At 36.8% G+C, this 72,089-nt stretch overlaps 3 protein-coding genes across 4 annotated transcripts; 2 read left to right on the top strand and 1 right to left on the bottom strand.

Annotated features, from left to right (window-relative positions):
- The first annotated feature begins 4,039 nt into the window (after positions 1 to 4,039).
- LOC128984536 (beta-1,4-mannosyltransferase egh-like) lies at positions 4,040 to 24,110 on the top strand. The gene is made up of 3 exons (XM_054403868.1): positions 4,040 to 4,240; positions 10,966 to 11,138; positions 20,750 to 24,110. Exons 1-3 carry the CDS (start codon positions 4,040 to 4,042, stop codon positions 21,147 to 21,149), a joined length of 774 nt encoding a protein of 257 aa, XP_054259843.1. The 3' UTR covers positions 21,150 to 24,110.
- Positions 24,111 to 28,879: 4,769 nt separating this feature from the next.
- LOC128987895 (FGFR1 oncogene partner 2 homolog) lies at positions 28,880 to 51,898 on the top strand. Of its 2 annotated transcripts, none has more exons than XM_054408978.1 (6): positions 28,880 to 29,081; positions 31,546 to 31,680; positions 32,501 to 32,608; positions 32,839 to 32,982; positions 45,262 to 45,387; positions 50,962 to 51,898. In XM_054408978.1, exons 2-6 carry the CDS (start codon positions 31,546 to 31,548, stop codon positions 51,079 to 51,081), a joined length of 633 nt encoding a protein of 210 aa, XP_054264953.1. In that variant the 5' UTR covers positions 28,880 to 29,081; the 3' UTR covers positions 51,082 to 51,898. The 2 variants fall into 2 exon arrangements, with proteins under 2 accessions (XP_054264953.1, XP_054264954.1); XM_054408979.1 differs by lacking the exon at positions 28,880 to 29,081 and adding an exon at positions 29,340 to 29,364.
- Positions 51,899 to 52,287: 389 nt separating this feature from the next.
- Positions 52,288 to 56,974, bottom strand: LOC128984537 (uncharacterized protein K02A2.6-like). The gene is made up of 3 exons (XM_054403869.1): positions 56,466 to 56,974; positions 53,346 to 55,320; positions 52,288 to 53,138 (listed from the first exon to the last, which is right to left on the bottom strand). Exons 2-3 carry the CDS (start codon positions 55,279 to 55,281, stop codon positions 52,288 to 52,290), a joined length of 2,787 nt encoding a protein of 928 aa, XP_054259844.1. The 5' UTR covers positions 55,282 to 55,320; positions 56,466 to 56,974.
- Between the last annotated feature and the right edge of the window lie 15,115 nt (positions 56,975 to 72,089).

Genomic DNA, 72,089 nt, shown 5'->3' on the forward strand with positions numbered 1-72,089 from the left:
TAATTTTTTCAAATTTTCAATCTCATTTTTTGTGCTTATCTTTGAGCCTATTTAAATTTATAAAGGGATTCTGCACACCTACAGGAAAATTGCTTTCTAACGGTATGCGCAGATTTACCCCACGATGCACACAAGCTGAGAAAAAAGGTTTTAAAGAAACATGCTTGCCTATTAATATATAGATTTTTCGTAGTTAAATTTTTGTTTGTAGTTTTAACTGCAGTAAACACTTTTTTAGGGCAGGTATAAATTTATAACATTTGAAGGAAATCGTTGAAGCTGTTTTCGAGATCATGGTGCAAGCATAGGGTCGCCGGAATGTTATCCTCCTGGAATTTTACCCCCTGGGCGCTGACGTCACTATGACGTAGTTACCTGAGCGCTCTAAAGTTTGTTCGTGGGCGGAATATTACCCCCGCGGATTTGGAAGTCTAATGAAAATAGACAGAGCTTGATAAATTAGTTTAGCAATAAAAACTTGAATTTTACCCCCTCGTTTGTGACTTCAGTTTTGCCCAGGGGGTAAAATTCCAGGGGGGATAATAATCCGCTACCCCCAAGCATACATTGCTCAAGATTTTCACAACATATTGAAGAACTGATGTATTCTACCTGTCTCGTGTCGTCACGTCATTATGACGCAGCATCAGCTGTCCTTGTGTCTGTTGCTGTTGTATCCGACTCACTGGCTTGTCACCGTCATCGACGCGTGACATCAATTATACAGTTTACTATGCAGCCGGAGTCAGACAAAATTATCACCAATTCATCACGGTTGTTTAATTGACTAATTAAGATTTGTTCAATCGTTTGCCGCGTACGTTTAAACCGTTTTTACTACATAGGATTGTTGTTACGTTACCACTAGGTACTGTATTAGTAAACCTAAAACGACATTCATTGGTGATTTAGACATGTCTCGTATTTATTGCCAAACTAACTTGATTTGCTGAAGGTATGGTTGTTAAACTAATGTATACTAATTTCCAAATGAGCCTATCAATCAAATGTAATGGAGAATGCTTAAGGCAAATATTTATTTATATCCTCTCCCTGTAACACTGATGTTAACAGTATACTATGTCGTGTAGGTCTACTTAAAAACCAACATTTTTTAACGCAATTTATTTATAAAATAGAAAGATACGAGAACTCACGGTACTTTGGTATTATACCGACCACACCTAATAATTATAACTTAAGGGTGGACTATGTTTTAGGTCAGGTTAGGAAGATTTTGTTATTTAAACTAATTAAAATCTTATTTGGAAGGCGACTTATCGGTGTGGTCGGTATAATACCAAAGTACCTAATTCTCTCGACTCACTTCGTTAACCAGTTGCTATCGGCTTTTTTCGTCATTAAAAATTAGAACCGTGTGCTCACACTATCTCCGCGTTCCGCCACCTCCGAACCCAAATCTGTCCCGCCACCTCCGAATCCTTGAGTGACCAATTTATTGGAGCGAGCTTAGTTGGTTGAAAGCTTGTCTATTATTGTGTAGGTCTATTCAGCCTAGATTCCACATGTATTCTCCATACTCGGCCACTGGCCACTGTTGCTGTCGCTGTCCTTGTGCTGTGTGAGTGACAGATCTCGTCATCTCGTCTTGGCTTCTTCCCAACATCTGATTCTGGTAACCAGTCTACAATTACGTATTCGCTATACCCTTTCGTGTTTCAGGTCATATTATATTGCAAACGTACACACGTTATACTTACTATATTACCTCGTGTGTTGTTTGCACGTGTACGATGCAGTGGACCTGTTGTGTTGAGGTAGGGGGAAGCCTCGGACAGAGTGAAGCTGTAATCCTCTTAGCTCCACGACCTTGTACACCAAACATGTTACTATGATGTTGTGTTGTAGTAGGTCCTTACATACTTGCTATATTACCTCGTGTGTTGTTTGCACGTGTACGATGCAGTGGACCTGTTGTGTTGAGGTAGGGGGAAGCCTCGGACAGCGTGAAGCTGTAATCCTCTTAGCTCCACGACCTTGTACACCATACACACGTTACTATGATGTTGTGTTGTTGTAGGTCCTTACATACTTGCTATATTACCTCGTGTGTTGTTTGCACGTGTACGATGCAGTGGACCTGTTGTGTTGAGGTAGGGGGAAGCCTCGGACAGAATGAAATGAAGCTGTAATCCTCTTAACTCCACGACCTTGTACACCAAGCATATTAGTAAAATTTTACAAATTATAATTTGACAGTTGAATTTTTAACTGACGGTATAGATTTGTGTTTATGATGGTTATTGTGAAGTGTTTGCTATGGCAGTGTTGCCCAAGTTACACATTTTCTGCCGTACCCGACCATGTCGAGTGTCGTGTCGCTGGCCGCTCTGTCGTCGCGTCCTGTTCATTGTTTCCAAGCAGGTGCATGACGACGATAAACCTACCTTTATTTGTAGTTCGCAGATGGCTCTTCCTTAAAAATGACCTGTTTAGCATTCCAATTGATATTTAAGATACTTCATTGGCGTTAATTTTAAAATGAATTTGATGTCTTGGTTTGGCATGTTTGTACTGAGTGGCCTCAATCACCACTCAACTCTGCATTTTCGAGTATATTGTCGTAGACCTGATTTCTTTAACAACACTCTGTACTTGTGCATACGGTGCTTAAGGCATATGTTATGTTAAGGCAAATAATCAATGAAACATTGACAGCCAGCTACAGTAACACCAACTGGCAATGTTTGTAATGTAGTTTAGGTTCCCAACAAATGATAATCCCATGTTTGTCTGGTTACAGGTGTGTATGTGGTGCGATCGTCGCCGGTGAGTAATGCGTTGTAGGGTAAACAAACACTCATCATATTAGCTTTACAAATAAAGAATTAACAACTTTATGGTTGAATCCACACATTACGAAGTGAGATCTTTACATCTTCTGCTGAGAATAATTTTCAGTTTGTAAACAAATCCAGCAAATACGTTATTTGGCTCAGATTCAAAGTAAATTAGCCTGGTTGGAAAAATTGTTTTCCGTGATAACAGTTATCACAATCAGTATAAAATTATCTACTGCAAGAAACTCAGAGGCAAATATTTTATGGAACGATGAGTTCTCTTGATAAGTTACTAGGATAAGACTGTCACAACTTACTAAAAACATTATTGTATTGCCAGTGTGTTAAATCAGATTCATGGGTAGTTCATAGATTTATGAACTGACTATCCGTGCCACTGGTACGGTCTTGATGGCGGCATGGATTGATGTTGCTTAGTGCTTACTAATTTTACTAAATGTATGAATTTTTGTCCTCTAAAAGAAAACCTTATGCATGAGTAAAAGCATAATCACAAACTGTACGAATAGATGTAGTATTGCGACGCGGTGCCAATTCCATCTCTGATAACACAACATCTCCTATTGTCGGTGACAAGATAGAGACAAGGGACTGAGTCACTGTTTACGTTCCACCAGGCAACCTTCATCTTTATCTTGCACTAATGCCACAATGTCTTATCTTTTGGGTGATTCCAATTGTTCATAGTTTAACTTGTAAAACAAATACATTTGACTTAATGTTGTAGTTTTGTTTAGAATATGTTACATCTATTATGTATCTTATTATCAGTCAATAATATAATTAGGCAAAACAAATTTGGTATGGACTTCAGTAGTTTTATATATATGAGAGACTAATGTATAACAAAAATTATTATTCTAGTACTTGTTTGAAATTTTGAGTAAAACTAATGTTAAGTACTTTATTACTTCAAAGTAGTAGTAATCGTTCAGATATTTACGTCTAGACGTCCCCGCCCGGTCTGTGAAAGCCCGCGAAGCTACTGAGGAAGGAAGTGCGTGTTTACGTACGTCACGCACGCACTCACACACAAAAATAAACAGACGTTCTCATACTAGGCCTACACGTTGCATAACAGTTGGCAATATTATTTATATGTATGTTATTATGGTTAAGTAAAACGTTTAAATTTTGTGAGATTTTGTAGTTGATGCCGAAATTACTAAAATTGTGTAGGTACCACGAATAATTGTTGGCCTGCATAACTAGTCAGGATGGAGGAGAAAAAAATCTCTAGGTCATCCAGATCAGGTGGTCATGTGCACAGGTTATGCAATGGTCCTTATGTAGTAGGCCTACAGACACAGCTACTGCACACAATATACACCATCCTGTGTACATTGGCTCTGGAGCACAAAGGACCTGTGTCAGTAGTCAGGATGGAGGAGGAACAATCTCAAGGTCATCCAGGTCAGGTGGTCACGTGCACAGGTTATGCAATGGTCCCTTTAAAGTAGGCCTACATAAACAGGTACTGCACACAATATACACCATCCTGTGTACATTGGCTCTGAAGCACAAAGGGCCTGTGTCAGTAGTCAAGATGGAGGAGGAGGAACAATCTCAAGGTCATCCAGGTCAGGTGGTCACGTGCACAGGTTATGCAATGGTCCTCAGGATCCTCAAATAATACAGATACTGTACACAATATACACAATCCTGTATACATTGGCTCTGGAGCACAAAGAACCTGTGTCTGGATAGAGAAGAAACAATCTCAAGGTCATCCAGGTCAGGTGGTCAAGTTACTTGCTTATGTTATGTAAATAATGAACCCCAGGCTTCTACAAATGAGACACTGCTATTGGTTCATTTTAAATAAATATGTTGAAACTGCTATGTCAATGTCAACACTCATGGTGCAAATTGGTTTTTCAACCTGGAGGATTTCCGTTTCCTGTGGAAAATAGATTTTTAACAATTTAAATTATTCCAACCTTGTTAAAAAAATAAACAAATGAAATAAAAAAAAAAATCAACTCCAAATCTCTAAAAGAATGGTGGAACTCTAGTCCATATATTTTAAGACAACAATTTTCCAAAGAGCCCAGACTCTTAGACCCCCTAAAATCCTAAACATCTTTGTGAAGAGGCTTCCCAGGTGTTTTATGTTTAGGTGTCTGCTTTTGCAATATTGCTTTTAGTTTTAAGTTGGGCGTACACCAAATTTGACAACCAAAAGTTGACATTGATCTTTACCGCCTCTCCGCAGGAAACCAAACTTTAGTGGAAGACTTTGTTGTAGACGCGGCTTTAGAAAAACAACAAACCGCCGCCCCCTGGTAAATTTTATTACAATTACATCGCATGTTCTGATAGGCTTACGTGAGGAATGGTTAATGATTCTCATTTATTTGATTGATTCTACAGGACATGCAAACAAAAGTGCTTATTGATCACCATTGATTATACAGTATCTCTATTTTTACTAAAAAATAAAACCACTTTATTGGGCTCAACTGATTAAAAGACTTGGGTCTAATAGTTAAAATTATAGTAAAATGTAATAAATGTTTAATTTTTTGTTGAATTATTAATTAATTATTACTAGAGGTTGTCCAGTGGTCAAAAACTCGACCAAAAAATATAATGTACGTAACTCTCTATTTTCACCCCACGCTGTAAATAAAGCATGTATTGGAATTTCTTCCATTTTGTTTTGATTTTCTTTTTATATTTCGTTGTTATTTTGTCCTCTGCATGACAACACATATTAATTACGGGTCGCCGGAAGACTACCCCCCCAAGCAGGTCCCTACGTCATATTGACGTCAAAGACCGGGGGGGCAGTTTTCCAGTCACGGACACTCAAATTTAGTTGTCAAACAGTTCTAATCTAACCTAACCTAACCAACCAAACTTGCTGTAACATTTCTAAAATCGGTTTTATATTCACCACATGCCTTTTCTATTATCCAACGGAATTACTCGAATTAAAATTAAAATTACATAGCATGATTTGTCTAGGGGGGGGGTAGTATTCCAGTCGCGGACACGGTTTCCATATTGGTTAGTTAGCAGATTTTGTGACGTCACGTTTCACCTGGGGGGTAGTTTTCCGGGGGATAGTATCCCGCATCCCCTTAATTACTTTAAATTAAAAACTCATTTTTGTGTTTATTTTTTATTCTACAGTATCTATACTTATAAAAGGCAAAGCCCTCACTGACTCACTGACACACTCACTCACTCATCACTAATTCTCCCACTTCCCATTTACCTAGGAGGCTGAAATTTGGTACATTGATTCTTTAGGCATTAAATAGGAAAACTAAGCTGTTTTTATTCTGATCGGACTCTCGGGCTCCGCCCCAGTGGCTCTGGAGTTTCCCATGTTAGCCTTATGATTTTTCATATTTAAAAGGAATTAATGAATCTTAACAGAAGTTGGTTCTGTTCTATGATGTTGAATTGCATTAAAGTTACAATGATTACCAACAGGGTGCAGCACTATTATTTATTTTAATTTATGACAACAGCTAATTTGCAACCAAAAGGTGAGTGAGCGTAGCGAACGAACTTCAACCTGGAGACGAGTTAGCGTAGCGAACGAGCTAACCTGAAGGCAAGTGAGCGCAGCGAACGAGCTCCAACCTAAAGGTGAGTGAGCGTAGCGAACGAAGTAACACCAGGACGTGATTGAGCCATGCGAACGAGATCATATTGAAAATTAAGAAGTTAAACGGGGCAAAGCCCGCGGGTACAGCTAGTTTTAATTTATAAAGCGATTCTGCACATCTACAGAAAAATATATTTCTAACAGTATGCATAGATTTTCTCTGCAATGCTCACGAGCTGTGAAAAACGGTTTCCAAGAAACATGCTTGCCTATTAATTTATAAGATTAGTAATATATACTTCAGCCCCAAATGGTAAACTGGTACATTTAGTGTCTAGTCACAAAATAAACTTGATAAACTTCTTTTCTACATATTATCCTTCAACAGTTTGTGAACTGTGTTGGAATGTGGTATTAGTCATGCCATAACCCCAGGCAGTTCAGTTATACTTTCACATTAGGCCACCACAACCACTTGCTCCACCTGTTTGGTTGATGTCAATGATAAAATGTGAACACATGATGTACTATAGTCCATTCCATGTTCACCATGCATGGATTCATACACTAGGTATTTCAAATGGGAGTTTTAACGACACTAGCCACCCTAAAAACATTAGGCCCTAGAAAAACGCTCTAATGTTTACATTATTTTACACTATTTTACTACTACACTAATTTTGGCTAAGCCAGAGTCAAAATCCAAATCAATATCTCAAAATATTAATCTTTAAAATGCACAAAGATACATAATAAGTAAAACTTTCTTTAGCTCCTTTGCATGAGTCACAAGGACAATATAACGCAACTTGCATGATGATAAACATGACGATCCCCTAATGCTAACATTGTGACTGTCATAAGTCCTGTACTGTGCTGTATGGTGAAGATGAAAATTATGGTCATCCACAGGTTGTAACTTGGGGGACGTCATAAAACTTAAGTAAAAATAATCACAAATGAAGTATAACCTAAAAACACATAAGTAAAAGTTAAATGTTTGATATGATAATAGGAACTTTAATGAAAAATAACTTCTGTACAAAAGTTGCCATTCAAAAAGTTGTTACGATCGCCTCAGCTTAAGTCAGGTTCCTATTACCACATTTTATAAAAATTGTTCCAATATTACTTGAGTTATCGTGTTGACGGACACATCTGAGTGAAAATTTAAAAACGTACGTTTTCATGTCCCTGGCATTTTACTTCGTAGCTACTGGATTTGTAGTTTATTATTATGTGTTTTAATATTTTTTGGGATGGGGGCAACATGTTACACACATTTATTTGGTTTTAAATAGGTTCTAGGTATTTTTTTCGTATTTTTAAAGTCTCGAAATTCACGACCATGACGTGTCCCTAGGGTACATTTTCCAACTTTCACGCTGTTTTTAGACTAATTATTCATGCAGCAATATATAAAGCCATATTTTTATGTCATCAATGGTTATTAAACTTACAAAAAAGGAGCATATTATAATTTTATTGTCATTGCAAACTGACTACCATGACATAATAAGTCTGTCCCTCGATTTGGCGTCACGACCATTTGGGAAAATTTTTCAACTTTGGAGCACGACAGTGGCAAGCCTCGCGTTGATGGAGTCAGTTGGTTTTAGAGACTAGTTCGGGGTGTACGTCAGGATTGTAGTGCCGGTCGTTTCGAGTTGAAAGGTGGAATTACAAGATTAATACAGGAAAGGTTGTGTTTTTTGTAATTTTGGTGTGTCCATGACCGTACATAGTCATTCGATGAAGTAGACATGGTGTTAATTTTTGTTTATAAGATATTTCAATTGCTAGATTAACCTAGAAGTCCACTTTGTATCCTCGAACATGAGGTGCAGAGCTACCGCCAGAACAGAGCCAAATAACACGTAATTTCACGACCAAAGTTTCACGACCATCGCGGGTTTTTTCACGACCTATCCAGCCTTATGGATTATAGTGTGTTTGGTCGTGACAATAACTTTAATATAATTGTAATTTGAACAGTTTAGTTCAATTGAAACACATATTTTTATTATAACTAATAGTATAATTAAAGGATTGTTTAGAAAGATTTAGATTGTTTTATAAAATTCACGACCGTACCGCTTGTCCCTGACCATCACGTTTATGATTTCTGTCATAAAAATTTCAAAAATTAAAATATCGTCATATTTCAATGTTTTATACACAAAAGAAGCACGCCTCTATGCAAACATAACGATTTTTCGGGTCTCAGGTAAGTTTTTTCGGAGTTATACAAACTTAAAAAGATATTATTGGCTTTTTTTCAATTTTTTTGAGTTTTTTATTTTTTTCTAGAAAGACCAAATATACTAAAAGCTCAGTGGCCTTTTTAATGTATAATGGTCATAAAAGTAAATTAGTTTATAGCAAAACATAGTTATAAAAATAATATTAACTATTTTTAATATTCATTTAAACGTCTGTTATGGTCGTGACAGGATTTTGTGTTTTTCCACTAAAGATGCTCTTTAAAAAAAAAACTACCAAAGATATTGCGTTACCATGGACATTTTATGAAACTTCAAATGTTAATGAAATCAAAAAAATAATAAAAGTTTTGAAAAAAGGGGAAACAAATTTGCAAAGTGTGTTTCCTAAAAACGTACGTTTTTTAATTTTCACTCATCTACATGAATCTGTGTATATTTTGAAGTCTGTGGTGTCATTTATTTAAGAATGTTTTTGTTTATTTGAGGATTATTCACTGATACAGAACAAATATTTGAAAGTATGACTGTTTGTTTTGGTCAAAGGTTTGGTTCCTCTTGTTAAACGGAAACCCCCACCCTTGCATCAGTAGCTTAACTCCTCCCCATACATTAATTTTAGTCTATGAAAATAGTTGTTTGTGTTGATGGTTGAGACAAGAACTGAACGATTGAGTGAGATATCGGAATTGTCATTCATTAGCTGCAATGTGTATCAATTGACAAAGACATCTCTGTGTCAAAGACTAATAAACAGACAGACATTCACATTTCCTCACTACTGATATTAGCAAATTTTTTAGAAATAAAGACCTTTCTGTGTGTACAGTTGTCTCTTTTATCACTTTGTGCAAATCCCATGCATCTACGATTTTTTTTTGTGAAAGTTATAGGACTTTGACATTTTGTTATGGAAAAGGGTCATTTTGAGAAAAACTATTTTGAAAATTTCAAATACGCTTAAAAAGAGTTTTTTTTTTATTGAATAAACAATTTTTGTATCAAAAGAAAGCTAATAATGTCCTCTTTGGAAGCAATGCCAATTTTTGTCTTAACTCTCTGTAGTTTTCATTTAAATAATTGTTTTATCGAAGCATGTCGTAAAAATCATATTTCAGAAAAGGGGCCTCTTGTTTCCTTTGTTATTTCTCCATAAGATAAAAAAGGGACCTCTTGTCGGAACCGCAAAATTTGTGGTTCTCCGTGAACTGAACTTTGTTGTAGTTCTCTAAATTTCCACTAGAATGCAGGATAATTCATTTTATTGACTTAAAGTCTGTTTATAAAGTGATTATTAGAAATGGGGCCTCTTGTCATTATGGCAAAATAAACATTGAGCAACAAGAGATACCGTACCTTTTATCAGACCAAACAGAGGCTAACAAAATGATTTATTTTGACCTTTTACATCTTCAATTCGATATTTTAACCGCTACTGTCCTGTTCTATGTTAAATGAGGTACCAGTAATCGATAAAAAAACAAATTTCAATATTTTTGACCTTGTTTACTTAAATCGGCCGTAAAGAAAATTGTGCATCGCTGACAAGAGGTTCCTTTTCGCATTCCACATGACATATCTTTATTTTTTTAGTTTGAATTCACAATTAATAATTATTAGTTTATCTTTCAAAAAATGTCTGTAGAATTTAGACTATAATTTGGGTTGGCAAGACCAATAACAATTTGTTGTAGAAAAGTGATACAAAGTCTTATTAATAAGTCTAAATGTTTAATATTATAATGAAGGAATGATTTATTTTTTGTTTAAAATATTTCAGAGTGCGTCATGTGATAGTGATACAGTAATCTGTATTTATTTTTTTGTAATTTTTCCTCATGAGAATTGAACCTTTTGTGCATCCTTGAACAATAATAACATAGTTAAACAGATTCAAATAGTTCCAAAAACTAATTATCATAGAGAGTATGTTCTGTTACTCCTTCTACTGTATCAGAAACTACAATAGACGCCGTGTTATAATTTTTTTTTCAACCAATCAAAACCGCTATGGGTTGATACCCAAGGATGTGCATAGATCTTGATTTTAATTTGTATTTTTACTTCATATATAATATTTTTGTAAGGTGGTAAAGATTTTTTCCCAATGTGTAAGTGTATGCAAATTTAAGATGAAGATATACTCCCATACAATTCATCTTTGCTTTTTACTCGTGGAGTTAATTTGTCTTCGGGTGGGTCACCACAGAAAAAATTATTACAAAAAAATACCGTGCCTTCAGTTTTTTTTTTAGTTTTTTGAACACTGGCTATATCTATAGTAATAATAATGAAACTAAATATATAATAGAATAAATAAATTAAATTGTTGTACTGATGTGAGCTGTGTTCTGTTCAGGTTGGAGCCGAGCGTCAGGTCTCCTTTGACAACGGCTTGGATGGTTCAGTGGCTGAGGATTGCTTCTTTGCCATGAGGGCCTTCCAGAAGGGATTTTCATTCGCCTTTGTTGAAGGTGAAATGTGGGAGAAGTCACCATTCTCTCTGTGGGATTTTGTCCAACAGCGTAAACGGTATGTTTTTCTCTTACATGTAAGCTAAATTTAATATAACTAATACAGTAAAACATAACTAACTCAGCAATTTGAGGACCCAGAGGTTGACGAGGTTGGGGGTTGTTGAGTTATCCAGAACATTGAAATTTTTAATGGGTTTCAATAAGCGAACACATAACAGACTAACTTTTACATATAAATTTATTACTTAGGTGCTGGTAAGTTTTTTACATATTGAGTAAACAATTGTCAAAGAAATGTTGAATATTCTACAATTAACACTAAATGTTCTGAAATATTGCTTTTTGGGCGTATGTCCTATCAGCTGTTAGTGACTGTCGAGTTAGTGAGGTTTTACTGTATTTTGTAAAACTTCCGAACACTGAATGTAACTTACAAAAAATGTTAACTTAATTTTGAAATGCTACTTTTACAGCAAAGCAGTTTTTACATGAGAGAAGTTTGAAGTTTTAACCTTTTTTTTTTTTTTTAAGAGGTTGGCGGCCTCTTTTAACCTTGCATTTGCCCGTCCACATAGACTAAGCGCCCGTGCGTGGATCGTTTGCAGCAAAGCAAGGAGTGAGCCGGTACAGTACAAAGGTGAACTGTACTGATAAAATGTTATTGGCAGTGACCAGGATCCGAACCCACGACATCGCTGCCTTGGGCCTGAAGTCCGCGACGCTACCGACTGAGCCACCGACTCACTTAAAAAGAAAAAAAAAAAATAAAATAAATTTTTTATTTGTATACAAAATTTGTTACAGTAAAACCCCTTCCAACCGCACCCTGACCATCCAAAACCAGGAAAGAAATTTAAATAACTTAAAATTAGTTAGGCGCCAGGAAATGTTGGGTCGCCGGAATTCTACCCCCGGATATTTACCCCCATGAAAAAACGCCTACGTCATTTTGACGTCACGAGGGGCGGGGCCTATACACGGTCGAGAAGCAGCCCGCGACTGGAAATCTACCCCCGGACATCTACCCCCGGACATCTACCCCCGGACATCTACCCCCGGAAATCTACCCCCGGACATCTACCCCCGGAAATCTACCCCCGTGGTCAGCTACGCTACGTATCGGCCAAGATGCATTGTTGTAATAATAATATCTATGGTTCTTACCGTCAACACAATCAGGGGTAATATTCCACTACGGCCGTTTCAGAGATGACTCCATCGTCAGGTGCGTAGTGGTACACTAAACTATAGTCTTGTCACATGTAACACGAATTGTCTTCATTTGCATTGCGTCAGGGGTTGAATAAATAATACACATATAAGCACAGGACGGACACACGAAAACACGAATACACGAAAACATTTAGAGCACGTGCACGGCTTGAAAACTGACGACCGACTGTATCCGGTCCTATGCATTGTTGTAATTGATTTCATTAATTGGTTTATGTAAATCAACGGCTCTTCGGTTATGCATTAGCTTATTATGCGAATTAATTTTTTTTTGTAAAACGAAAAGTCAAAAAATACTTTATTCTTTTTGGGCAATAATATACCCCAAGTCGTTGCCAACACAACAATCAACACAACAGGTGTGTCACCAAAACGATGATACCATCAAAAATATTTAAAAGTAAATAATAAGAAAGCATGAATATGCTTTCTTATTATTTACTTTTATAATAGCATATTTAGAAAAAATATATTGATTTGAGAATACCTAGTTTTTTAAAACTGCAGAATCTTGTAGTTGTTTTAATCCCAATAACATAAGATAAATGTTATTTGTCCACCTTGTTGTTGTTTGTTGTACCTTATTTAGCCATTTAGCTACGTAAATCAAATATGTAAAATACTGTACCTATTCGATCAGTGGTCGTTTCAAAATTGCGACATAAATGTTAACTAGTGACATCGATCTCTGTAGTAATAGAGCTCGATGACTAGTAGTCATCATTCCAGTTTTTTCTCTTTGTACTGTGTTTAGGTCGTGGCTTGATTTTAACATGTGCTTTGATTCTCTGTTTTGTTTACATTTACGTCGTTATTATGTAAGCACCAGGGCAACCCATAAGTCCAATGTTAAAATAAAAAAAACTTAGGGTTACTTTTAATTATATAGGCAGTATAATAAATTCAAGTTTGTTTCGTCTAAACCTTCCAAACGTTTGACAAAGCAACCTTGGTAAGTTTGGCTAAAATATGTTCCGCCGTTATTGTGTTAATTTGTTAGAAAGTTTGCATTGAAGTCGTTCCCAAAGAGCTTCGCTTCGCTCCACTCATTACTGTTATACTTTGAGAAATAGTTAAACATATATTTAATATGAAAACTAGGCTTATGGCCGCACTAAAATATAATGGAATTATACTGGAAAAATGAACAGGCGGAAACGACATCTAGACGTACCTGTCATCTACTGTAGACTGACGATTTCTGCATGGTCAAGGGTAGTGGGGATTCTTATCGGTCACTGGAATCTATTGTTCTATTGTAATGACTAATGTAAGACTTTGCTTCCGCCAAATCATGTTGCCTCTTGCAAATACTAACTAATATATTTCTTCTGGATTCCTTATAGGCTAATTTAAATAAAATAAATATTCCTTTTTCATTTATAACAATTCCTCCCCCCTTAAAAAAAAACTTTCTTCTTGTATATACAAGGTGGGGAGTCTCTTCATGTTTATTTACAAGTTAAATCTGTGAGGTAAGCGTCGAACCCTCTGCGATCGACGCACAGCCTCAGTGTCATAAGTCTTGTCCGGGTTTATGTTTGTTTCCTTGGGAGACGTAACTGGAGTCTTGACTGGTGATTTATGTTTCATTTGTGGTGTTTCTATTTCTGATGGTTTTTTTCTGTCTGGACTCGGTTGAAAGATTTCCCTTGGAAAACGTACAAGTATGTCGTCATCATCTGGTTGTTCTTCTTTGGTGTTGTCCGTACGCAGGTGGTCAACATGAACAAATCTGGTTTTACCATCAACTCTAACCAAATATGTCATTGGGCTAATGACTTTAGTAATCACACCAGAGTGCCAATTTACATTTTCATTTCGGACGGTTCGAACGAACACATGATCGTCAACATTGAATGAGCGTGGTTTGCCTCTATGAGCATTAGCAGATCTTACAATTTTACCTTGCTTTAAGTTCATGTCGTTAGCCAGATGCGGTTTTAAAAGGCTGAGATGTGTCCTTGGCTTAAATTTGAAAAAGGCTTCGGATGGTGTGACTCCAGTTGTAGAATGTGGAGTGTTCCGATAAGAAAACAGGAATGAATCTATGCGATGTTGCAAGGTTCGATTTGTCTTATGGGCCGAGTCGTGAAGCATTTGTTTCAAAAAAGCATCTTTGACCGTCTGGACAGCTCTTTCTGCCAATCCGTTCGATGGTGGATGGTACGGAGGCGAAAACACATGGTGTACCCCATTTGACCTCAAAAACTCCTTGAACTCAGCTGATGTGAACTGAGGGCCTCCGTCGGTGACTACGGTACAAGGTAAACCATAGGCTGCGAAACAATGACGTAGTTTTTCGATTGTCTTGTTAGAGGTTGTCGATGACATAAAGAATACCTCGATCCATTTTGAGTGACTGTCTACTATCAACAAAAAATCTTTGCCTTCATACTGAGCAAAGTCAAGGTGAATCCTCTCCCAATTATGCTTCGGCCAGGACCACGGTTGCAGTGGTGCTACGGTTGCTGACTTTCTTGTAACTTGGCAAATCTTACATTCTTTCACCATTTCCTCTATTTCCTGGTCGATTTTTGGCCACCAGACGTAGCTTCTTGCAAGTGCCTTCATCTTGGATTCTCCCGGGTGTTCAGCATGAAGCATTAAAAGAACCTCCTTCCGATGTGTTGGTGGAATCACCACCCTACTCCCCCATAAAAGGCAGTCTTTCTCAGTAGACAGTTGTAAGGTTTTGTCCATGTAAGGTTTCAGAGCCGGGTCTTCGGTATGATTAGGCCATCCATTAGTTGTGTATTCCATGACTCTTGATAGTGTTGGGTCGAACTTGGTAGCCAATCCGATCTCCCTATGAGTCACAGGCAGCTGGTCTACATTGCTGAAAAAATTTACTTCACCTTCCTCTAGGCCTAAGTCATTGTTAGTGCTGCTGTCACACGGAAGGCGTGAGAGGCAATCAGCATTGGATATTTCAACTCCCCTTTTGTAACGGATGGTGTAGTCATACGCAGAGAGCGTTAAGGCCCACCTTTGAACTCTGGCCGCAGCTAAGGTTGGTACTGCTTTGGTTGGACCCAAAAGAAAGATTAGTGGTCGATGGTCGGTCACTAAGGTGAATCTGCGTCCATACAAAAAATTATGAAATTTCTTCACAGCAAATAAGAGTGCGAGCGCCTCTTTCTCAATTTGGCTGTACTTGATCTCGCACTTAGTCAGAGTGCGACTCGCAAAAGCGATTGGGCGCTCCCTACCATCTGGTAATTGATGAGCTAAAACACATCCTACTCCATAGCTCGAACTGTCACAAGTTACGACAATATCTAGTTTAGGATCATACGGCATGAGTACATTGTTCTTAAGTAAGAGTTTTTTACTATTTTCAAAAGCATTTTGGCACTTATCACACCATTCCCATTTTACATCATTTTGAAGCAGTTTATAGAGAGGTTGTAACAGAGTGGACAGATTAGGCAGGAATTTTCCGTAGTAGTTGAGCAAACCTAGGTATGATTTAAGTTGCGATACATTTTCAGGTTTAGGTGCATTTACGATTGCATCCGTAAGTGCCTTGCTTTGGTGGATGCCTTGTTGGTCTAGGCAATGCCCTAGGAACGTGATACGATCCTTGAAGAACTCGCTTTTATTTGAGTTAATTTTCACGCCATATTCATGGAGACGATGCAAAACCGCATCGACTCTTTGAGTCATTTCCTTGACATTTTGGGAGTAGATCAAAATGTCGTCTAAATACGCCTTGGTATTCCCTAATCCTTGTAGGATTTTGTCCATTGTTAGTTGAAAAAGTGCACCTGCACTCGTGATACCAAACGGGAGGCGAGCAAAGCGAAACAATCCCTTGTGTGTGGTAATTGTCAGTAATTCCTGTGAAGGTTTATTTATTCTAAGTTGATTGTACGCAGCGGACAAATCTAGTTTAGTGAACAACTTAGCACCCGCTATACTGGAAAAAATATCCTCGGGGTTCGGAAGAGGATAGTGGTCCGTCCTAATATTTGGATTTAGAGTGACCTTGAAATCCCCACAAAGCCTTACTTTGTTGTTCGGCTTTGGAACGACTACTATAGGTGTTGCCCATGACGATTGTAGCACAGGATAAATTACCCCATTTTTCTGCAAGGTTTCGAGTTCATTCTCGACTGCAGATCTGAGTGCATAAGGCACGTTTCGTGCTTTACAAAACACAGGCTTGACATCCTCTTTCAAAACAATGTCCACAGACATATTTTTAATTTCCCCGATTGATTCATCAAAAACATCGGAATATCTCTTCTTAAAATCTGAAATAATATTTGGAACGGACTCACCATTTCCAAGCTGGTGCACCATCAAGTCTTCACTGCGTGTAGGCTTCACACCACTCCAGTCCAATTTGATCTTCTCAATCCAATTACGCCCCATGAGCGTAGGCTGTTGCGGTCCCGTATTTTTCACAACGACCACAGGTAGCTGTAGATGTCCTTGTTGAGTTGTGACGTTAACCTTAAACTCACCAACAACGTTGATTTTTTCACCAGTATAGGTTTTTAATTTAATACCAGAAGATTCCAATATTGGCAATTTATCCTGAAATTTTTCATAAAACACAGAATCAGGCATTACGGTCACCACTGCACCAGTGTCGATGACCATTTCAACTGGAACGTCATTCAAAATCATTTGAGTAGTAAAACTATTTATTTTACCGTCATTACCAGCATAGGCTACGGTATACAATGCATGACCCTGATCTTGGGACAATTCTTCATCTGCACTATCAGACTCACATAGGTTTACCTTACCATGTGATTTGAACTTAGGCCTCTGCCTATTATTACCTTTAGATTTGCATACACTAGCTAGATGCCCTTTTTTATTACAATAAAAACAGGTTGCATCAATGAAATGACAATTCTTGGAATCATGGGATTTCCCACAGCGGAAACATTTTGGACTGTAAGAGTCTTTAGACATTTGAGGTCTTGGTTGATGTGAATTACGTAGGCCTATCTTGTTTGATTTCTTGACAAAGTTTACTTCGGCACAAAGGCCTATATGAGAATCAGGATGTAGTGACCTGACATTTTTGTCTGCATTTTCAATGAGTAGAGAAAGCTCAAGTGCTTTGGGAAAATCTAATGTAGTACCCTCAGCAAGAAGTTTGCTTTGGATTTGAGATGATTTTAGTCCACATAAAAATCTATCTCGCAAAGCCTCATCCAGAAAATCACCAAAGTTGCAAGTTGAAACTAGCTTTTTAAGCCTAACAGAGTATTCAGATATACTCTCCCCCTCTCTTTGAGAAGCTTTGTTGAAAATAAAGCGTTCATATGTTGTATTAACCTTAGGCACAAAGTGAGCTTTCAAAGCCTTAATTATAAAATCAAAAGTAGCTGTTGCATCACCTATCTTAACTGGGTGAATAAGATCTTTCAGAGTTGTATAAAGGGTAGGACCCATAATAGAAATAAAAAAAGAAACCTTATTTTCAGGCTTGATACTGTTGATTTGGAAGAAATGATCCAAGCGTTCAGAATAGTTTTCAAAACTTTCAAGTTCTTCATTAAATTCTGTTATCTTACCAATTACTTGTTTGGAAGACATATACTCATAGAAATTAAATAACTTACAGTAAATCACACTTCAGAATCGAAAATATACTTCAATCAACGTAAATTGGCATCTTCAACTTCAAAACATAACCTATCTTGGATGTAAACACTTGCGGCATAAATTTATTTGCAACCGCTACTTGTCACTGTTCCAAAAAAAGAAATAATAGGTTTCACTTGAGTAACAACTCCAACTGGTAATAGTTAGACTCAAAGACTGTAACTGTGATTTGTAACCGTTCACTGGAACTGTTCCAAAGTAACTGATACTTGCCCAAAATGGCTGATTTTCGACCGATCTTTGCATGAAATATGCAAAACTTTAAACACTGATTTTAACACTTTTGCACGAGTGAAATTCGATTAAAAATACCTCGTCGCCACTGTTATACTTTGAGAAATAGTTAAACATATATTTAATATGAAAACTAGGCTTATGGCCGCACTAAAATATAATGGAATTATACTGGAAAAATGAACAGGCGGAAACGACATCTAGACGTACCTGTCATCTACTGTAGACTGACGATTTCTGCATGGTCAAGGGTAGTGGGGATTCTTATCGGTCACTGGAATCTATTGTTCTATTGTAATGACTAATGTAAGACTTTGCTTCCGCCAAATCATGTTGCCTCTTGCAAATACTAACTAATATATTTCTTCTGGATTCCTTATAGGCTAATTTAAATAAAATAAATATTCCTTTTTCATTTATAACAATTACTAAATGGACTAATTAATTTTAATCACATTTCTTCAGAGAATATTCTCAAACGTTCAAATAATCCTTCAGAATGACAGCTGGGGGTTCTACCTAATGATAAAGAGAAAATGATCAGTATGGAACATAATTAAAACTTGTACGCGATATGGTGGAAGACCAAATTACATTTTCTTAGCGCCACTGTAACCTTTCCCGAAAGGCAGCGCAGGTGTTTAAATAGTTTCAACCCTTCAAATGGTTAGCGAAATGATAAAGAGTGACGTTTCCTCTCAAGACTATCTGTTTCTTTCAAGGAGGTCATTGGGAAAACCTACCAAACCAGAAACCAAAACCAGCCATATCGGACTATTAGAAGAGGGAGTGTGTTTCATATTTTTATATAGGTCTTTAAATATTTGTAATATAGTTATTTTTTATATTTTTTGTCATTGCAGCTTCTGATTTAGCTCGAAAAAAAAATAAGTAGTTTGATTTATTGCTCTATGATTGTTTGTTACTGAGGTATTGAGAGGTAAACACTTTACGGTGTCCCAATTTTATTCGTCCTATTAATATAGCCTACGTGTTATTGATGTTCGTAGGAAAGTCAAGTATGGCTTATTTTAAAGATGACATATTTAAGTTTTTTTTAGTATGATTCAACAAAAATCAGCTGTCCATTGTTGTGAGCTCGCTTGAATTTTCAAAACATAAACAAACCACACAGTTGCATTATGAATGTGCAGTTAAAAGCACAGCGTCTTGAGTGGTTCATTGAGACTAAATCAGTGGTTAAAGTAAAAAGAAGATTTCGCACTGTATACAATGTAAATCCACCATCCAGAAACAGTATGCAGCGATGGTACAGGTAGTTTAAGGATTCTGGAAACATCGGCCAGACGGATGAAACCTTCCCAGTCCCATACGGTGGCCTCCTAGATCTCCAGACATTACGCCTTGTGTTTTTTTTTTCTATGGGGATTTGTAAAAGATCAAGTGTATAACTTGCCGATCTCAAACTTAGATGAACCTAAAGCAAAGATAAGGGAAGCCTTTGGAAAATATCCAATGAAATGCGACACAATATGTGGTCTGAGGTTGAACACCGCCTTGACTTTCTCCGAGCGAACAACGGAGAACATGTAGAGGTTAGGCGGTGAAATCATGTTGGGAAAAACTTAGAATGTTAAGAAATAAAATGTATATAAAGTTAACTTTTTATCTTTAAGAATAAAGTGTTCATGTCAGTTTACTTTTGATCCATTCTTTTTGGAACACCCGGTATATATATATATAGGCCTATATTAAGCGTTATACATTCTCTGAATATAAGAATGTGCTACAATGGGTCTTAGGCTTTAAAATGACACCTCAATCGTAAAAATCGACGAAGTAGGTCAGGTGAAAATGGACTGTTACAGCTTATTGAATTAGGAAGATAGATAATGTTAAACATGACAACGACATATCGCATGCTTTATACTGGATATTAGAAGCTAATGAATAACCGAAGAGCCGTTTATTTACATAAACCAATTAATAAAATCAATTACAACAATGCATATTGGCCGATTCGTAGCGTAGCTGATAACGGGGGTAGATGTCCGGGGTAGATTTCCGGGGGTAGATGTCCGGGGGTAGATGTCCGGGGGTAGATTTCCAGTCGCGGGCTGTTTCTCGATCGTGTATAGGCCCCGCCCCTCGTGACGTCAAAATTACGTAGGCGTTTTTTCATGGGGGTAAATATCCGGGGGTAGAAATCCGCTACCCCGAAATGTTTGTCCTAGCACTGGTAGTTGGGCTGGCTTGGCCACCAAAATGTTATGGAGAAGATGATAACACGCATCTCATACTGAGAGATTGATATTCTAGAGATTCGTCAATGATAAAAAAAAGATTTTGTGTATACAATGATTGTGGATATAATGACCAAAACAAAAAAAAAATCCAGCATAAAAATGGAAGCAGCATGGTTAATGAAGCAGTATAAAAATACAGTTTTAGATCTCTTTAAACTAAAGTGCCTTTAAATTTCAACCATTACTAGTCAAAAAGGTAGGTTATCTAAAACGGCCTCGCCACATTTATTTAGCTTATTAGAGTGTTACTCTAGCCAGCCTACCACACACAGATATGTTAATACTGTCATGTGATGTACAGGTGGCTGCAAGGCATTCTCCTGGTGGTTCACTCCAAGCAGTTGGCTGCCAAGACCAAGTTTCTCCTGGCCATCTCCTGCTACTCCTGGGTGACAATGCCTCTCTCTACCTCTAACATCGTGCTGGCTGCTCTGTGTCCGATCCCCTGCCCACCCGTCATGGATTTTCTCTGCGCTTTCATTGGAGCAGTCAACATCTACATGTACGTGTTCGGTGTCGTCAAGTCCTTCTCCCTCTATAGGTTCGGCCTTCTGCGGTTTTCCCTATGCATTGCAGGCGCTCTCTGTACCATACCTGTCAACATCTGTATAGAAAATCTCGCGGTAATTTGGGGACTTTTCGGGAACAAACACAAATTCTACGTGGTCAACAAAGAGCTGAGGCCGCCGGTGACGGTTTAGAGCGTTCCTTCATTCCATCAGCACAAAGTCACCTTCATCCCGGTCCAGCTCTGTTCATCTGACTCTACAGGGTATGAGTATTTTGTTAGTTTTTGTATCCAAGACTGATTTGTGTTTTCTGTACATAAGCAACGTTGAAAGAAGTTTTATATCGCCATACAATACTTTGATCAGTGTTATTCATTTACACTTTTAAGTCTTTGCCTTATTTTTCAGTTTGAATCTACAAAAGTTCACCCTTCATTACTGATTATTTGCCATCTGGAAACATCCATCTGATTGTTAACAGATATATAATGTATGTGGTTTATTTACCAGTAGAAGTTCTTGTCCACAGTCAGATTGGCATAGCTGCAGCTTAACACCTGAACTGTACTTACCTAATGTTCAGTCATATACTGGATCTCGCCTGAACAAAGAATGAGGTCTTACAGCCGAGTTTGTGTGCATCTTGTAAATATTTATCACTATTACATAAAACATTCATTTTGTAATGTTTACAGTGTTATATAATATATACATAATTTTGCTGCATATTAGATTGTTAATTTATTTGTATTATGAAGCTTAGGTACTTAAAACACTTCCTAAGCAGCAGCACGGTTATTTTTTGGTTAATTTTACAAAAATTGTGTATTTGTTCATTTTAGCATATAATTCGTGCAATTCTTTAATCACTATCAAATTGTCAAAGTGAGTTAAAGCAAAATTTAATACCACACTTAAAAAGATTAAACTTTATACTACAGTGATAATTTTGACTTACCTAAATGAAAACTTCTGGTATATTTTCAATTTTGTATAAATGATGTAAAATAAATTCTAAGTTTTAATTGGTAGTATTTTTATACAAGCTCGCAAACAATATACTGCTGAGCAGTATAATGAGGGTTTGCAGTCTTTGTCATAAAAATTAAGTTGAATATATCATCGGTTAGTTTAATAACCTAAACAATATAATTTGTTGAGGACAGTTGAAATGAAAGTCTATTGTTTAAGTTAACTATTTAACCTTTAAAGTGAACTATTTAACCATCTATAAAACACAGTATACTGTATTTTTCTGCTAAAATGACCAAATACCTAATAGAATTGTATTTGTTTTGTGAGCCTCATATATTGAGGTTTTATTGTGATATATTATTAGAATTTTATAATTAATTTTTGTCCTTAAGCAAGCAGCTCTGTAGAAGTGCCAGCTGACTTAGATAGTCGTAGGAACACTGACATTCTGTAGTTCTCTGGCAGAAAATACTCTTGCTACAGGTAATTTGTGGCTAATCACTCTCACGATAGATTTAATTATTTATTACTTGCACATTATAAGCCAACATATCTTTTATTGTATATTACAATTATGTTTTTATAAAGTAAAAATGTATGTGGTATTGATTACTCAGTTTACATCATAACTGTGTTAAAAAATGTCTATATTACTTAAAAGTTTCTTTTTAAGGCTCTTGTAATCCTACGGTTAAACCAGGGTGAAATTTTTTTTGTTTTTGTTATTAATTTTAAAATATTTCTTATCAAAACAAATATTATAATACGAAGAAACACTCTGGTATGTGTTAGTTGAATTGATTCAACAACAACTTTACTTGTTATAATTAGAAACTAAAGTCTTAAATGGAACCTAGTTCCGTTCTATCAGTGATGTTAAAAAGAATTTGTATTGGAACAAAATTAAATTTGTAACATGCCCTATTTTAGGTGTTGTATTGTATGAGGGGCGATGGTCACAGCACGTCAACCGAAACTTATTGTGCATTAATTTAGGTAACTCGTTGGATGTGATTAGTGTTCATATACCGATAAATTAAATATAGTTGCATTTTAAATAGAAGTACAGTCTGTGGTGGTAATGTAATGTAATTGAAAATTAGCATAAGGAATAATTAATTTTTAGTAATTGCAATTTCTTGCCGAAATGTTTTACTTAGTAGAATTTCTTGCTTAGTAAGGACTTAAAAGTTTTATTTTAAAATGCTAATGTTGTTATTATCTTTTCTGTTTATTTGGTCTCGCAATTTTTATTTGAGCCATAAACCGTTACCGTACAAAATTACAAAAATCTTCTGAACAAGGAATTTATTGCATAATGGCTATTTTCAGTACAAGTAATTCTTTGTTCTATCGATACATAGTTATTTCTATTTGCATCAATTGGCTCTTAGCTAATGGTAATAGTTTGTTATGATTATTTTCAAAGATACTTGTATAGCCAATGCAAATTTTTTCATGTCTCGTAACATCTAAATGCCTTGGCCCACTTAAATGTTATAGCCTATACGCTATGGACATATATTATTTCGTCAGCCACTGTATGACTTTATCATATGAATTAGTACTATTCCCTAAAAATAGTGTTGTAAGGCAATGTTTTGTTGATCTTCAATCAATAAGCTTTTTATCTCGTTTGAGAAATACTTTAAACAGAAGTCAATAAGGTGAACCAAATCCTCAGCTTAGAAGATTAGAAAAATACTTTAATAAACAGAACAATTTAAAAACTTATAAAGTTATGAATAATAATAAATGAACAAGTTTTAGCAACAAATTATAAGCTTTAAAAGTACTCTGCTTAACTAAAGCTTCTGAAGAAACGAATATCGTTTGAAACAAATTACTTATAATATATTTTAAACGTTTTAAAAAACAAAAATGTGATAGCCACAAATTAACTGTTTACTTAGACCTAGAATGTTTATTACATAGCCATTGCTAAGTCTTGTCAAATATTAGTCTATTCCATCTATGTAATATTCAAGCAAAGTATTCTTAGGTAATAAACATTAAATAATTACTATTGAGTATTTAAAAGTTGAGTAACTAAGTTACATTTTGTTACACAGTACCTACTACTATTGTATTTAGTTGTTAAAATGAATCTAGACTTAAATATGAAAGTGTGAATCCAACTTTACCTTGAAATAAAAGGAACCTGTTTTAATACAACAATTATTTACATTGCTCATGCAATTTTATGAAACCTTTTTATCCATACTGTGTAAAGCCCCTTTACCCCCAATTTAACTGAAACATGGTCAACCAAAAGCGTAGTAAAAAATTCAAAGTTAGCCTGGCCAATGGAATTTAATAGTGCTGATGAGTACACAAATGACCTGATATTATGATAAGGATAAAGCTCGTTTTCTTTTTTAAAGAAACAATTTTTTGATAACAGTTGTAGGTTTACAGGTTAGAACATACTCCACTGTACTTTTTCTCAATAAGCTAAGCTATTGATTTGTGCTAAGAAACCTACTTACATCACATTTCCAAGCGGATGGTATCACTACCCTTTTCGGCCCTTTCAAACCTAACCCTTTTCCAAGGCCTCAACCTCAGATTCCCAACAAGTACAGTCTGCGCCACCTAATTGAGGACTATAATAATTATGCATATGAGGATTTGAGGAAATGATTGATATGAGTAAACATCTATGTAGTGAAGTCGGCACTTGTACTGATTATTAGAAAAGTGAAGTTTGGAGGTTACTCAGAAACAGCACTTGGAAATAATGTGTACCTGTAAAATATTTACACAATAAATCATTACTCTTAGAATTATGAATTTTCATATATAAATGCACACAAACCTCACACTTGTATGCAATGCCTTTATAACCGAGTTCAAAATTTAATATACTTGAAATACTTACTTACTTGAAATACGTCTTCTACATCGTTGACCGACATGTCGGATAGATTGTGTCATGTTACTATTTACATATAAACACTATAAAACCATTAAAAAATATCTACATATACTTTTACTTCTACTTTTGTGGCGGACGTGTCACGTTAAAAAAAGATATAGATGTAGATAAAGATATAGATTAAATAGCAATATATGCTGGCCTAACTTAAAAATATATAAAACCAAATAGGTGAATTAAAACCAGGTTTAATTGGAATAACCTAGGATACTAAATCCTGAATAATTTTACTACTATGCCGGGTTAAAGCACGGCCGCCTTTAACTCCAGGCCTTCGAAGTGGCAACGTCGCAAGTAGGGTTGTAACAGAGCTGTTTTGTTTGGAAGCAGCTAAATGGTATTTGTGTATTTACGAAAGCTTGGTTACTAGACTATGAAAATATTTACTCCGCTTTAAACCTAAAGATATATATTAAATTCATATTGTTTTGGTTTTTAATTATAAATATATGTTTCCATAAAAGTCAAGTCGTTATAGATGAATATGACAACATCCATGAAACCTTTAGTAAAACCTTCATTGAAAGATTCAACTATCTTACTAATATTATAAATGTGAAAGTTTGTGTGTTTGTTTGTTTGTTTGAAGTTCAATCACGCATAAACTACTGGACGGATTAGACTGAAATTTGGCATGATGGTAGCTCACATCCTCGATTAACATATAGGCATATTCTTATCTCAAAAATCCATTCGGGCTCCGCCCCAGTGGCTCTGTAGTTTCCCAAGTTAACCTTATGAGTATTCATATTTAAAGGGAATTAAAGAATTTAGTCAAATCAAATCTAGTTATAAGTTACGTATAAGATTTACCAACAGGGTGCAGCACTTTAATTATTTTGCATTTTTGAAAACAGCTAATTTTATCTAAGCAGCAACAAAAAACTTTGATATGCAATGAGAACTGTCAAAGTAGGATTGTTTACAGTTATGTTTGTTTTCAATTTCATGAATAATTTGTGATATTTTGCGAATTTTTAATATATTTTTTCTCTATTGTTTAGGTGAAGTGGTAGAACATTATGGCTATGGTAGATGTGTAATACTATTGTATACCGTAAATTTAAAGAAGCAAATTTTATTAAACTGTGTCCTCTCTCAGAATTGCAAACGCTAAGTTAGAGTATAACTGCGATAAGCATTTTACACTTATATGCCAACCCCTACGAAGGACGGGTACTCTGCTAGTTATTCACAGTTAAGGGAAACAAAAAAAAACTCTGAAAAACATCAGGCCTTATTTAACTTTGCATTTACCCAGGTAAATACAGTTGACGTCATTACAATAACTAACCAAAATAATTTCAATTGAAGCATATAAAATCGTGACGGACAGGGTATGCTGGAAATCAGTTAGGTACCTAGTTTTTAAGGAATAATCGTGACAGACAGGGTATGCTGGAAATCAGTTAGGTACCTAGTTTTTAAGGAATGTGAAGAAATGTTATCGCTATTAAAAATTACTCAAATTTGTAAACGTAGTAACGTACTGGCACGAATGGCCGAATATCAAATATTGCTATTTGTCATTCAACATTATCAAAGACGAAGATGAACATGGACAACCTAATGTGGCTGTGACTGCTGTGAGTGGGAAACGTTTTTGGAAAACACTAAAAAACAAGAGCAGCTTTTGAAAATGTATAAAGTATTTACAAGAGACGTTGATTATATTGGACTGTTATGATCATCGTGAGTATTTCCATTAGTTACATAATCTTTTAGTTGACTCTTTTAAATTCATCGGAAATTATGACTGTTATTCGTTTTTACGCAACTCCTGTAACACTTTGCAATTGCTCGATTTCGATCAACATGTACTCTAGTTTCAATAAATTTATGTCCATAAATTTAAATCAATAAAGTACGAATTAATGGGCTGATCGTCACCTGTCTGCCATGTTATCTTATGGGACGTCGGACGTCGGACACTAAACAACCCTACTTGCGTTGCGACGTTGCCAATTCTACCAGGCCGTGGCCTGGAGTATAAGGTGGCCGTGGTTAAAGATGGCCGAGCCGTGAGTAGGGTATTAAATGTACTTATTAAAAGCTGACAATATATTTTTTTCTCCGACGACGTAGCTAGCTAGACATTTGCATTTTACTTTACTTGCATTACTTACATTCTGCCTTTACTTGCGGTACGGGTACAGCTCTTGACAAATAAGCTGACACTTTGCCTAGCGCGGGCAGTGTAGGCAGTAGGTGGATGGAAGTAAGGAAAAGACCAGACTGCAAACATTTCTTCTGACTCACGGGGTTGACTCTCCGTGTTTCACGTACTGGCCGCTTTCAGTAGAGTCCGGAGGACAGTTTACGCAACCCGCATGACAGCATAATATGATGTTTTTGAAATAGATACTAAGATACAGTACTATTAGCGATCGGTCAAGTGCCAGCTGGAGCAGGTGTCACGAGCTGTTACAGGTACGGTAACGGTAGGTACCGACAAGCTATTTTGTGGTCGTGAAGTGAGGTGAGAACACTGAGCTATTGTTGTTATAGCTCAGTGGAGTGGGTGAGAATCAGAAGTCGTCATTCAACAACACACAAAACAAATAGCAAAAAATGAAATTTACCACCAAACTATAACAAAACCCTCAACAATACTAACAAAAACTTACCAAATACTAATGAAAACCACAGAATAGTCAAATAAATTAGTGCACAACCAGGCTGCATATAATATAAGCCTGCTTTCGAACAAAAAAGATAAAAACACTTAACTGTAATCGTATCGTGATCGTGTTACCATAGATAAAACATACTCCCTTAGGGAGTATGTTTAATCTATGGTGTTACGTCCAACGTCACTACGTCAGTCAGTCTCAGTTAGTACTTAGTTGCATCATTGACTATGGTGGAAGTAAATAAGGTGTGCTACTGCGCATTGTAGCCGGCTGCAGGCGGTGCGGTGCGGGGAGGGGTATCGTGACGTCACCTAGGGGGCAAAAATGCCTCGCCCTTATTTACTGCTTCCACCATGCTTAGTTGTAGCATAGTACGAGTAACAGCTGTTAACTGTAACAGCTGTTATAGTTACTTTACTTAGTGTTTATATTACTTCTCTGTGGTTATAGTTATCACGAGTAGAGGTGGGGATAACTGTCAGAAATGCCCAGCTGTTATTTGCCCAGCAGCTGCGTTACGATAACTGTTTAAAATAACGGTTATCAAATAACTCTCAGCCGAGCTGAGCATGGCAACTGGCAAGAAACTCAGGCTGCCCGATAACCGTTGCCGCTAGGCAGTTATTGGATAACTCCAGTTGTCGATCAGCCGTATGGCTATCTACTGCGCCACAGTTGTTACGCGACAGTTTGAGAGACGGTTACCGTCGCTGCCTCTCAGTTATTTTAATAACTCCAGTTGTCGATCAGCCGTATGCGTATGGCTGCCTGTGCCTACTACTGGATAACCGTCGCTGCCTCGCAGTTATTTTAATAACTCCAGTTGCCGATCAGCCGTACGGCTGCCTGTGGCTATTGGATAACTGTCGCTGCCGCACCACGCAGTTATTTAATAACTCTAGTTGTTAGGCAGCCGTGTACCCCGTGTATGTGTTTGCTGCGCTACAGCAACAGTATTGAGTGGCAATAACCATTACTTTCATGAGATTATTAAACAAATCCGATATTATATACAGCCAAGTGGTTATCTTATTTGCTACAAAATGTTAGTTAATGTCAAAAATACACAAATAAAAATATTTTAAACCGATTGGCAAACGCTCCGTTACTAAAAATAATAAAATGCACAGCAAAGCAGACGGTTATTTTGACGGTTATCGATAACTCCTAGTTTTCGATAACAGCTGTTGCCGATAACAGTTATCGTCCAATAACCGTTATTAAATAACGGCTGCGTTATTTACTCCCCACCTCTAATCACGAGTAACAGCTGTAATAGCTGCGGGCTGCGGCTATATTGCTATTTATTTGCTAATAGAATTTTTTTAACTTTTCTATCGTGAGTGAAGAGTGTTGGATCATAGATGAAGTGGATCTCGAAATCTTTTTAAGAAGCGATCAGTTACTTTTTATATTACAGTAGTAAAATAAGTCATCGTGTATTAAAATCGGACGTGAAATCTAGTTTTTACGCAATAGAGCCCGTCGGATTTTACAATATTTTGTAGGCTGCGTTATCAATGTTATTTTGGTGACAATGAGCACTATTTTTGATAGACTAGGCCTACATTTTTAAAAGTAAGTGTCATTTTATACTAAGTAGACATAGGCGGATAGGCCTATTTACATGGATGATTACGTCAAGACAACATGTTGTCGTCTCGTCTTCAAGAATTCTTGGATTCGACTGTTCTAATCTAGCCTTTAGATTAAGCCTTTTTTACTTTGTTACCTACTTTGTATTATCGACCAATGTAAATATTTAGCCTAATTTGACAATGCCTATCTCAATGTATTTGATCAACGGCAATAAAGATTCTGATTCTGATTCTGGTTATAATTAGAATGCATCCAAGCAACAGTAAGTTAGTTTACATAGGGTCTAAATAACTTGACATCCATTTGTTTGCCAGATCTACCCTACTCCTCAGTTAGAAACATAACCCTATCATGTTTTTAAGCTAACTTACCTATGTTTTTAAGCTCTTATAGGCCTAGGCCTATTAAAAAAAACTGGTACAGTTCCGCTAGAAACCTAGCCTAGCCAACGAATTATTGTTGGATGAAATTACCTAAGAGCCTAGTAACTTAAAAGTTCTTGGATAGGGTAGGGTTAATTCAAAAAGACTCAAAACCTAGTTGGCCTAGTTTTACTTAGTTTAGGCTTAGTTAATGCTAATAAAATACAAGAAAGGTAGGCCTAGTTTATAAAAAAAAAAAAAAATGGTTTTGATAGCCAATGTGGTACTAAAGACAGCCTAGTGTAAAGTTAGTTTGTTAAAATGTTTGTTGTGGTATAAACTAGCATTAAGTTAAATACCTCCTAAGTTGCAAAAAGATATTTAATAGGAATACTTGAGGCTTATCAAAGGGTAGACTTCCGTATCTGTTGGCACAAACAACCGAATGAAAATATCGGTTATTCGATTGTTTCATTCGATAGGCCTATATCATTTGGTTACCTTAGTTAGTAGTTAACCTTAAGTTAACTACATACTAACCAAACGATATATCTAATAATCAATAGCCTATATTGATCGATATTTCATTCGGTTGTTTGTATCAATAAGTCTACCCTTACCAAATCACCTTGCCAAATATACTTAAATATTGCTTTTTTTCAAATGGCTCTGCCGTTGGAATGTATAATAAATAAATAAATAAAATGATGTCCAGGTGTCCAATAGGTATAGGCTAGATTGGAGATGAATATGCATCCATAAGAAAAGGATTTTATGACATAATTTCTAGTAGGCCTAAGTTTTTTACTCCTACTACAATTGTAGTAGGTCGTAGGCCGCGACTTGCTGGTCAGTGTAACTTACTGTATTGCTGTTTGGTTTTTTGGTCGCACAGATGCGTGTAAAAATTATTCTTTGCCCACTAATAAAGGACTTAACAGCTACTACGTTCATACTTCAAGTCTAAGAGAGGCTATGTTTTTGTTTATTGATTTGTTGACTTTTTGCAAAAAAAATCATTACAGTGCAGTTTTTAGTAAAGTTAATGAAACCCCTCCCCCATTTAATAACCGGTAAGCTCGGCTAACAGCCGGACCAAATCCTTGCGCATTAGTCTAATAGGTATAACAATTGAAGCTTAGTGTGGTGAACCAAAAGGAGGTGGTTTTGACAAACCAAAAGTTTTATTTATTTTTAGCCACATCACAATGAATTAAGTTAGGTACTGAAATACTCAAGATTAATATGCTAAAATATATGCTTCCACAACTCCAGAACGGTAAGGTTCATCAAAAGAAAACGTAGCCTGGTACGATGGGTTTGTCTGTGGGTCTAGACTATTAAAAAAAGTGTAAGTTTAGTTTAACTTTGTTAGTTCAAGATGTTTAATTATGCTTAACTTAGGCTAATACTGTTAATACTGTTCAATGAAATGGCAACCATACATAGTAGGTATTTTAAGCCAAGTATAAATGGAGATGAGTGTAGGATGAGTGGCACGATCTTGTAGTCTTGTTAGTGACTAAGGCCGACATTCCTTAGATATTTAAAGAAATATTGAAGAGCATTACATCAAGTTGTAACCATCCAAAAGTCAGTTAAACCACTAGTTGGGAAACATCAAAGTTGGGTGTGTTGCTAGCCTATTGGTTAGCGTCTAAACTTCGGTGAGAGAGGGATGGGTTAATTCCCGGCACATCCACTAAACATTTAGGTTTGGACCGCTTTCCCTTTAAAAGCGTTATTTGCCTACTCACATCGACTCCTGGTAAAAAAAAAGAAAAAAAAGCTTTCCACACATGGCGACATGGCCCATGGCAATTGTTTCCCATAGAGACTAGTACGGTAGCTCTAGTTTGTTAAATTGAGACTGTAAGGATTATTAAGGTTCTAATTTTCATAACATTTTCTTTTGTTGGTTCCAAGGGAATTTAAATCAATTTGACTAACTCCTGCTTTGCAAGTTGGTTTGTTTCCTGGCCATTTTTAGACATTTGGTATCAGAATAACTACGGTACTTTCTTAAGATAGGCTGATAATTTTATTCCATCATAATCTAAGTAAATGTTTATCATTTTTAGATGTCTTTAACAATTCAACAAATCCTGCAAGACGCCAAAAAACTGTCCAGCAAATTGAAGGAACACGATTCGGCAGCTGATGTGATCCTTTCACAGACTCAGTCTGTTTATAAAAAGATTGATGCAATGAAACAGGTACAGTATTATGCCATGAATCTTGTATTTTTATATCTATAAATTACCAATCACCAACAAAGCTTCCTACCTACCAAGGTTTATAATAGTGGTTGACCATCTTCCTACAGAAACTGTCTGTAGAATATGTTTCACATTGGCAGAATCGTAGATTTTCTCTGTCAATCATCAATATCGGCTACTACAAGACTAATCATCACATAGGGAACCGCTAGAATGTTTTGAAGTGGAAGTGAAAAACACGGTGCTGGTGTTAATTTGAACTAGCTCACTTGGCCAAAATTGGAGGTCACTGATCACCTAATTGATAATCATATTTGTTAGGCAGATAGTAGACTCCCTCTTATCCATGCATTGTTTACACCAGTCTACACTCAGCAGTAGTGACAAAACTGGAGATATTTTTGGCACAATGTTTTAACTGGAATGGAAGGAAGTGGGTGGTACTGAAACTACTTCTCTTGATGAAAAATTTGAGACCAGTAATCACATGTCTAAATACGATGCTCTCTCAAATTTCAGTAAAATATTTGGTTTAGTTTTCAAGTGATTCAGTGGACATTAGTTTAGCTGGACTCCCCTCAGTCCTGGATAAGAGGGAGTCTACAGTAGTTGCATTTTACTAGAGTTTGTAAAAAATAAAGCTTTCAAAAGCTTTATCTGGACCCTCGTCTAATTCACTGACTACCTACTAGAACATTATTACTGATTCTTTTAAACATCAAACATCAGAGGAAGCTCTCTGTTTGTGTATCTTAATAATAAGTTTATTTATAATATATTACATTTTTTGTATAAGTTACCTCATATTTTGTGACAGTACAAGGATGAGGTGGGAGAGCTGAATGAGGCTGCAAGACAACGGCCACACTCCATCCTCATTGCTGGCATCCAACAGGAGAACAGACATCTGCGGGAACTACAGCAGGTGAGCATTGCATACTTCCTACTGTGCTGTTCTAAGGGTGTCTAAATAAAATAAATACCGTGGAAATAAATCTAATTTTGCTATTAAAGTTGTCCCTTGGTAATCCAACGTACTCGGTAGTCCGATGCCCCTTAATGTTAATGCTCCCTTTATGAACTGTACTTAACGTTGAAAGTGGTTTAGGATATAGTACAGGTTACATCATTAGAATCACTGTTTATTGTTTGTAGGAGAACCGTGAGTTGCGAGCTGCATTAGAGGAACACCAGAATGCCCTGGAGCTCATCATGAGCAAGTACCGACAACAGATGACTCATCTAGTCAACATGAGTCGTCAGGACTATCAATCTCTCTACAATCAACAGTACACTCATGTGAGCAATATTTAGCAAATATTTTTGTAATGCAATGCATTTTTGGATGAAATTCAACTTTCAACTTAAATTTTAACCGCTGTCTAAAATGCTTAAAAACCTATCAGAGGGCACATTGGTTTTCAAAACGGGAGAGGGCGCACCTGGATGTTACTTCCAGGTCAATAAAAACAAACATTTATGAAGTAAAATTTTTATTTTAGTGCACAAATTAATTTTTATTATTAATTTTAAACATAAAAAATGTGTTTAGTGAGCTCTTAATTATAAAATAACTTGATTAGATTTCATAAATATAAAATTAAAGTATTATTCTATCAAATGTTCTAACATAAAAGTATATGAAGAAATCTTTTACAAGAATATATTCAAGAAGTTAATTTTAATTTTACCGCAATGTCCTATAATGTGGTTCTAGATGATAACACTCACAATACCTGATGTTTTAAGTAATTTAACATATTGGGTGTCTTAACTAAATGACTCATTACATACCTCGTTCTTGAATCTCCCTTTCAGCACTGGCTAAGAGTGTTGCAGTTCGAAATTTAACTTCTTTACTCATCATGTAAAAACTATATACCGGGTGTCGGAAAAATAACTCCCTAGTTTTGATAAACGATTGTTTATTGTGGAGAATACATATTCTTATATCTAATACATGAAATTAAAGAGGGTTTACTCAAGTTTATTTTGACATTAGTACACCTCGATATGTGACCCATTTGTAGCTCTACAGATATCTAACCGGTATTCGATCTCTCTCCAAGTGTTAGTTAACATATCAGGTGTCACTGATTCTACTGCAGCTACGATTCTTTGACGAAGATGGTCAATGTCACGTATCTTTTCTGAATAAACCAAGTTCTTAACATAACCCCACAGGAAAAAATCCAGTGGTGTTATGTCTGGGCTTCTTGGAGGCCACGCGATCGGGCCAGCTCTCCCCATCCGTCTTGCCGGGAAACGAGCGTTTAAGGCCGAGCGCACACGTTTTTTGTAATGGGGCGGCGCACCTTAATGCAACCACAGCCTTAATACAACTGACGGAGCACATACTAGACCAACTAGAAGAAGGCAGCACTTCAACAAGCCTCTTCCTAGATTTTAGTAAAGCTTTCGACTGCCTAAATCACGAACTTCTTCTACTCAAGCTGGAAACACTAGGCGTGAGAGGAAGAGCAGCAGAATGGTTTAAAAGCTACATTAGTAACCGGAAACAGATTGTGGAAATAGCCTACATAAAGAACAACACAAAGTATAAGGCCCAATCCAAAGCTGTAGACGTGCAAAGAGGAGTACCCCAAGGATCAGTACTTGGCCCAGTCCTTTTCCTCCTTCTCACGAATGACCTACCTAGTTGGATTGGGGAAGATGGACACACCACCATGTACGCAGATGACACGGTTCTCACATTTGCGGACAAAACAATGGAAAATCTGGAAGAGAAAACCAACACACAACTCCAGAGAACAAAGCAATACTGTACCTCCAACGACCTAGTTCTAAACGAAAGCAAAACCGTTCAAATGACTTTCACCACCAAACGCAACAACACAGACATTACAATACCGGGACTACAAACACAAAATACCACAAAATACCTAGGCATCATAATTGACTCCAAGCTATCATGGAAACCCCACATAGACCAGCTCTGCAAAAAGCTAAGTTCAAGTCTCTACGTTATACGTAGGATCAAGCAAGCTTGCAGCCCAGAAGTAGCCAAAGTTGCATATTTTGCTCTATTCGAGTCCCACCTCAGATATGGCATTGCGACTTGGGGTGGAACATCAAAAGGCAACCTGGAAAGAGTACTCCTGAAGCAAAAAAGAGCAATTAGATGCCTTGCCGACCTGAACTACAGAGACAGTTGCCGAGAAGCCTTCAAGAACCTTAAAATTCTCACATCAATTTCACTCTACATAAGAGAAGTCATTATCCACACCACTAAAACAGCCCAGCCAAGACACAAGAGACATACACCAGCACAACACACGACATGCCGCCAATTTTTCCCTCCCACAACACCATCTGAGTCTGTACGAGAAGGAACCATCCTACAAAGGTGCTCTGTACTTTAACAACCTACCAGAGCACCTCAAGAGAGAACAACCCAATCTGCTCAAGAAGCACCTGATAACATGGCTTATGGACCGGCCGTTCTACTCTGAGGATGAATTCTTAAACAATAAGCTACCATGAAAAAAAGAAGAAAAAGAAGAAAAAAATTCTAATTGTAATTGCAAATTACTGTAATAGTTTACGTACATACTGTAAATTTTATGTACCTGACGCATGAATGTTCTCTAGGAATATTTCAATAAAGATTTTGTCTATTGTCTATTGTCTATTGCTGGAATATTACTAGTCCTTTTTCCGCCTTGATGTCATCCACCTGTGGAAACACGTACAGTTCAAGCATTTCACAGTAGATATCGCCATTTATAGTGTTTTCACAAAAAATAAAAGGTCCAACAATTCGATCGTTCATTAAACCGCACCACACATTAACCTTAGGCGAGTCTCGTTGGTGTTGAACAATTTCTCGTGGCTTCTCAGACCCCCAAATTCGGCAGTTGTGGCGATTTACAACCCCGTTAACATGGAACGTTGACTCATCAGTGAACAAAACATTGTTCAGGTAGTTTGGATTCTCATCAATTTTGTTTAGAATGTCCACAGCAAAATCTAACCTTAAGCGTTTATCATTTGGTTTTATTTCGTGGACCAGTTGGATTTTGTACGCATGTAATTTCAGTCTTTTACGTATCACGTCGTAGACAGTAAATCTTGGTAATCCCAATTGTAGACTACGATGCATTAGTGACGTCTTAGGGCTGCGTTGGCATGAGGCTCTGATTCTCTCTACATTCTCCGCTGAAACAGATGGCCTACCCGGTCGTTTTCCTTTTAAAACACTTCCCGTCTCCTTAAATTGTTTTAACCAACTGCGAATTGATTTCGGATCAGGTGCACAGCCACCATACTCACGTCTGAAGTTAAGTTGCACAGTAGTGTAACAGATTTTGTTTCCACTAACCAAATTACGCACTGTGCTTTCTGCTGTGGAGTAGCCATTGCACTGACTGACAGTCAGACAGTCGAGTCTAGCGCTCGGCGCGGCGCGTGGTGGAACTACACGCTCAAGGTCAAACAGGTGTGCCAACCTTAATACCAACGTACGAAACTAAAACTTAAGAGCATACTCAACAGGCCCAAAGAATTATTTTTGTCCATTCTAACGAATACTGTCCTCAGAAATTTGATAAAACTAGGGAGTTATTTTTCGGACACCCGGTATTTAGTAAATAATGTCATGAATCGTAAAAAAATAATTATTTACTGTAATTATTACACTCTATAATCAACGCACACACTAAACTAGAAGTCGTACACGAAAGTTGCCTCCAGGCTGTACAAGAATGGGCAGAGCGCACACGGAAGCTACTTCCAGCCTCTTACAAGACTAACAAAACTAACAAATATAAAAATAGTAGGGGTGAGTTTTGACCTTCACTCGATTCTAGGAATGAGGTGCGTGAGGTACAGTGACACTCACACTGCCGACACCACTCAAAATAATATAATTGCGAAAAATAAAACATCCCTGGAGGTTACTTCCGTGATGCGACCTCTGGAAGGTTAAGCCACAATCTCAATTCATTACTATGCAGTGCGTCACCAAAATGGACAAAGCACAAAATATTCACATTCCTATTTTAATCATTTTTTTATGAAAGAGGAAATCAGAAACTATGTTTTGACAGATTTTACGGATACAAAACTTCAAAGTTTGCCAATTGTATGGTTTTGGAATCAGCTCATCGTTTGTCAGCTGTTGTTGTCTCCTGATAAGCGGTTGTCATTGAGTTTCTGATTTTTTTTTTTGTATCTTTGTTTGACTATTTAAAGTTGTATGTAGGCCTACTTTATTTTATGATTTTATAATCACAAAATTATTTGCTCAGTTACAATTATTGTCAGAATAAAATGGACAACTTTTGTTTGGTGTATGCATAGGGAAAGTAAATAAACCACAGGAGACCATAGCTGTACATAGTAGGAAAACTATGGAATGTTCTGTCAACATTTTGCTAAGAAATACGAGAAAGCACGCCGAGGAGCGCACACGCTTGAGATCAAACCAGTTATTGTACACTATAAACTTTGCGTCATGCACCGTCGTTGTTACTATATAGAGTACAAATCCATGACGGCTGAGACTGTGGCGTCGTTCTGTAGTCCAGCTACTTGTAGGTCTTGAATTGTGGATTTTTATGTTGATTTGTGGATCTGTGGATGCGATACTCCTTGGTGCGGATTAATGCCTGCACTAGTGAGTATTACAACTATCTACAGTAACTACTATCCTTATAATTAGACCAATTCATAAATTACAAGGCAAAACTGTGGTTCGGATTCCACTATAAACTGTATTTCCCTTAGTTGCCATTTGCTGTATGGGCTATTAATTAACTGTCCTGCCTAAGGAACATGTCAGCCAACAAGACTACAAGAGCGCGCCACTCATCCCCTACACTCATCTTCATTCATACTGGCTTAAAATACCTACCTTTTTATGTACAGTAGACCCCCTCTTAACCGAACTCGTATTAACCGTTAATCGGATTATCCGCCTTCGATCGTAAAATAATACAGTTTGTTTTAACAAGGCATTAATAAGGCATTTATTCCGTCATTCAGCACATTACAAATTAGCAATAGACATCGTCACATTTTATTTACAAGACTTCTAACGGTCTAACAATAAGAAAATGTAAAATTTAAAAACACATCTGACATGTAGGCCTACATAGAAAAAAACATTTACAATACCATGCATACACAACATTTAGTTAAATTACATCAAATCAGTCTCACGTGGGCAAGTATAAAAAAATTCACTAACATTATAAAAAGGGTTGTTTAAAAGCCATTTATGGAGCTTTTTACTAAAAACAGTTACAGACATGTTTTAGCAGACATTAGGCAGCTTGTTAAACATATTTAATCCTAGGTAGGTATGGTAATTCATAGTTTTTGAGAGTCTACATCTTTGAAGGTCCAGCTTATTTTTATTACGAGTGTTGTGGTTATGTATAAAACTTCTAGGGCGGTAATCACTTAAATTCATTTTGACATGGAGTAATACTTCTAATATATAAAGGTTGACAATGGTAAGGATTCCAGCTTGGATGAAAAGTGGTTTACAATGCTCCAGACTATAGGAATTAGTAAGTATTCTGAGCTTTCTTTTGTATAATTAATACATTATCTATACCAACTCCATTTCCCCAAACAATCAGACCATATCTCAGAATGCTTTCAAAGAAAGCAAAATAAGCCATTCTCAAAAAATCGTCTGTTACTTGGTTCAAATCAAATCAAATCTTTATTGCCAGAACATTTTACAATGCATAGCAGTGTCAACTAGTTACAATAAATATAACTATAAAACAGTCCACAGATAATCACAGACATTTTTAGTAATACTATACATGGTCATTAACATTAAGGAAAAACTCATTTATGTCATATGGACTAATACTAATCAAAAGGTGCTTAACGTTCCTCTTAAAACAGTTAAATTCTAAACATTTATAATGAGAGGGTAGAGAATTAAACAGTTTTTTTCCCATTTCAACAAAACAATTCAGAGCAATTTTTAAATTACACTGGGAAATTCTAAGTGAGTTACAGTTTCTAGTGAAATAGTTATGAACATTTTTATTTGTAGGTATAGTATGTAAATTTCTTTTAATAAACAACAGACATTCAAAAATATACATTGCAGGTACAGTGAGTATGTTGAATTTCCTAAACAATGGCTTACTGTGAGTCCTCATGTCAACATTTGCTATGACTTTAATAGCACGCTTTTGTTCAATTAGCAATTCCTTAACATTGGTGTCATTACCCCATACAATAATTCCATATGATATATAACTATGTAGGTAGGCATAGTAAACTGTAATGAGAATATCCGTTGTCACAAACGATCTTAGCCTAATCAACATAAAAGTTCCCCTAGATAATTTACTACATAACATTGTGATATGTTTATCCCATTTTACATTGCTTTGGAGAAGAATTCCTAAAAACTTAACAGAATTAATACTCTCATGGGCGTATGGCCTCAAACAAAATTCCAAGTTTTGAGTTTTCTGTTCATTAAGACAAAGTGAATTTGCAGCTGACCAGTCCTTAACAGTATCATTAACCCTGATTAGAACATTTTTTGCAAATAAGACATCATTACATTGAATTTGAACAGCCAAATCATAAGCAAACAAAAAAGAATTAACATGGTCATTATTAACAGCAACAGATAGGTCATTCACATATATAATAAAAAATACAGGACCCATAATTGAGCCCTGTGGGACACCAGTTCTTACATCTAAATAATGGGAAAAACAACCATTATAATACACTGCTTGTAGTCTCTCGGTCAAGTAAGATTTCACAAAATCAATGGCTAAGTCGTCAAAACCGTAAAATTTAAGTTTGTGCAACAAAACAGCATGTGAGATAGTGTCAAAAGCTTTTGACATGTCATAGAAGCTGCCAAATACAGTGTTCTTACCATCCAGCCCATAGATACATCTTTTAACAAATTCAGAGATGGCCATATTGGTACCTCTTTTAGGCCTAAAGCCATATTGACAGTCAGTAAATAGAAAGTTATTTTCAAAGTGTGATACAATTTGGCTATTTAGAATTATCTCAAAAACCTTGGATATGACAGGTATAATTGATACAGGTCGATAATTGTTATAATCAGACATGGAACCTTTTTTATGTAGAGGTATGACTTTAACTAGTTTTAAACAATGAGGAAAAACACCAGATTCAATACAAGAATTAAATAAATAGGCCAAAACTTCAGACACATAAGGTGCAGCAACTTTTAAAAAACTAGAATTAAGGTAATACACATCAAGACTCTTACTACTACTCAAAGAGTTAATAGCATTATAAACCTGCTCAACACTAATACACTTCCATGAAAATCTAGAAACATGAGGTATGACCTGCTTAATGTTATCTAAATAAAAGTTCATACTTCGACCAGAATCAGGAATATTATCAACAATATCTCTTACACTACTAATAAAAAAATCATTGAACCCTCCAGAGGTAAGATTTGATTTACTGTTACTACCTTTGGGTGCATCATTTCTACCAGTATTCTCTCTAACAATGGACCACATTTCCTTAGGCTTATTTTTGGTTCTTAATATTTACTAAAAGAAATATGACTCTAGATAGTTTTTTACAAACATTGTCGATGTGATCAGACCAGGATAACTTAGAGTCTATGTAAATACCTAAAAGCTTAACTGTTCTCTCATACTGAACTAGGTCTAAAGGTACATCTTTGAAGGTAACAATCAGGTTCTTGGTTTTGTTTTCATTTAAAAGCAACCCATTCACAATGAACCAGTTACAAGCCATTTCCAATGCATTACTACTGATAATACTAAGATGATTTACAGATTCATGATTATTTAACAGAGTGGTGTCGTCAGTATATATGGTTGTACAACAAGGTAAATTAGAATCAAGATCATTGATTAAAATAATAAATAAAATAGGCCCCAAAACAGATCCTTGAGGGACGCCATAGTAGTCAACACTTTAGAGAGGCTACCATTTACATCAACAACCTGTCTGCGGTTACTTAAATAAGATCTAAATATTGACAGCTCCTTACCCTGTAATCCATAAAATTCTAATTTTTTTAGTAAAACATCATGGTTGACACAGTCAAATGCTTTACTCAGATCACAAAGTGACACACTCAGATCTGAGCAGCACGGTTCTCTTCCAAGGCTTTATTTAACTGTCTGACTAAACTATCTACAGCTTTGGTGGTAACCGACCTTGCTTTGAGAGCAGCTTGGTTTAACCGCCGCTTTCTAGGAATCTCGGCATTTCCGCTCCCTCGCTCGGCTATGGAAACTGAACCATACGCTTATCTCCACAGGATATGACTAAGAATAAGTTATTTTATATTGGATCACAAAAAATTTAGCATAGCCTATTGTCAGTTTGTCATGATCGTTCGTAGCTCAAGCATATCTGATCCAATTTGTTATCTGTGCGGCAAATTTGTAACATCATAAAGTGCGTTAAGACTTTGAGAACTGATTATCTTATCGCTGGAGTAAACAAATAACGCAACTTGTAGGGATGGCAGGGAAGGGGGGGGGTTAACAACTCCAAGGTCAAGATAGTTTTTGTGCCTCGAGCCTCCAGTGAGAGGCTATAAATGACCTGTCTTGTAACAAAATGGTTGCTTGTATCTTTAATTTTGACAAAAGGTTCTGTACTGTATCACGATGTATTTGGAAAGCATCAATTAATACATTACAGTACTAAAGTTATTAAAATAGGAATTTTATTGACTCTTGCCTAGTATCATAATATTTCCACTGAAAGTAGGCCTATTTGACTTAACCGTGTTTTGTGTTTATTTGTGACTTTTCTATCAATATGAAAAAGGAGATAAAAGTAGTTTATTTTATAAATAATGCCAGTATGACTTCAAAATAATGATTATATAATTCCAAATGAATAGCCCTTCATTATGTTATGATTTTAGGGATTGCCCGTTTTAACCGACCTTTTGAGTTATCCGACCTAGATCCGGTCCCATTAGGGTCGGTTAAGAGGGGGTCTACTGTATGTCATTTCAGTTGAAAGTATTAAAAGTATAACATAACTAGCAGAGTACCCGTCCTTAGTACGGGGTTGGCATATAAGTTTAAAATGCTTATTGCAGTATACTCAAGCTTTGCGTTTGCAATGGGGGAGGACAAAGTTTGATAAAATTTGCTTCTTTAAATTGACGGTATACTATGGTATTACACATCTACCATAGCCATAATGTTTTACTACTTAACCTAAACTAAAGAAAATAAACTATTAAAAATTCGCAAAATATCACAAATAATTCATGATGTTAAAAACATAAACATAACTGTAGGCCTAAACAATCCTACTTTGACAGTTCTCATTGCGTATCACAGTTTTTTTGTTATCAAAGCTTTTGTATATCAAAGAACCAACTTTTTTTAGTTGAAACAGCTGACTAAATTCTTTAATTCCCTTTAAATATGAATACTCATAAGGTTAACATGGGGAACTAACTACAGAGCCACTGGGGCGGAGCCCAAAAGGATTTTTGAGATAAGAATATTCCTATATGTTAATCGGGAATGTGAGCTATCATCATGCCAAATTTAAGCCCAATCCGTCCAGTGGTTTATGCGTGATTGAACTTCAAAACAAACACACAAACTTTCACATTTATAATATTAGTAAGATTATCACAAGTGTTATGCACTTGAAACCCTGGAATCAAGAAAACCCTAAGCTGCGTTTACGCAAGGCCAGTAGGCAGGCAGGTTATCCAGGGACCGTGCTGGTCTAGTGGTAGAACCTCAGTCCTTGAGGTCCTGAGTTCGAATCCCGCTAATCACCAATGTATCTTACCTAAGTAGTAGTGCCACAATCTCTAGGCCTAGCCGGAAGTAATGTGATAAAACTTCCTGGGCCAGGGCTTGGTTAAAAAAGCAGGGTAAAAGTGATAAAGTTCAAAGTTAAAAAGTGGGAATAAAACAGAAAATTATCCATGCCATGATTGAAACAGTTGTTCACGGGACACTCTCGTGATCACTTTTCTAATTTTGGTTTCGAGTTTTGTCTTAGATACAGCGCTAATTATCCAATGTACCCTACACTAAGTAAAACAACGAATAATCAAACTAACGACTACCACACTCGCAATTTGCCTGATGCCTCATCGCATAGTCGTCATCGCCAAAACGTCACTGCAAATAGGCCTATCCTGTCCTGTTGGTATTAAAATACTGGTACCGTACACACATTTCAAAGTTTATTGTCGGTACCGATACTTACTCGGTCCTAACAACCCATGGTGCTGATAATTGCAAAGAGGTATGAACACATTGCTAATCATCTATATACTAGTGAACCTGTGCGGCTCAATGCGCCGCAAAATAACATATGAATTTAGAAAACAAATTCATCTTATCATATATTGACTCGAAGTCGAAAATTAAATTCAATAATAATGAAGCCTTGGAAGGGAAGCTGTCCAGCCATTTTCTAGCTGTATGTGTATTATATTTAGTAAATTAATAAGTGTTCAAGTTCAAGTATGTTATAGGCAGCGAGCAAGGTTATAGGGTAGTTATGTTTTAAAGATTTTATAACACATTTAACAAAACATTTTATCATATCAATCCAATAGGCCTATGTAGCATATTTTGAGGGTCATAAAAATGCTGCTTGAAGAAAACACACTTTTAAAAATAAACACTAAAAAAAATATTTTTATCACAAAAGCATTTCCATGAATACTACGAATTTAGCCTTAAAGTTACCTTCAGGAAGATTACCTTGGTCAGAGTTTTCCGTAACGAATATGCTTATCCTATTAATAGATGTAGCCTACTTAAAACGACATATAATATAGTTGCTCATGACTGAATGGTCTGGGTAAGAACAGCGCTGCAAATGCCAAAGGTAACAGAAATTAGCATCTTTCCATTTTAAAATGTAAGTTTGTTTCAGACGGGTAAATTTTTATCCTTGAAATCAAAATATGTCCCCACTCACTTGTTCCAGTTAAGACTTTACATTCTATTAAGTTGTTAACCATTCTGATCACAAAGCCTTGTGCCATTAATAAGACCCTTTTTGATGTATTAATATTCCTCATCAATAAAACCACTGCCCCCTTTTATTAGTCTAATCTGTGTCTTGGCAATCCACTTAACTGGGTGTCTGCGCCTTCGTCTGTTTCAAGGACCCACTCTTCTTTCCCTTGGTAAACTGACAATTAATTTCCTGACTTGTCAAGTTCATGTAGTAATTCATTAATACTGTTAGTTTATAAAGAAAATTTGAAAAAAAGTTACTTGGCTTGGCGCGTTCATAACTGCAAACTCAAAATACACCCACAAGTAAAAAAGAATCAAGATATTGGTTAAACAACTATGTTTGTGTAATAACATTGTTCACATGAAGTAGATGATTTGTTTGATTTGTCGATCAGCTGTTTAGTTTCAAATGAATTAATAATGTCAAAGATTTGTGATTTAAATACATAAATTATTATAGTAAAGTTTTTAAATCATGGTACCTAACTTATTCTCCACTAAATTTTACTATTCCCAGCATTAAAATAAAGTAGTAAGATCCATTATGGGTAAACTTTAAGGTACACAATCCTTGATTGAAATGTAGTAGGTATACATTAAGAGTCATAATACACAGCAATTATTATGTAGTAGCCTTTGACTATTTTCAAGTAACAAACATATGTTTCTGTAAATAAAAATTATCTCCCATGTTATCCTTATGGAGAAATACGAAACTTTAAAGGACTCCAGGGCCTCAATCTCTCATTATTTCCCTAAAAAGAAAGTTTCCTGCACAACTTCACGTTACCCTCTTTCCAATGACACCAAAAACATGTCAATCGGTCCAGTAGTTTCGGAGGAGTAATTGTCACAAAAATCGTGCTTGCGTATTAAATAAGTAATAGATATAAAAGGCAAAGCCCTCACTGACTGACTCACTCATCACTAATTCTCCCACTTCCCATTTACCTAGGAGGCTGAAATTTGGTACACTGATTCTTTAGGCATTAAATAGGAAAACTAAGTTGTTTTCATTCTTATCGGACTCTCGGGCTCCGCCCCAGTGGCTCTGGAGTTTCCCATGTTAACCTTATGAGTACTAATATTTAAATGGAATTAATGAATCTTAACAGCTGTTTCAATTAAACAAGTTGGTTCTGTTCTATGATGTGCAATAGCATTAACGTTACAAGGATTACCAACAGGGTGCAGCACTATTATTTTTTTTAATTTATGACAACAGCTAATTTTTAACCAAAAGGTGAGTGAGCGTAGCGAACGAACTTCAACCTGGAGGTGAGTTAGCGTAGCAAACGAGCTAACTTGAAGGCAAGTGAGCGCAGCGAACAAGCTCCAACCTAAAGGTGAGTGAGCGTAGCGAACGAACTTCAACCAGGACGTGATTGAGCCATGCGAACGAACTCACTTATGAAGTAAAACGGGGCAAAGCCCGCGGGTACAGCTAGTAATCATATAAAATGATAGGTGAGCGAGATAAGTTTTTAAATATTTTTCTTTGGCTCTCTGGGGATTTTTCTCGGGCCCTTATAGCCCCTATTGGGATAATTTTACCTTATTAATGTGCAAGTATGTTGTTTAGGTGATTGAAAAACAAGCTGACAAAATTAGTGAGATGGCTGCTGTTATGAAGATGGCTGCTAGGGTTGACGATGACAACGGGGATAAAGATGAGGCAAAGATTGTCCAGTTGACAACAGAAAACAAGGTTCGTATCGTTTTAGTGAATTTATAATGATTTTACCACTAAAATAAAATTTAAATTAAGGTTTCATGAGCGGATGTGAAGTTACTGCCACAAAGCTTGCTTTGCTTGTATACCATTACTCGTGTCTGTATGATCAAAGCTGTCTCCTGCCCTTCGCCGAACTGTGACTGGCCTGGGCCATAAACTAAAACTATAGTCACCTTTTAAGTTAGCCTTCCCACCAGCTTTACCCAGCTTTACCACCGTTTTACCCAACTCATGATTTCAAAAATTTATAAACAAATTTAGAAGTATGTAAGAATATAAATTGGTTTAAATACCTGCTTCTAGTAATCCAATAGTCACATAAAAAAGGTACATTTACAACGATAATACGGATTAATGGTAACTTAGGATAATGCGTCGCGACCGGGTGAATGTAGCGTCTAGACTGCCGGTCAACGTGTTCGGTCGGCGCTGTGACGTCACTCCTTTGTTCTTGTTATCAGTCAGCTGTCCCTATTCATTCCCGACTCTCTCTCAAGTACCTTAATTGCCGTGTCGTAAATATAATTAGATTGGAAAGATAGTTTATCATTTAGAATATTTTGTTTGTCAAATTTTACAGCTCTGTATATTTCAAATTCTTCCAGTGTATTTTTGTTGAAATGGTCGTTGGATAAATGCAATACGGTCATATTTCTGTCAATATTTGTGTAGTTATGATTATCAGAAACTAAATGTTCGGCAAAGGTTGAGGTTTGAGCGGATGTTGTTTTCCTTGGAAGATGTTCTTTAAATCTCTTCTTGAAAGAACGAGCTGTCTGCCCGATATAATATTTAGGGCAGTCGTCGCAACTGATTTTATAGACGCCAGTCTTGTCAAAAATCTGAGTACTCGTTTGGGGTCGATCTTTCAGTAAAGTTCCAAGTTTGTTAGCTGTTTTGAAGGACACAGTGACGTTATTTTTGGCCATGATGTTTTTAAATTTGTTGCTTAGGGATGAACCGTATTCCGTTGAGATGTACGTCTTCTTATCTTTTGTTTTGGAGGTTTTTTGTTTATATTTACGAATCAGTTTATCAATGAGGATGCTTTGATAACCATTAGCGACGGCAATGTGTTTAAGGATATTTATTTCGTCATTGTAATCAGATTGACTCATTGGTACGGATAACAATCTGTTTACGAAGCTATTGTAGGCTGCTAGTTTTTGTTAATGAGGGTGATGAGAGTCTGCGTGGATGGTTTGGTCTGTGATGGTTGGTTTTCGGTATATTTTGAACGTGAAAGCAGAATCATGTTTTGTTATAGTTATATCCAGAAAATTCAGGCTGTTGTTAATCTCCTCTTCAAAAGTGAATTTCATATTTTTATGTACGTTGCAAAGATGGTTGTTCAACAATGCAAGTTGTCTGCTATTGCCATTAAATAGAACAATGGTATCATCTATGTATCTGTAATAAAAAACTATTTTTCCTTTGTAGCGGTTATTATCTGAGAACAGATATTCGTTTTCAAAGTGGTTTAGGAATATTTCTCAAATTTTCCCTAGAGATTAAGGGACAAACAGTTAGGCTACCTAACATCAGTGAAAGAGTATAGCACTTTTTTAAATTTTAGAAGGCTAGATTTACAAAACAAAACATTTGATTACATTTCGTAATCGTTAAACCTAATGGGTTTCCTAAGAGGTCTACCATACCTGGAAGTAGGTTCATCAGTTGTATTTTCAATATCTCCATTCATTGAAGGCATTTGTTCAATAGGCTTAATTGGACTATTTACAATTGACTCATTGTGTTGCTGTGACACACTTTTACTGGACATCGGAGTGGAATGCCTAATCCTAATTGGTGATTCAACACAGACATTTGATTGGTCATGATTGTCACTATACCAATTACTTTGACCATCTGAAGGTCTTAACCTGAGATGAAATGTATTACGCGTAACAACTCTTCCACTCAGGGCCTGATTAAGGGTCTAGCCGCCAGTAGGCTGACGTTTTTCGCGCCCCCTCCTCCCTTCCACTACCCCTCCTCCCTCCCACTACCCCTCCTCTCCGCTACCACTTTCAAAATTTCTAAGAACGAATACTAATACTGAATTTAAGATTTAAAATGGTCAAAGGCATTATACTAATATTCAGTTTATTTAAAAACAAAATAAAACTTATCATAAATAATTAATGCATGGTTTGATTAGGAACTTTTAAAATAGTAACAAATTGGTTGTTCAAGGAATGTAAAACTTTTTTATTTAAAATAATGTATTATTTTACTTTTTTTTATACATATGATTGTATTAAATCAAAAGTAGACCTAACCTAAAATATCAACAAACCAAACAATAATATGCGTACTTTCTAAATTAACTCTGTTAATCACCTAGGCCTAAACCAATTGTATTAGGACCTTTAGATGGAATTACTTAGTTTACAACATTTATCTGCTACAAAAAGTATCGTTAAATGTTTTTACAAATCAATTATTACTATATTTAGCTGTAACCCACGGGCTTCACCCCGTTTGACTTCATAAGTATTAATAAAACTATTGATTGGTTAAGTTAAGCTGAAATAAAGAAATAAGTACAGCTGAGATATTTTTTAACATTAGGTATATGGAAAGTTCCCTTTAGAAAGGAATTAAGACCTTAAAGGGCAATTTATGAAATAATGGATAGTTTTGCTCAAGGTTTCTCGTCATTACGAATATTTTAAGTATATGGTTTATGGAGGTGTGACTTGTAGTTTTCTCAAAAGTTCATGGGTACTTTGGGCTTTATATATGGATATAATGATTATGAAAATCGGCCGAACGCACCCTTCCCCACCTCCTTCCCTATCTGCGCGAATCCTTTTTTTGGAACAAAACATTTTTCACGCCCCCAGTCCCAACTTTAAGTCTTGGCTGTCTGGCGCCCCCCCTAAAACACTAGGCTGACTGGCGCCCTAGGCTCCAGCCTAATTAGCCTAATGGGTAATCAGGCCCTTCTTCCACTTCGAAATAGTTTTACAACATATGACCTTGCGTTAGCTGTATAGCCTACTACAACACCAGGTTCCCAAATCCTTGAGTGAACATTGTACACAAATACTTTGTCTTGTGGTTTAAAGTACCGTCTAGGACAAGTACTTCTGTTGTAATTTGTAGCAGACAATTCCTGCTGTTTAGAAAGAAGCCTACTTACTAGACTAGGATCATGTACCTGCGATTTTAACAAGTTAGCAGAAACTGGGACTCTACTTTGATTTACTCTATTGATTTACGACTCATTAGTAATTGAGCCGGAGATAAATCACCTACTACAGATGTGCTGTGGAACTCCAACAAGGCTAAATTTATATCCTTGTTTTCATCACAACATTTCTTGAGAATTTTCTTAAAAGTTTGGACGTTCTCTAAACTTGGCCATTTGATCTATGGTATAAGGGGCTTGAATTGACAATCTCAAAATTCCATTCAGCTGCAAAAGTTTTAACTTGATAAGACCCAAACGGATTATTATCAGCAATTCCTTTAGAGGGAATACCATAAATTGCAAACAATTTTTTCAGTTCCCGTATCACATCTGTACTAGTTTTAGATGTTAGCGGTAAACAATCCAAGCATTTACTTTAAGTAGTCATTAAGTACAATTTATTAAGTAGTCTACCACTATAAGGTAGATTTTACCCCCATACTCAGCAATATCCATACCAATTTTATTATATGGTAAAACAGGAATTTCATGTGACCTTAAGGGTTCTTAAGCATTTGCATTCATGTACGTTTGACACAAAGAACAACGGAACAACTTGAAACAAAATTATCAATGTTAACTGACACACCTGGTCAGTAGATGAGCTGTCTCGCCCTAGCTTTAGTCCTCTGACAACCTAGATGGATTTCATGTAACAAAATAAGCATTGATTTCCTTAGGCTAACCGGAACAACTAGTAAGTCATCTAAAAACACAAGATCATTAGAGACATACGAGCTATTATGTTTACCGTAATATATTTTGACACAATCGGGTACACTCTTTTTGTTATTAGGCCAACCATTTTGGAAATAACCTTTAACCAACTTTAGGGCAGGGTCATTTTAGCCCAGTCACTTTAGGTAAGAACCTAGACATGAAAGATGTAAAGCTGATTTTTTGCATGGTGATAGTATATAATAGGAAGGGTGTTTTCTGAAAGTTTCCCGAATTTCCCCCCCCCCCTTGCTTCCCCTTAAACCCCCCCTCCCCCCAAACACCAGGTTGAAAGTGTAGTGTTTTACTAAATCACCTAGGCTATATCTTTTGATGTAAATGAGCTATCAGCATAATTGTTTTTTCTTTGAACTCCCCGTTAAATGTCCTTTGGTAAAATAACCTTACATGTAGCATTATCTCTATTGGATGGGGTTTTATATGTGATACATAATAAATATTATTTTATACAAAACGTGAAGTTTTAGAATAGGCCAATCCCTGGTTTTGCAGTAGGTCGTACGGCAATGTGTTTGAAACAAAACTTTTTAACCTATTTTATGAGCTTTCCAAAAATGTATAACAATATATATTTTAATTTTAATTGTTACCGAATGAAGCCATTTAAATCCATGCTTCAAACACCCACAAAGCGCACTTAGCGCATCATTACAACTTGTCCAGTAAATATTACTATCTATTATATATACAGTATAATTCAGGTTTAAAAATCTTTGTACAACTAAATCTAGAGTTCTATTGGACCGATTGTAATAATTATTGTGTCATTGGAAAGCTTAATTCGTTTAGATTTGCAAATAATTATGAAAGTTTGTTTTGTTATGATTTATGGTGAAAAATAAAAAAAATGTTTTCCATAAGAAATACATTGAAAACGGGTTTTTTCACACTTCATTTGGGTGCGACTTTTGGCTGCTTATTTTGAGTATTTCCAAGAAGTGCATGGTACCAATTTGTAGGAAATTTTATTCTCTTTCAGAATATCACCTTCCACTTTGGTCGATTTCCTCAACATTTAAAAGTTATTTACAAAAAAGCTAAGCAACCTCTGAATTTATAGTAATGATAAAATACTGAATAAGGGATGTTTTTGTTTAACTTTGTGAAAATCACACTTTCATAATTATTTGCAAATCTACATGAATTAGGCTTTCCAATGACCCATTAATTTAAAAAATCGGTCCAGTAGAAGTTTAGATTTAGTTGTACAAAGTTATGTCCCCAACTTTTTTGAACACCCTGAATTTTATCTTGGTAGCCTAATAGTTATAGTGCTCGTCTTTAAATATAAATGACGTTGGTTCAATTTGACGAGAGATCAATTAATTGTAGACCCAGATGTAACTTGCCATTGAGCTGTCAATAAATTATGCTAAAGTATCATATCAAAAAAAGGTCAATTTTAAAGACTAACAAGACGGGGATTTGGACCAATCTTTTACTTAAGTGTAAAAAGAAATGCCACTGGCTAAGAGACACAAATTTAATAAGCTCTTAATTATTTGTGCTGGATTATTGATAATGAATTAACTTTTAACGCTGGAATCCAATATAATCTCTGAACTATGAGGTTTGTTGGTTAAGGTTTTGATAATAAAAAACTTTTTTAGGGTCTAAGAGAGCTTCTTGACATCTCAGTGAAATTTGGTTCAACGGCAAATGAAGAAGAAAGAGAAGAAGAAGAACCCCTAGACACAGGAACTATAAAACTAAAGCATGAAAAAACATAAAAAGACATCATTAAACAGAAAAGACAATGTTTACAAAGAAGTGGGGGAAATGTGTAAAGTTAATAATAATAAACATTGGCCATCTTTTAATACCTTCAAGAGATTAGATCATTTTGGTGGGGTGTGTATAACCATCGACTTAATATATTAAAGTGTAGGTGTATCCATAGTCAAGAGTTTAACCAAGGCTCATATGAAAAATAACAAATGTTTAACAACCTAAAAACACAAAAACTCAGTTTTAACGAGGTAAAATTTTATTGTTAGTTTTGTACTTTTTACACTGCTAATCGTTTAAAATGTTAGTAAATATTGTAACAAAAAAATTTTAGTTGCTTAAAATCTCTTGTGTTTGTAAAGTATTTCTTGTGCAGTTTTGTGTGTAACATGACTGAGAATGTTGACTGGTAACCTTTTGTAAGAATTTCCTTTGTTATAAATCAATAATGTTAATCACAAAAATGATATTGTTAAGGTATATATCGCCGTTTGCAAGAAGAAAGGGCGTAAGTTCATCTAGGCTTATCATATGAACTTACGCCCCCTCATCTTGCAAACATAGATACTCGATATGTTTGTACTAGCTGCTATAGTTCAGTTGTTGTACTTGCAAGTTGTTTGTACCCATGCTTTGCAACGGAAAGAGGATGCAAAAGAGAATAATGTGGTTCTTAGATCTGCTGTATGAAATAGATTACACATCCATTATTCATTTTAGAAACAGAACTTTTGATTTAATTTGAAAAGATTAAATTATTTAATAGTGTAGGCCTACTAAACTTAAAACCCCTACCTGTACTTAAAGTCAATAAATCCTAAAGAATTTTAACATCATAGCGTAACTAAAGTAACCGAGATTTATATGGGGAGAATGAACACAGAACGGAACAGCGGATAATTGACAGAGTATTATAGCATCTAAACTGCACTCACCGGTATTCATTCCAAGACTGAGATCGTCTCCTTTCTTCCGTTGGTCTCTCCTTTGACCTCTTTGACCTCTATTTAAATCGTAACGTCTTGTTGTGGCTTTTGGTTTAACAATCACTAGGCCTACCGTATATACTATATTATTAATGAAATAAAACTTTTACTTCTTGACACATAAAATAATATGAACACTTCTTTTACTTTATAACATTCCCTCCCAACTTAAATAACAAACTAAAATAAAAAATCTTCCTGGGAGGGTATCAAATCTTCAAATTATAAATCTAGTTTTTTTGGCTCTCGCCGCTCTCTTTGCGAACGACGGACCGGTAAAACTTTTGGACTATTCGGTAGGCCTAACTCCTGAGTCTTGATGGGTGAACTTTGAGGTGTTTCTTGTGTTACCACTGGAGTGGTGTCCTTGATGGGAGAATTATTCTTACTTCTTCTTAACTCCTCTTGAGGGGTACTGATCAATTTTTCTGGGGTGTTTCTCAGTGTCGCTTTTTCATACTCATTAGCAGGTAAGACAACAATATCCTCTTCTGAGTTACAGTAATTTGCCCGCAGGTGATCCGCATGGACAAACCTACTACGACCTTCCGTTTTTACCAGATAAGTCACATTACTGATAATTTTGGTCACTACTCCAGGTAGCCAGTTTAGTTCTTCTTGCCGTACACTTTTAACAAACACCTTTTGGCCTACTTGAAATGATCTCTCAGATCCTCTATGTTTATTGGCAGCAGTTTCAATCTTCACTTGTTTCGCCTCACAATCCGTTGCCAAGTGTGGCTTCAAAAGACTAAGCCGAGTTCTGGGCTTGAAATTAAAGATAAGTTCTGCTGGAGTCAACCCAGTTGCCGTATGAGGGGTATTGCGGTAAGCAAATAGGAAGCTATCAATACGATGTTGCAAAGTGCGCTTTGATTGTTGATTTTCGTCCTGTAGCAACTGTCTCAAAAATGCACCTTTAGTAGTTTGCACTGCCCTCTCCGCCAAACCATTTGATGCAGGGTGGTATGGGGGTGTGACTACATGTAGGATCCCATTACTTTTAAGAAAATCATTAAATTCCCTGGAAGTAAGCTGTGGACCTCCATCGCTTACCAAGGTGCTAGGTAAGCCTAGCGTGGCAAAACATGATCAAAGTTTTTCAATGGTTTTAGCTGAAGTCGTGGTCTGCATATGAAAAACTTCTAACCATTTTGAGTAGCTGTCTACTACTATAAGAAACTCTTGTCCTTTGAATGAGGCGAAGTCTATATGAATACGTTGCCAACAATGCTTAGGCCACGCCCAAAGCTGTAAAGGGACTAGTGGAGTTGTGTTACGGGTAGATTGACAGATCTTACATTCCTTGACAGTTTCTTCTATGTTTTGGTCTAACTTGGGCCACCAAACATAACTACGAGCTAAGCTCTTCATTCTAGATTCCCCAGGATGTTCCTGATGTAGCAAGTTCAAGATTTCTTTGCGGAATGGACTTGGAATAATTACTCTCCTCCCCCACAAAACACAATTCCGTTCAACTGAAATTTCTGCCCTTCTAAGGAAATAGGGTCTAAGTGTATCATCCATATGACTAGGCCAACCATGAAGTGCAAAATCAAGGATTTTTGACAAAATTGGGTCATTAACTGTAGCTAGGCTAATCTCTTTATGAGTTACAGGCAACTCATCATCACTTGAAAAGAACGCTACGCAGTGTTCAGGGCCAGGCTTAACATGTTCACATGGAAGTCGACTAAGTGCATCGGCATGACACATGTCCGAACCTTTGCGATAAGTTAGGTCGTAACTATAAGCTGACAAAATCAGCGCCCATCGCTGTACTCTAGCAGCTGCCAAAGTTGGAATACATTTGTTAGGTCCTAATAAAAATGTCAATGGACGATGATCAGTTGCTAACAGAAAGTGTTTGCCATATAAGAATGTGTGGAATTTTTTTACCACGAAGACTAAAGCCAACGCTTCTTTTTCAATTTGGGAATACTTGACTTCATGTACCGTTAAAGTTCTCGATGTGAATGCAACAGGGCGCTCTGATCCATCGGCCAATCGATGAGACAACAATCCACCAATTCCATAGGGGCTAGCATCTGCTGTAACTATGATTTCAAGATCGGGGTTGAAGGGCATCAACACTCGATTAGTAAGTAACATTTCCTTACTTTGTACAAACGAATTTTCACATAGGTTGGTCCAGTCCCACTTTACATCTTTGTTCAGTAGATTGTACAAAGGGTGAAGCAGAGTTGAGAGGTTAGGTAAAAATCTGCCATAATAATTGATTAGGCCTAAATACGAGCGCAGCTGTGTCAAATTGGTCGGTCGAGGCGCCTTTTTGATAGCCTCGGTCAGTTCATCACTAGGTTCTATTTTGTCTGGGCTCAACTTGTGGCCTAGGAAAGTTATGCTTTCTGTAAAAAACTCACTTTTTTCAGCATTGATCCTCACTCCATACTGCTGAAATCTAGACAACACTGCCTCTACACACTTGTATAAACCACTATACGTTTGACCAATTAACAAAATGTCATCTAAATAACAGTACACATTTTTAAGACCATGCAAAATTTTATCCATGACGGACTGAAAAATCGCACCTGCGCTTGTGATACCGAACGGCAGTTTCCGGTAGCGAAAAAGTCCCCTTGTAGTGTTGATAGTTAACAGTTCCTGTGCTGTTTCATTTACACATAGTTGGTTGTACGCTGCTGTCAAGTCTATTTTACAAAACATTTTAGCTCCAGATATATTAGAAAAAATCTCTTCCGGCAAGGGTAGCGGATAATGGTCAGTTCTCAGACAAGGATTGATTGTTGTTTTGAAATCCCCACATACTCGAACTGTACTGTCACTCTTAGGTACTATTACTATGGGAGATGCCCAATTTGTTTTAGTCACAGGGTATATAACTTCATTTTCAACTAGCCTATCTAGTTCTTTATCGAGTTTTTCTTTAAGAGCAAATGGTACATTGCGTGCCTTGCAAAAGATAGGTTGAGAATTTTCCTTAAGAGTTAAGTCAACTTTAATGTCTTTAACTGTCCCAATACCAGCTTGAAAAACATCGGCAAACTTAGTCTTCAAGTCCTTAAGTCCTATTGTAGTAATTGGAAAGTTCCTACCTTCAATTCCGTTGACTGAACATACTTCTTGATTTTCCCGGCTCTGAGCAATCTTTTCCCAGTCGAGCCTGATTTTCTCTAACCAATTCCGTCCCATCAGTATGGGTTGCGTACTAGATCCTTTTATAACTACCATCGGCAGTGAATGGCTTCTCCCCTCCGTTGTGACATCAGCCTGAAACTCACCCAAAACATCAATCTTTTGCCCAGTATAAGTCTTAAGACTGACCTGGCTCTTCCTCAGTTCTGGTAGGTTATCCTGAAAATTATTAACATATGCATTTTCCGGCATCACGGACACTACAGCACCTGTATCTATCGTCATACGTACAGATTTACCATTTATGCACATCTCAACTTCATAACTGTTCGATATAGGCCTAGATCTATCACTGTCAGAATAGGCTATGGTAAACAGCTCCAAATCTTCCGAAGATTCATGCACTTCATCTTGGTTATTCATTTGACTACCATCATGGTCGCAATAATTCACTTTACCCTTAGAATTGTGTTTGTGCTGAGTTTTACGACACACCTTTGCTAAATGACCCTTTACCCCACAACTATTGCAGGTATACTCCTTATACGGACAAGGTTTTTCATCATGGTTCATTCCACAACGGTAACAACCACTAGGTCTTGACCATTGAGAGGCCCTATAACTAGACCTAACCCCACTACTGCTAGGCCTAGGTTTAGAATTCTTAACATAATTAATGCCTGAAAAACTCTCAGGATGTAGCGCTCTCACATTACTACAAGCATTTTCTAGTACTAAAGCTAGACTCAAAGCCTTATCAAAGGTGAGAGAATCCCCCTCGGCCAACAAGCGACTTTGAATGTCACTGGACCTCAATCCACAAAGAAACCTATCTCTCAAGGCTGAGTTTAAGAACTCGCCATAATCACAGGAGGAGGCTAGCTTTTTAAGTTGAATTGCAAATTCATTTACACTTTCCCCCTCCTTCTGCACCCTCTTATTAAAAACGAACCTCTCATAGGCTGTATTCTTCTTAGGTAGAAAGTACTCAGACAAAGCCTTTACAATTTCATTATAAGTTTTCTCACTAGGTTTGGAAGGTAAAAGCAAATTTTTCAGTGTTGCATACAACTCAGGACCCATGAGAGAGATAAATAGGGATACTTTAGCCTCATCCTTAACTTCATTGACTTTGAAAAAATGCCCTAGCCTTTCAACGTAATTCTCAAAAGTTTCCACTTCTTTATTAAATTCTTGGATTTTACCAATTATTTGCTTCGACATTTTCGATAATATTCCCCAAAATTGCAGTTCAGAATAGCTATTATGCTAAAACTTACAATTTTCGAAGTTGTGCGACAACGTGGTGTTGCATACTTTCCTGTCGTAGCCAAGGCCTATCTCAGGTTAACTCTCAGTTTAACCCTAAACTTCCAGATATTTCCAAAAATATCTTCCAAAATATAAAGTTCTTGGTTTAATTAAATCAATTCCTTGAATTTCCGAGCTGAAAACCCTAAAAACTTCGCTAAACGCACAAATTTCAACAAAACTTTTCAAGTCTGTACAAAACACTTTGGCCTCGTCGCCATTAAAGTAACCGAGATTTATATGGGGAGAATGAACACAGAACGGAACAGCGGATAATTGACAGAGTATTATAGCATCTAAACTGCACTCACCGGTATTCATTCCAAGACTGAGATCGTCTCCTTTCTTCCGTTGGTCTCTCCTTTGACCTCTTTGACCTCTATTTAAATCGTAACGTCTTGTTGTGGCTTTTGGTTTAACAATCACTAGGCCTACCGTATATACTATATTATTAATGAAATAAAACTTTTACTTCTTGACACATAAAATAATATGAACACTTCTTTTACTTTATAACAGTAACGTAACAATAAAATCAATGACTTGATATTGATTTTTAGCGAATTTCCTATATAGGGAATAAGATATTACCGTAGGTCTCATAGTAAGACCTGGACCTGGGACAGATTTACTTTTTCGTTTTGATGTCCCCAGAGGCCAAAAACACCATCTGTTCAAATTCATATATGGTGTTTTCCGAGGATTTTTAATTTTTTTGTTCATTATAGGGTATTTGGGAGACCCTATAATAAACAAAATAGTATATAAATCGATTAGAATTGGTTACAAGGCTGAGAAAAATCCAGTTTCCACCCTATCGCCCTTTAAATTGTCCATGTTATTGCTAATACCTTTTTGTAGTTGCAGTTCATAAAACAGCTGAAACAGGCAATTTTTATAGCAATCTTAAATATTCATAACGGTGTTTTTTAATGAGTTGTATCATTTATTAAAGTTTATTAAATAAATGTAATGTTTAATTTAAATTCTAGCAAAGCTCGGTCTCCTGGTACTTTGGCACTTTAATACTTTTCAATGAAATGGCGACCATACAAAGTAGATTAAGTACGTCCCCATCTTAACTAATTGATAATTGTAGGTATTTTAAGCCAAGTATGAATGGAGATGAGTGTAGGATGAGTGGCGCGATCCTGTAGTCTTATTAGTGCCTAAGGCCGACTTATTCCTTAGACACAGCTGTTAATTAATAGCCCATACAGCTAATGGCAACTAAGGGACCTACAGTTTTTATAGTGGAATCCGAACCACATTTTGATGTTCAAAAATCACTCAAGGAAGGATGCTGTAAGTACTGATACAGATATTTTAACATTGGTTTATTGGTACTGGTACTTCCTCTAAGAACCTTTGGTACTGTACCGAAACCTCAATAATACATACCCTACATTACTTCTATTAAACGTATCTTAAAGCTCCATCTATGCACTATGAAATGTCATGCTGTATTTGTAAAGCAATATTTGCATGTAAAAGTAGAGTAGATGGCCAATCATTAACAGGTATATATTTTTGAGTCAATATTTATTCAAAGGATTTTTGTTAGTTTAAAGTGTAAAATAACTTTCCATGTGAGAGGATACACCGTGTTCTGTTTGAATCTTCCGGTTTCCGGTGTGTTCCAAGAGTACCAAACTTTACGGATGGACAAGATTTTTTTTGTAATAAAAAATGTCTACTCAATCCATTGCTTCCAAAGGACAATTTCAACTTATTTTATAAATTAAATTGTCAGTTTTTTCTTTTGTATTAGCCTATTCAGAAATGATTAATAACTTTCAATAGTTATTTGTGCAAGTGGTGAGAAAAGTGAGCAATTGACTCACTCGAGAGAAATCCTTAGTCACGAGCCATAGGCGAGTGAGGAATGGTTTCTCGAGTGAGGCAATTGTACTTTGAACTCGAGTTGCACATTATACTTTTCCTACAGTTACCATAAAACAAATAAATTTGTGAAGAAACATAACCTATTTTTACACAAAAGTGAACTTTTAATATAACATTTAATGTGAAGTGAAATACAACAGTACAACAGCTGACCAGCTGATTTACAGCCAGTGCTGCCAACGTATTTCGCGCGCATACGACGTTGCCTGCAGGTTACGCGCTCACTATTTCGTGCCTTCACGTTGCAAATCTGGAGTGAGACAAAGTAATTAGAGTGAGACAATGTTAACATTGTCTCACTGATGAGCGAATTGGCCACTTTGCTTTCTCAAATCAGTGAGAGAACATGTACATTGTTAGGTAACTGTAGGAAAATAGTAGTTTACGCAACGATTGCGTTAAGTGAGTCTTTACGGGAAAACTTCTACGAGTGTCGTAAAGACTATTAACGCGAGTTGCGTACACTACTTTACCTACGACCGTTTTTTAATTACTATCAATCTGGATTTAATTACTAACAATCACTACTGATAACTTTTTAGAGAGGTTATGTTTTCGTGTATTGTCATTGCCACTGAAAGTGATGCAACGACTTGTTGTATAATCAGCTGATTTCCTGTAATTACGTGTTTGTTAAACTTCGTTAAATATTACATTGCTAGCAGCATTCTTACCATAAATAATATTGTATCAGGTACAATTCGGCAAATATTTCATTTATTTTTGGACTTCCACCAACTTAATTATGAATACGCGAGTATCAACATGAACAAGTTGGATCAACAATTAAATTGGTCAACTGATCAGCTGATCAGCTGATTAGTTGACGTTCGAAGCATTACAATTTTAATTCTTTTCTCTCAATACTTGTACCTCATTGGTCCGTTACCTGTGTGGATATGAGAAAACTATGCGGATATGAAATGAAACTATGCGGATATGAAAGTAAACAGCTGTAAAGTGAAACTTTTCAATTCTAAGAACTGGACTGAAATGGCTACTTTAAAAAACGGTCGTAGGTAAAATGTATTTTCCACTTGCAAATCAAATCAGTCTTACTTCCTCATGTACATTGTGAAGTAGATAACCAAGCATAAACTTATTGTTGATTCTCTCTTGTACTGACAGTTCTAAAGGATCCTTGTTTTATAAAAAAACTCTACTATCAGAAATTATAAATGAACAGTTAAGTTGCTTTCAAACAATATATTGTTGTGTTCGTTGATAGATAGTGACAAACAATGTGTAACCTTATGAGTCAAAGCAAGGCCCCACTAGAAAAACAGGCCATGCTGCAGCGCAGGCAGCATCTATCGACTACGTGACAGTGGTTGATAGCTGTACTAAAATGTTGCCGTTAAAATCTGACAAACAACCAGCTTATTTACCTAAAACATATGGGACATTGCATTGAATCAAGGCCTGAATCCATCAACAAATCTATTCACTAGTGTAACGTTATGGATCCTGCACCATGGCCTGTTTCTCTAATTGGGTCTTGGTCATGTGGTTATTGTGGTTGTACAGTGATAAATGAATTTCATAATGAACATTTTATAAGATTTATTGCATTAATAAAAAAATATAACATCCATGAAAAGAAAAGGTAAACAAGAAAGTAAATATTTAGATAATAATAATTGCTAACCAACCTATGTTTTAAGTTAAAATCAATTAAATACTGACAGATGGTTAGGTACAGCCACAGTCAAAGGTGGCCATCCAAAACAAGAAGGAGCCTTCTGTACTAGCGTCTAGACTGCCAGTGCAACTCCGAGGATCGTGGATCAGAGGCGCTGTGGCACCACCGCACCATGTCGTACGCTTCCGAATCGTACCGGCTCATCAGCATAGCTTATCTAACTATTCGCGGAAAATTGTTATCTCTATCACTGTCAAAACGTATAATTTGTAGGTTAAATTTAAATTAAATACAATTAAACTGTCATAACCTAACCAAACTTGCTAATAATGATAAACTCAAATGAAGGCTTACTAATCGAAAAAATAGCTCTGTTCTAAAAATCTATAAGTATAAAAGAGGATGTTTGTATATTTGTTTGGCAGTGATAAACTCAGACACCGCTGAACCGATTGCCACGAAACTTGGTACATCCGTGTAGAATGTCATGGAATAGGTTTATACCACAGCCACCTCTAATACAAGGCCGCGACGTTCGAACTGGCAACGCCGCAATCACACCCCCTCTGCGTCCGTCTTCACACGCGCTAGGCTATGAACATCAATGAGAGTATTGCTGCTCTGTATCAATGAATGAAAGTATTCAAATACGTAATAACATATTTTAGTAGATTTTAAGGTATGGTAAAATAGACAAAATTGTAATCTAGGTTGTTTATTTAGTGAAAAATTGCAACATACCGCAATATGTCTAAAACTAAAAATATACAAACATAATGTTTTTGGTTGCATTTATCGTATTGTAAGTAAGATGAATGTGGAAATAGATGAACTTTAAATATTTCCTTTGTTAATTTGATAATCTACACTATTATATAACAATCTCATGGTGTCTGTATATATGTGTGTTATTCAACATAGTAAAAACTAATAGACAGACTGTGCTTAAATTTTACAAAATAAAGCTACTATACATTCGTTACACTTCTTTTTAATGCTTTTAGAATTAAGTTTAGCTGCCAAAACACTCTTGCTATTAATAAGTGCCTGCCACGAACCTCCTTAGAACTAGTTTTCATAATTAATTCATTGTACTTAGAAAACAAAACAAAAGTAAAAAAGAAAAATCTGTAAAATTTGTTAGTCATTTTTTTTAATTTATTGGTCCTCGCCGACAAGTTTTGTAAACTTGGCGAGGCCATGCTTGTAACATCCTAAATAAATATATTTGAATTTGAATACCAAGAATGGTTATACAGTAGGACTAACTTATTGCCACTTCAATATTTGTAGAGACTTTGGGATTTGTAGAGACTAACATCTAACAATTCGTTCAAATAAAATTAATTTAAAATTTTTAATAGGAATATTATGTTTTAGTCCACCTGAGGAAACCATAAGTTAGCGACAACAAAATTTGAAGTTTTCATTTTGAAGGCATACTGACTAAATACTTTATTTTCTTTGAATAATTACTAAGAAAAACGTTTGCCATTTTGTAAACGATTTCAGAAGCTAGGCCTCCATATGGCTTTCCACAATATTAATAGAATTTTTTTTCACATCAACATTCAGACTGGATTCGGAAACTATGATGCTTTTATTGTTAGATGGTGCAGTAGGTTACATATTTTTTTACTAGTAGGCCTACTTAACAGAAACACCGGCTTATTTCTTTGAAGTGGCATTTATTTAAGTTATTTTAATCATTTAACAACAGCATTTATCAATAAGGTAGACAAATAAATAAGGAAAAAGTACGGTATTACTACCTAAAACTTGCTTCTCGCGTCTATATTTACACGAATCATTGTCTTATTCTTACATTTTTTTACAAATTTAATCTAAGCTCATATTCGTGAAAAATGTTTCACACAAAAACGAGAATATTTTTAAGATGTCTAATTTGATCGAAGAATATCAGGAAGCAATTGTTGCTTACGCGGTGGATCAAGTAGAATCTTAGAACACTGTATGTATTATTCATTTTTAATTGAGCTATCGTAATTATTCTTGCATCCAGGCACATCACATCTATCTGGCATACTGTAGTAAGAAGTTTAACGTCATTACTAATGATTAAAGGTAGTAGAAACGCGATTATGTACGTAGAGTACGCGACTCCTCCATTCACTGTAATGGTAAAACAACCAAACGCCAAGACACTGATGCGACGTTGCCGCTTTTCACTCGCCGCGGCCTTGTATTAGAGGTGGCTGTGTTTATACACCATCAATTCTGTCCAATCGGCTCCGCCCCAGTGGCTCTGGAGTTTCCCATGTTAACCTTATGAGAAATGGAATTAATGAATCTTAACAGCTGTTTCAATTAAACAAGTTGGTTCTGTTCTATGATGTTCAATAGCATTAAAGTTACAAGGATTACCAACAGGGTGCAGCACTATTATTTCTTTTACATTTATGACAACAGCTAGTTTGCAACCAAAAGGTGAGTGAGCGTAGCGAACGAACTTCAACCTGGAGGCGAGTTAGCGTAGCGAACGAGCTAACCTGAAGGCAAGTGAGCGTAGCGAACGAGCTAACCTGAAGGCAAGTGAGCGTAGCGAACGAGCTAACCTGAAGGCAAGTGAGCGCAGCGAACGAGCTCCAACCTAAAGGTGAGTGAGCGTAGCGAACGAGCTCCAACCTAAAGGTGAGTGAGCGTAGCGAACGAACTTCAACCAGGACGTGATTGAGCCATGCGAACGAGATCATCTTGAAAATTAAGAAGTTAAACGGGGCAAAGCCCGCGGGTTACAGCTAGCAAAATTATAAATGTCTCAAATTCAATTTTATAATTTTTAATTATAAAATTAAACTGTCATAACCTAACCAAACCAACCAAACTTGCTGATATGAAAAAATTTGTTGACAAAAAGTAAGTGCTACCAACGGGATTCGAACCCAGCACCTTCAGATTATTAGCCCGACGCGCTATCCACTACACCAGCAAGGCTCATGACTCAGCTCCGTATGGTTGCGGTAATGGTTGACGTCACGCCATCGGCACGGAGCGGTGGTGGGGGGTTTTCCGATCTGATCCACGATCCTTGGAGTTGCACTGGAAGTCTAGATGCTTATGCCTTCTGTATGCAAGTAGTATATGTAAATAGTCTTAACTATATTATATATTTTAGTGTTTTAATAATAGCATTGACTATAAAATCAGTTAATTGTATATCTTTCAATGAGTGATTCAGGGTGGTTATTTGTTGATTGTTTGTTTTTATGTTTTTGTTTACTATTTATTAAAATTGAATAACACTAGATATGTTAAGGTGTTTTTTCTATTCCCCCAGATCAATTATGCATTATTTACAAGGGCGCACCGACAGGAAGGGGGGACGGAGGAGACTGGTTCTCCCTAGGGGGTTTTCAGGAATGGTGCATAAATATATTTAACATACAAAATTAACAGAAAACAAAAAACTGCGAGCTAGCGGGGTACTGATGCTCTGTAACTTAGATTTGGTGTTAGGGAAACAAGCAATAGAAAAATATACATAGGTACACTAAATCTATATCTATAAAGAGGAACTATGTATGTATATATGTATGTACCTTATGGACTCCAAAACCGCTCAACAGATTGTAATGAAACTTTCAGGCATTATTAAGCATTATATCAAGTTTAGAGCAGATCCGTAAAGGGCTCCGCCCCAGATGGTTTTAAGGGGTCCGATGTCAGACTTTTGGAACTCCAATGCTTACAAATAAATATAATTAATAATCAGATGTTTACTTTTCACTGTCAGAGCCGTCTTTATAAAATGCGAGGCCTGGGGCAAAACATAATTGTGAGGCCTTGTTTAACAACACAAACCGGTGGAATACCCCCCAGCGGAAAGGGGAGTCCCCCCCCCCTGGAAATTTTTGTAAAATGATACCGTACTTGCAAAGTCGTCATTTTAAGCATTTTGACGAAAAAATTAAACTTTTACACTCAGAAAATGGCCGTTAATATTATTGCTAATTGCACATATTATTGCTAATTGCACATATTATTGTTCCAATTCCAAAGTGGATATCATAAATATTGTCCAGGAAGTTCTTTACAATCATTAATAAAAAAATGAACACTTCTCTTCACTGTGGATTGACGTCCCGTCACTTTGTAAATAGTAAATGCTCATAGGCTATCTTGTTTATTTACTTTTTATCAAGTTAGGTTTATTGTGTTTTCGGCAATTGGTCTGTGAAGGGTGTTTAAAGGTAAAAAAATATTACCTATAATTGTCAATGAGTTTTTAATAAAATAAAAAAGAGGTAGTATCATTACAAACTGTGTAATTGATTCACAGTATTACTTTAATGACAAACATTGTCATAGGCTTATGTTTATTGGGAGTAATTACAATCAGTCTTCTCTGATTATCCATCTAATAAATATTTACATCTGTAAATAAATAGAAGTCTAGTAAAATTGGAGTTTTTTATGGGCTATATGAGCAAATATAAATATATTTTCCTAGTATGAGTTAGATATAAATTAATACAAACAGTAGTTCCAGCTAAGCTGATGGAAAAAATAATGTAAATGTATAGGCCTAGTTAGTTAAAGCTATATTTAAAATTGTGTTTAAATATTATCAACCTAAACTCACCTCAAATGAACTGTACTTTTCTAGCTTTCATTCCTGCGAAGTCATCAATGATATCATCAAAATCAATTTTGGATGTGTCAGATTCAATTGATAACGTTGCCAGGATGACAGCCTTTCTTGAGCCATAGACGATCTTAAATACGTCTTCATAAGTTTTAAGCGTGAAAAACTTTCTGCGCTTGCCACAGTAACAGGCATGGTAAGTAAAATTCAATGACCACGTAATGAATGCGTTAGGAAATGGAATTTGAATTCTGTTCATAAACCCTAAAATACCTGCAGCTGTTTCCACCTCGACCAGCAGGAGTTCACAAAGAACCTTAAGCTCAGTTCAGAAAAAAGTTCATTTTTACAAACATCCTTTTCTTCTTCAAAACTTAGGAACAATTCTAGATCTTTACACTTTCGAACAACTCATCTTCTTTCATAGTTTTTAGTTCTTTGACATGATATAAAAATCCAAACATAGTATCAAAACTGGCAATTCGTTCAAACCTTCTTTTCAAGGGTTGTGCTGCAGTATCTGCAATAAGGTAAAAATACTCAACTTTAAATATTTGCTCAGCAGATTCTGGCATTAGCTCATCTTGTCCCTCGTATTCAAACATTCTTCTTTTCTTTCTTTGTCCGACTTCTTATAAAGTTGGCTCTACATTCAGAGCTTCTCTCAGTTCTCTTGCTACCAATGTTTCCGACACAAAACCTTTAGCTCTAAATTTCTGAAAAAACTGAACTAGCCCTTGAAGTAACTGGGACGCAACCCCCGAGGTGCATTTTTTGAACCTGTAGGCTTTTGATTACACTGTTTACTGCAAACAGTACATTATACCATATACATAGGGCTAGTAAGAACTCATAGGTCCTTATTTCATTCATAACTGATCGTGCTTCATTAGCAGTTTCTCTAGGGTCTTCAACAGGAATGAGGACAGAGAGATGGGACGGAAGGACTTGGGATCCGTGTAACTTGCCTTACCAGGTTTTGGGATGAAAACCACCCTTGAGATGCTCCAGGCCGGGGGAATGTGTCCCAGGGCCAAGCTGGCCCTGAACAACTTACTCATTGCCGGAAGTAATATATCGATACCTTGCCGAAGACAGACAGGTCTTACCTCGTCAGGTCCAGGTGATTTGTATGGGATGAGTGACCCTATGGCCCATCTCACACGACTGTGAGTCACAATGTGGCACGCAACCCTCCACCGAGTGTTGTTTGCCCTTGCGACAGCTTGTTCCTCATCCTCCGGCATCAATGGCTCGCTTGGGATGATGCAGCCAGGGAAGTGGGTGGCCGCCATGAGCTTTAGCACTTCCTTAGGTTCATACAGCATTTCTCCCCCAGGCTCCTTGAGGGGGCCTAGCTTGGAGGAGTTGTCCTTTGTTAGGACAGTGTATATCCTAGATGTATCTCTAACACTTTCTAGCTTGCTACAGAAATGTTTCCAGGAGAGCCTTTTGGCCCTCCTTACTGCAATATTATATTGGGTTAGCAATCTATGGTAGCCATCCCAATTATTTGTCCTCTTCGCCCACCTGAACTGAGACCTGACTCTCTTTTTCAGGCTGGTGAGCTCTGTGGTCCACCAACTCACTTTACCCTGCTTCCTCACCGTTAGCGGGCAGCTCTCGTCAAAGGACGTGACAATGGCCTCGCCTAAGCTCCCAGAGGCAAGGTCTAGCGTGTTGGTGTCTCTGACCCAAGGGAACTGTGTGTCAAAGCATTCAATGCGCTCTTTAAGAGTTGATCTGTACATATCCCAATCTGCCTTTCTGGGATTCCTGAACTCAATCTTTTCCAAGGAAAAGTTACCAATGTTGAACATGATATGTCTGTGGTCAGAGAGGGAAGGTTCCTGGGATACCCTCCAATCCAGAATTCTGTGACTGATCTCCACGTTGGTTATAGTAAGATCTATTACAGATTCCCCAACCCTGCTATGAAAAGTTGGTTCTGAACCGACATTAGCAATCATAAGACCATTAGAGGTGTTTCCTCTTGGCTGTATTCAAGAAGTGCCTTACCTCTTGCGTTATTATCCCTACATCCCCAAGCAGTGTTGTGGGAGTTGGAGTCACAGCCCAGCACGAGGTCGTCGCCGGTCCTGGCCGAGTGCTCGACCAGCTTCCTAACTTCCTCTTGCGGAGGCTGCGTGGGCTCATCTTGCGGCATATATACTGAAGCAAGTAGAAGACACCGTCCGGACTCCCTGCATTTGGTCTCTACCGTCGTGATGTCTCTAGAACAAAATTCCAGAACCGGCACACAAATGGTGTCATTACTAGTCCAAATGCAGGTTCTAGGATTCCGGACCTGAGCCGAGAATACCTGGCCCCTAGAGACCCCCATTCCCGTTATATTGCCGTCTCTAACCCAGGGTTCCTGGATAAGGGCAAAGTCAAAAGCCCCACCCGCTGTACTCGCACAGAGTACCGCAGTGGCAGCTTTACTGTGCTGTAGGTTCGCCTGCAGTATTCGGATCGTCATCAGGAGCACCTGAAAGAACCTTGAGTTGAACCCTTGTTATACCCAAGAAAATCCTCCAGCCCCTGTCCCTCAGGAACTTGGCACTCCCGCAGTCAATTGCCAGAACCAGAGTTTGGTGTTCCGCCTCTCGCTTGCAACTGACCACTCTCCAGTCTCTGGTTGACAGTCCAGGATTCAGCTTCTGGACAAACTCAAAGATTTCTTTAGGATCTTTCCTGGCCAGGATCCAGTCGGTATGGAGAAGGACCTTGGTGGTACGCAGGAGATCTTTATGATCCCCCACAATCACACTCGGCCCCCCCACGCCCACCGGACCCAGACCAACAGCCACCTCCTTGAGCCAATCTCTGGTCTCCTCGTTTCCGCACATGACTGCGAGGGCACCTTTGTCCTTGTAGGTTTTCAGGATCTGCTGAGGAGTGGCGGCCATAATAACCATCTCAAACAGTTTCTCCTGTAACAAGCAAAATTATTCATCAGTGAACCTATCGTCAGGATAGTTCTCCGGAACAATCGCCATCTTCCAGCCCGAGAGTTGGTCCTTGAAGGTCAAGTCCTTGCTGGCATCGCCCTCTGCAGCGCTCCTTGGCGGCGGGGGTGGGACATCCCACCTTCTCGGCCGCTTTGGGGTCTGCTGAGTCTGATGCTGCTGCGGTGGACCTGAAACTCTACGCATAGGAGAAATACCAGAGCCCTCTCCTCCAGCAGGACTAGGAGTTTCAGCCTGCCTTTTCCTCTTGGGCTTGTTGACAAACCCTTTGGATTTTTTGTACTCAGCTTTTGAAAGCCAAGTACCCTCAGCCTCCTTCCTTGCCCTGACCTGTGTCCTCCACACACTAGGGGGTAAAGATGGCCGTTGTCTTCTCTCCTGTTCTGGAACAGTTGCACATGCCTGGGTCTCTACGCTCAGATCCGGTGTTGCCACCTCAGAGGTGCAGAGGTGGTGTTGCCCAGGGTTAGATTTGAATGGGCGCTTGAGTCAGCCACACTACCCGCCAAAGCCCTGTGTGCTTCCTCAAGCATTTGAACGTCGTCGATACCAAGATTTTGTGGAGATCTAGCAATGAGGGAGCTCCTGGCAAAAAAAGTATTCAACAAAGCCTCTTTGCCCCCCTCCACCTTCGTCTCTGAAACATTGTCTGATAATTTGCCCTCCCCAGAATCCATGGGCAAGCCCTCCAAGTTGGAGGGGTGGGATTCACGCCTAGGCGCTGACCCACCTGGGGTAGTTTCCGTAGTTTGATTAGCAGACATCATAGCTTCTGAAACAATACCAGGTTAGCAGTTTGAAGACCGTACCGTGTTCCATACACTCCGCTCATCAATACCTACTCCAGCACCGCTGCACACATACCAGAACTGGAGGGCAGTGCAGCAGCCTTACCGTGATCCATTCACTCCGCCTGCTGCTCAATTGACACTGAGCCCGGACCGGTGTCCATCACCTCGGCCTCAGGTCATACTAGTGTCGCTGCTCCCCGACCCTAGGGCAGACATTCACTCTGCCACCATAGATCCGCTGCCTTTAGTGATAATAGTGGCACCCCATGTAGGCTGTGACTAAAGGACACAGTACAGATTAACTGACTCACAGCGGTCTTGAGGGAAGGGTGCCACAAGGGCCCACATCCCCCCTGAGGGGCTTACGCTTACCTCTCGCCACCTATGTACTCATAAAAATTAAAGTTAATTAAATACATTTAATTGAAAATCAATTCAGGCAACTGAAAATTCGCTTAGTCAGCAGGTTTGCTGCGGCGGGGGTATTTTATTACCAAGATAATCAATTATTGGTATTTTCTGACCCTTAAAACATAAAATTAGACACAAAAATTATTATCCTGTCTCCTCTATAGGGAAAGATACAGCAAATATACCGTTTTTAAGCCATCTTGGTCGCCATTTTGAATATTTCAATTTGCTCAAAGGTGAAAAAGTGGCACCCTGCAGATTTTAATTATGTAGATCTTAAAGAAACAGAAAACACTAAAAAACATTGGGTGAACCTTACATTCAGGTTTGGGTGAAAAATGCCTTTTGGCAACTAGTAATCTATACTTATTTAATACGCAAGCACGATTTTTGTGACAATTACTCTTCCGAAACTACTGAACCGATTGACATGTTTTTGGTGTCATTGGAAAGAGCATAACGTGAAGTTGTGCAGGAAACCTTCTTTTTAAGGAAATAATTAGAGAGTGGGGCCCTTTAAAGTTTCGTATTTCTCCATAAGGATAACAAGGGAGATAATTTTTATTTACAGAAACATATGTTTGTTACTTGAAAATAGTCAAAGTCTACTACATAATAATTGTTGTGTATTATGACTGTTAATGTATACTACATTTCAATCAAGGATTGTGTGCCTTAAACTTTACTCATAATGGATTTCACTACTTTATTTTCATGCTGGGAATAGTAAAATTTAGTTGAGAATAAGTTGCCATATTTAGAAAACTTTACTATAATAATTGATGTATTTAAAATCACAAATCTTTGACATTATTAATTCATTAGAAACGAAACAGCTGATCGAGAAATCAAACAAATCATCTACTTCATGTGAATCATGTTTTTACACAAACATAGTTTTTTTAACCAATAACTTGATTCTTTTTTACTTGTGGGTGTATTTTGAGTTTGCAGGAAAGCACCAAGCAAAGTACCTTTTAATGGCACAAGGCTTCATGTGATCAGAATGGTTAACAACAATGTAAAGTAGAATGTAAAGTTTTAACATGGAACAAGTGAGTAAGGACATATTTTGATTTTGAGGATAAAAAATTTGCCCGTCTGAAACAAAGTTACCTTTTAAAATGGAAAGATACTAATTTCAGTTATCTTTGGCATTTGCAGCACAAGCACTTTAATGAAAGAGCAGCAATGTTCTTAGCCAGACCAATTTCAGTCATGAGCAACTATATACTGTATATGTTGTTTTAAGTAAGGCTACATCTTTTAATAGTAGGATAAGCATATTCATTACGGAAAATTCTGACCAGGGTAATATTCCTGAAGGTAACTTTAAGACTAAAATCGGAGTATTTATGGAAGTGCTTATGTGAAAGAAAATTTTGTTTTTTTGTGTTTATTTTTAAAAGCGTTTTTTTCAAGCAGCATTTTATTACCCTCAAAATATGCTACATAGGCCTACATGCTACATTCACTGCCTATTGGTTTGATATAATAAAATGTTTTGTTAAATGTGTTTTTAAAAATCTTAAAAAAATAACTACCCTGTAACATACTTGAACTTGAACACTTATTAATTTACTAAATATTATAATACATATACAGCTAGAAAATGGCTGGATTGCTTCCCTTCTAATGCTTTATTATTACTGTATTTAATTTTCGACGAGTCAATATATAACACGATGAATTTGTTTTCTAAATTCATATGTTTTTGCGGGGCATTGAGCCGCACAGGTTCACTAGTAGTACGTTAAAAACTTGAATAAATGAGTTCTTTTATTACCGGTAATTAATTATAAAATAGAATAAAATTAAAATCTAATAGAGTAAATTATATTATAAAACATTGAATAGGAATTCTCTACATAGACATTTTCTCTATTTAAAACATATGTTTTATTACTATCTAAATATAAATGTAAATTTATATTTAGATTCACAGAAAAGTGGAAGTCTGCGCTTGTCCATACCTCGAATAAAATCTCATCCCCATCTCTCTCGCAAGACTACAGACCAATTAGCATTCTTCCCGCTCTTTCTAAGGCACTAGAAAGAGTCATTCACTCTCAAGTTTCTGATTTCTTGGCACAAAATAAAATCCTCAATAGCTTTCAATCAGGTTTTCGTAAATCATACAGCACTGAAACAGCAATGCTTCATTTAACTGGAGTCGAGGAATGTGTATTACGGCTGCTCCATCAAGTATTTTAGCTGTTGCATTCGGTTGGCTGTGATTAAAGCTTATGTCACATTTCGTTTGAATGCAGTCAATTATATCTGACAAAGCATCAGATGCATTTTCTACACTCACATACAACCGAAGAATTCTATTTGCACACGTGGACCATCTGGCGTGTGAAATCGGGCCTGGATCTCTTTTGGATAGGTCCTTTGGAAAGTCTTGACTATTTATTGCTTCACTTATGACCTTAAGGTATTGTTGGTCTTTACTCAGAAGTTTTCTGTCCACTTGTGGTATTCCACAATCAATCTATTGAAACTTGATTACTGGGAGCTTTTCACAACCGTTTAGTAAATAATTTCGGACCTGTTGTTCCATCCAAATGTTGAAAAAGATGACGGAAAGGTAGCTCAATAAAATGAAGCGTACACACTACCCACTGCAGGGGCCGCCCAAGATGAAGTTCAAGTTGTCTAATAGCACCACTCTTCCACCCAGTATTTGTATTCGTACCATCACACCCTACAACATCTAGCGTTTCCAATGAAATGCCCTGTTCATTGAGGTATGACACAACCAAACCTACTATTTCCTTGACTGTTCCAGACTTTGGAGATACATGTCCTATATAACTATAAAATCCAGGTTCTTTTATGAGTGCATAATGCTCCTCTTTTACAGTTCGACGAAATTGTTTGGATTCAAATTTCTCTAAACCAGTGTGTCGTCCTTGCGCCCATAAAATACATACTTTGTGCATTTTCTGAATGTTTTGCGTCTTCCTGTAACTTCTTCCTACAGAGGCTCTTCGCTCTTCTTACTTTGTAACGATCGACAACATTTGAGGTATCTGGTTAAGGTTTACGTCGGAAGCAAAAAATACTTACCGAATTGGACAAATGAAGTATTTACTGTCTATAAAGTGCAGCCAACTTTACCAGAAACATATATTTTAAAAGATAATAGAGGACCATTACTGCAAAGTAGGTTCTTCGGTCATGAAATAGTAGGTTAAAATACACCGTCGGGGATGTTTATCTCGTTGAGAATGTGTTGAAAAGAAGTATCTCTTATATAACAC

This window comes from Macrosteles quadrilineatus, unplaced genomic scaffold (genome assembly GCF_028750875.1).
Source record: "Macrosteles quadrilineatus isolate MER2022 unplaced genomic scaffold, UCM_ALF_1.0 Scaffold_2__2_contigs__length_208266976, whole genome shotgun sequence".
Lineage (NCBI taxonomy): Eukaryota > Metazoa > Arthropoda > Insecta > Hemiptera > Cicadellidae > Macrosteles > Macrosteles quadrilineatus.

Bases quoted from the DNA above. Each gene is read 5' to 3' on its own strand.
- LOC128984536 (XM_054403868.1), top strand. From the start codon at position 4,040: ATGGAGGAGAAAAAAATCTCTAGGTCATCCAGATCAGGTGGTCATGTG. The intron at 4,241-10,965 runs GTGGTCACGTGC...TGTTCTGTTCAG, and splicing joins CTCAAGGTCATCCAGGTCAG to GTTGGAGCCGAGCGTCAGGT. The intron at 11,139-20,749 runs GTATGTTTTTCT...TGTGATGTACAG, and splicing joins TTTGTCCAACAGCGTAAACG to GTGGCTGCAAGGCATTCTCC.
- LOC128987895 (XM_054408978.1), top strand. From the start codon at position 31,546: ATGTCTTTAACAATTCAACAAATCCTGCAAGACGCCAAAAAACTGTCC. The intron at 31,681-32,500 runs GTACAGTATTAT...ATTTTGTGACAG, and splicing joins AGATTGATGCAATGAAACAG to TACAAGGATGAGGTGGGAGA. The intron at 32,609-32,838 runs GTGAGCATTGCA...TATTGTTTGTAG, and splicing joins ATCTGCGGGAACTACAGCAG to GAGAACCGTGAGTTGCGAGC.
- LOC128984537 (XM_054403869.1), bottom strand. From the start codon at position 55,281: ATGGTAGTTATAAAAGGATCTAGTACGCAACCCATACTGATGGGACGG. The intron at 53,139-53,345 runs GTAACACAACTC...TTGCCACGCTAG, and splicing joins TAAGATCTGTCAATCTACCC to GCTTACCTAGCACCTTGGTA.